This window comes from Uloborus diversus, chromosome 3 (genome assembly GCF_026930045.1).
Source record: "Uloborus diversus isolate 005 chromosome 3, Udiv.v.3.1, whole genome shotgun sequence".
Lineage (NCBI taxonomy): Eukaryota > Metazoa > Arthropoda > Arachnida > Araneae > Uloboridae > Uloborus > Uloborus diversus.
Genome location: NC_072733.1, coordinates 121,039,940 through 121,112,028, shown reverse-complemented (window position 1 = coordinate 121,112,028; position 72,089 = coordinate 121,039,940). Strand labels below are relative to the sequence as shown.

Genomic DNA, 72,089 nt, shown 5'->3' with positions numbered 1-72,089 from the left:
CTAGGTTCTCGAAGCAGAAAGCGTTGCGTGACTTGAGTACAAAGTTTCAAAAGATCAAATACGTTTTTTAAATCTATAATTAATATATTTTTTCAACGTACGCTTTCTAAAATTTCAGTTTGAGAATTCGGAGCAAACAATCTCATTATGAATAATTCTGTTTTGTTCAAAGAATATATCACAAAATAATCTTTTTAAATCATGTAAATATGATGCTTGAAAATGAAAAAGATCTTGAAATAAAAAGTCGCATAAACCAAGTCGCAAATTTGAGTCCATTTATTGATTTCTGAAATCTAAAAAAAAAAAAAAATATTTTTGCTATCAACACAATCGAAGGTATTAAACGCACAAACATTTAAACCACAAATTTACTATAACCAGAAAATCCCGCGATATTAAGAATATTAGCATAAATAAATTGACAGATTTGCAAGTTTCATTTTTATATTTTAGTTACTTTTTCTGTGATTGAGACAAGTAACAATGTTGAGCATTTATTTTTCGGCTCATCAGTAGGTGATCAGTAGAAATAACTTGAATTCTTATCGTCGATTTTTTCAGTTGGTAATTTCAAAGAAGACGATAATTCCATTAAATGAACCCACAATTTATCTTCTAAAGAATTCTTAACGAATATCACAAATACTGATACAACTTTGTTGATTATAGGATTTATAAACCAGTTTGCTGGACCCAAGCCTGCAATAGTAATATTCACTCCTCGCATATCGCCAACACGAAGATCATGTAATGTAAATCTCATACCACTTTCAGCTTCAAAACTGAACACAACTTTTGTTTCGATGTACGAAACATCTATTCCAAACGATATTGTCGGAAAAAATTTCGTGGCTTGCAAACAACCAGAGTAATGAAGAGTTCCAGCGCCCAAAATGGCCTTGACGGACATTCTACCATCAGCTTCCGACAGGAAACAATGATCAGACCGATGCAAAGATTTTAATCCTACAACGTAGCAGTCATGAAACTGCATACTTACTTTTAAGTTCATAAAAAGTAAGTTCTGAGTAAACTCCATGCTAGAGTCTTTAATTCTGTAAGGATCCTGTTCATGAATCTGTGATAGTAGCTTATCCACATATGAATTTCCGCTGCGGCTTTCCTCCTTCGCTTTTTCCACTGGAAAGTTAAAATGTGTTTCAAAAGAAAAAAAGAAAAAAATTTTTGCATACGTTAAAATTATACGCTATTGCTTAGCTATAAAAAAGCAGCATACGCCCAATTACATTCGAATCGTTATTGTTGTATAAATGTAAAAAAAAAAAAGAAGATTACAATATTTTAATTATTTAAATCAGTTTTGTTGAAAAGGGGAGAAAGTCAACTTACGAACAGTGTTGATTTACACCCTTTTAACAAAAGTGATTCTATTGCAGACAGTCGTAACAGTTCTAATGACTGCTTTTTTGGCCAAAGAGACAAACCTTAACACAAATAAAATCACTAAATCTTTTGCAAAAACCAAAAAACTAGAAACACGAAGAATTCCATGAACTTTTCAAATCATTTTGTCGTCTTATTTTCACACACATTAACTTCTTTCTTTCTATTAAAAGCATAAATATCATTTTGATATGAAAAATACACGCACTCAAAAATGTCAGTTTCACTAAAGCACTGCACACAAAATATCCCGGCATTTCTGAAAAAAGTTCATGAATTCCGTTTGTTTTGGGTTTGAAGCAATTTTTGGTGACAATATTTCTTATCACTTAAGCACTTTCACATTACGTCGAATGACTGAGCGAATACTCTTACTCGTAAGGCAGCGCCTAATCTCTAATGTGTTCTGAAAAAGAGAGTAAAAAAAATCTACGAAGAATTTTACACGCACAATAAAAGGCAACATTAAATTTGAAATTTCAATGAGTCATTGCTACTGCATATTGTTTTTCAAAATATCTTTTAAACAGTTGAATAACCTCGCAGATTTTTTTTTTCTTTTTTTGCTCCTTACCCGGATTCGTTCTTAGCATCAGGATTATATTTGCCGTCGCCGTATTTGTTACGTACATTACTTTCAGATTCAGATACTTTGCATTCGAAATGATTATGTTCATTAAATGCTACAGCAGACTCAACCTTATCAAGCAAAAACCAAGTCTACTATGCACTCAATCTCCAACACAGATAGTCTTATCTAATTAATCTTATCATTTGCAGTTAAAATTACTTCGATTTGAAAAAAAAAGAACAGTATTGTAAACAAGCACAATTAGTTACAAGCATCTTAAGAAAGCTTGTTACAGTTTTGCAATTATGTCTTAAATTTACAGAAATAAGAAGTTCAATGTGATTTCTTGCATTGACATTATTATCAACAATAGTATAAAGTAAAATCTTTGTGCATATGACCATTTACAGGAAATATGAAAAGGATAGGTTTTTTTTTTTTCCTAAAAGATTATGACTGTTTACACAAAAATTCTGATAATTTAATATTTTAAGCTCTTGTTTGTTTAGAAATACCTTTAAAATGCTCACATGAATGACATTAAAAAAATAATAATAGTAATTATTTTGACTTACTTCGATTATTTCGCATCTTACGTAGTGGAAGAAACATTTGTTTGAACTACTTCTCGTCAGAGCATTCTTCTTCGTTCTTCCAGGGCCTTGCTGATCGGGATAGTTTTTGAGAAGGACTACGATATGTGTTTCGCCTACACATTTTATTCCATATAGTACAGAACATATATGGACTGTACGAGAAAGGTTTTCAGATTGTGAAATTCAGATGTGAGGATTGAATCTACGACTTCCAGTACCATACACTGGCAAACCCGACCACTCGGCCACGGAGGTCCCAAGGAAGAAGTTGCAGTTTAAAGAAGGAAATCTAATTCGGAGCGAGGGTATTCGGAGCGAACGTGCCACTTATCGCTCGGACTACTCGTGCACTCTCTGAAGGAATCTACACATTTTAAACCAGGGGCATCCATGGTAGAAGATTCGTCTTCTAAGCCGGAAGTCGTGGTTTCGATTACCGCTAGTGCCTTGGGTGTTATTTAATTCCCTTGTGTTGCAAATGTTTCCTCTGTGTGTCCGAGGGTAACGCGCTTTGTACACAGCCGTCTATGTATCGATGAAAAAAACTATAACCCCCCCCCCCCCCCCGAGTGTGCATCTGTAACATTATCTCCCCCGGACTGGCAATGTCTACCAGGTAAATAAATACTGGTACTGTTGGATACAGGACATCCAGGGAAAGCGATCCCGCTTTGTCTCATCCTCTAACCTTAAGGGACCCAATGAGGACATCGAGGGATGACCTGACACACTGAAAAACATTAAAAACATCAATTGTAAACCACCTCCGGTGGTGAATGAAACGAGCAAGGGGCGGAGCCTCTAGTCTATATATCCTCGCCTCGGAGCAACCGTAAGACATCTAATCCCAGAAACATCAGTAAGATATCCTACTGTTCTTCTGAGACGATGATATATATACAAAAGAGCGGTGGTATAGGGAGAGGGGTGTATATTCTGAATACCAATCCACAGTTTAAGTCGAATCTTTGCGAATTTGGCCCAAAGGCCATTTAAAGCTTAAGAATTCACATAGAGGGAGAAAGTCTTCCCTTACGGGAAGCGATTTGCTTGAAGTCGCGAAAGCGACACTTTCACGAAAATTTGTAAAACTATTGTACAAAGTGAACAAACTAATTTTTGAAAATTACAGCTGATTTCCAGCTATTTACGATGAAGGATGATCAAAAACCATTTTTTGTTTATTCAATTTGTTGCTGTTCCGCTAAATGCATGGGTGATTTCGATTTTGTTGAAAAAGGTTAACTGAAGTATACCTTTTTATGTGACATTAGTTAAAGAACAACTGGTCACTTATTTCTCGAGAAATTCTTAAAAAACATGAATTTTTGAAAGTGTCCCTATGCTTTTGGTTATACAGTGTATGATCAATCAAGGGTTCTGACTTTAATGTAAACTAAAAAATTCAAAGCACTTTGAAAAAATTAAGTTGCCAACAACTATGAGCTTATGTAACTTCGAAGTTCATTTAAAAAAAAAAAAAGAAGAAGAAGAACAGAGGCAGATCTTTATTCTTTCTTTCTTTTTGCTGCTTATTGCACAGGTTTATTTTGATGAGGACTACAATCTGAGTGTCTTGCCTCCCTTACGCATGATATATTTTATTCCATACAGTACAGAATACACATATACAACACATGAAAGAATTTACCTCACAAAGAGAGGAAAGTACATCCGGAGCGAGGGTGGGAGTCGAACTCATAGCCTCAAGTGTGTGAAGCAATAGCTTAGACCACTTGGCCACTGAGGACCCGATCATTATTCTCCAGCTGACTTTTTACCGAATTTTGTAACTCATTATTCCACTCATATTGTAAAATTGGTTATAAAAATGATCATAGTTACTAAATAGTAGATTGGATATAAAGGATCATTTTTTTTATATTAATGATGAAATTAATATCTTAAAGCGTTGTGTAAGAATAAATGCAAAAATCCCATATATTTACGTATAGTGGAAAATTATAAATCAACAATAAAATAAAATGTTGAGTTGGTTATAAAAATGATCATAGTTACTAAATAGTAGATTGGATATAAAGGATCATTTTTTTTATATTAATGATGAAATTAATATCTTAAAGCGTTGTGTAAGAATAAATGCAAAAATCCCATATATTTACGTATAGTGGAAAATTATAAATCAACAATAAATTCATAAAAAACAACAATTCAATTTTGTGAAAACTTACCATCATTCTTTTTATTTTATTTTGATATCATGTTTTTATCAAAAATACTAAACCAAATCACCAACAATAAAAAAAACCATATCAATCAATATATATATATATATATATATATATATATATATATATATATATATATATATATATATATATATATATATTCAATTTGATCTATGCTTAATAGTCCAAGAGCTAGCAACGTCGAAAAAACAAGAATTTTAGGAAAGCTGGTTCTTTAATATATCTTTCCCGAAGACGTTTCGAACAGCGTGCGGGTTGTCTGGCGGCCGGTAAACGCTGTGTTTTTTAGTGCGCATCACATCTTTAGAAGTAAAAATATGGATTTTGAAATCATTTTAGTAAGAATCTTTTCTTTTTCAGTGAATTCTAAACACTTTTCGAAACACGAATTTAATATTGCCAGACAATTTTGTTGTTGCGAATATCGTGCCAGATTCAATTTTTTACGAAAAAAAAAAATTAAAAAAAAACTATTTTAGTATGTCTGTCATTTTAACATTATTTTACCTACATATGAATAAGTACAAAATTAATTTGACAGACATGAATTCGGTTGCGTACTCGACAGACAGACCGATTTATTGCTGTAGAGTAGCGCAGCATTATGCCTCTGAATATGAGAAAAATGAAACATTATTATTTAAATTCGTGCCAAAATGATATAAAATAGCTGGATATATATTTTGTTTAATAACAGGAGAAATATGTCACTTATAAGTATCAAAATTAGAATATTTACAGATTATATTTAAATCATAAAAATCCAATTGTAACTAAATTACATTATTTTTGTAAAAGATACAGGAAAAAGAACTTTAATTTAGAGCCAAAGTTCTCACTACTTATAAATATTATACTTAAAAAATTACAATCCATTTTTAACTAAAATAGGTATGTTCATTCTATAATTGTATCGCAAAAAAGTGATGTATCTCCATAGTCGTCATCGTCGTCACTGCTCTCATCATAATCATTGTAATCATCGTCATCTTGCGTAGAGTTTTCGTTGGATAATACTTCACTTTCAATAACGATGTCAGCAACTGATGATGGAAACTGCTCCCCAGCAAACCAGAGAAAATCGTATTTATTATCATTGATGACCCAACCGGAAGTTAACGGCGATAAAGATGACGGATTTTTTAAATTAGCGTTTCTCCAAATTTTTGTCACATACCGCACTCGCAATAAATGCTGATATAATTCAGCTTTGCATGGGGGTAAGCTCGATGCATCAAAATTTCGAATTTTTTTTTCAAAGTTATCACTACATTTTTTCGATTCATAAGTTTTTGAAAACAGATAAAAGCGAACATCGTTAACATTTGAAGGATTAGTCACCCCATACATGTGACATATAAAGTTTTCTAACCTGTCAAATGTGTGTTCTAGTACACGCTCATCGTCTGTTGTAATCTCTTGACATGCCAACTGGTACTCAACAGATTTCTCTAGCAACTTGAAGGGCCTTAGTTTACCTTTCCGGAAAAAAGCTGGGGTGTAATCACATCCTGTTATTGCGTGGAAACATGGTAGAGCTTTTGATAAGGAAATACCAAGAGCTTGATATAACTCATTGACGTTTATTAGACGTTCATGGTTTCCTACTCCCCATTGAATCCAAAGCTTTAAAGGTGCATTCAGGTGATCCATATTGCCTAGAAGTATAATAAGAATATCAGAGTCTGAGCAACGTACAAGAACTTGAGAGTCAAAATTTATCTGGCAAATATGGTATATGATACGAGTATCAGCTTCTTCGTGTTCTTCACATGATAATGATTCTTCAACGATTCTAATAACTTGATTATTTACAACCTGATACGAGTAACACTTATCAAAACTCAGGTAAATAGTTTTATTCCCAATAAAAGGAAACATGTCATCATTTGCCCAATGATCAATAAAAAACCTTACAAGAGCTTCCTTGAACTGCGAGTTTCTGAGTTCACCAGCAAAATGATGAGGCCGAATTTGACTAGGTTTGATGAAAACTGTACTGGTTAATTCACTGCGACGTAAACGCTCACAATCTTTTATGGAAGGTTTGAAGTACTGATCAAAAACAATGTCAATGCGAGATGATTTAAACTGTGAAATCATTTTGAGGAATTTTTTCGATATGCCATCGAAAGTTTGTGGTATTTCTTTCATAAGGTGTAACATGAAGAATCCGTCCAAAATACTGATATCAAAACATAACAATTGCTGATTGACACTGCTAACTTTCTTTTCGAATACTTTGACTAATTGTGCTTTATCCGTTTTACAAATACTACCATCGGCATGGCACATTGATGTTGGTACTGGTGTTAGTGGAAATCCTAATACTTTTTCAATATCAACCTTGTTGTTCATAGATATCCCCAACATTCTACCGAATAGATCTCTTTGCATTCTTAGCTCAACAATTTTGTTACCAAGAGTTAGTTTTTTCTTCTTTGGAGCACAAGCAAAATTAAGCACTTGATTTTTTTTTATTGGTTTGTCAAATCTCTCCTGATCTTCAGCGCATTCATTTATAAACTGCTTTCGCAAATCGTCACCCTTTTTTTCAATATTCAGCAAAAAGTCAGCTGTATTTTCAGGGGCGGGTTTCGCAGTAGCAATATTGTACAAACTATTTTTGTCCAAATTTTGATCAAATGGATTGTTATTTTTCTGAAAGATTTCTATAAAATCGGTGATTTGTTTGTTGTAAATTTTGATTCTATTAGGTTGTAAATCGGCAGACACGTCTTGTAATTGCCTCAATCCACAAACATCGAGAACGTGAGAAATTAAAGCAGCTTTAATGCTGTGACTCTTTGACCAGCGCTGACGGGCAGCTATGGAATTGGTAAAATGTGCAATACCGCTAAGACGTCTAGCCGCTTCGGCATTTATAGTCTGCTCCAGTGTAAGGTCAATTGGTATCCTTGAGAATGGTTTGTCGGTTCTTTTTATTCCAAAACATCCGTTTGTGAAATCATCTTTGAGTCCTGGATGTGTTTCATCAACATTATTCAAACTGTCTAAATATTTAACACACCATCGAGCATAATTCGGTTGATTTACAATGAAAAACAAATTTGTTATTTTTGGAATTACATACTTAAACATTTCGAAATCGCCCATTCGTATACTTCTTGATAGGGTAATGTAATAGTTTACAAGCTGGATGTAAATCATATAGAATTGAGCAGTTTTCCCATGTTTACCTTGTCTTGTTTCTGCTACGAATTTTTCATAAGCAGATATTAGTCTCGATAATACATTATTTGATAATTCTATCGTCGTAGATGTACAAGTAACTTTAACCTCCTGGTAATGTAAGAGATCGTCAGAAACTTGCTCTTTCATAAAATAGTATTCCATTTTGTCCATCTTTAAAAATGTATCAAAATGCAACATTTGCAAGCCAAGAGCCATCAACGGATGCAGACGTTTGCAACGATTAAAATGCTTTCCTTCAACTTCCCATTTACTGAGCCAGGAGCAATAATATGGCTCTCAATCATCATATGCGATAGACCACATTCATTAATAAAAACGCCTATAGCTTTGAAGAAAGCCATCATTAAATGGAATGAGCCAAGATGGATGAAGATATTATCAAATTGGGGCTTTGATGTTGATTGAATTTTATATGCTATTTTAGCTATTGCCAGATCATAAGTAACTTGCACGTACCTTTGATTACATTCTTCTCCAACGATTTGGGCCTGTTCCAGTGTATGTTTAACCACCGCTGCATTTGTTGGTGAAAAATTAATAGGCGTAAGATACGATACTTTTTGTTTGGGGCTAGTATCTTCAATGATTTTACAATTAAAACCAGTCCACATTGGAGTATTTGGCATATGAAAGACGTGTGAAAGTAAGTATAGCATATCTATTGTTTCTATCAAAGGTAAGTTTACGGGCCGAGTTAATGCATTGTCTTCAACTGGTGTTAAATGTTCTAATATCTGCAATCGATTTCCATACGAAGGGAGTTCAGGAATTTCTTCGTTAAACGTCCGTCTTCTTTTTGCTGGTGGTGGTGACATATCAAAACTACTATCTATATTGCTTGGGTTTAATTCTACATCGTAATCATCACTTACAATTTGGTAGATGATCCCTACGGTGTCATGCAGTGTATCTTTTCCATTTAAAGTGTCAACGTATCTATCGAAATTATCGAATGCTACACCTGTGCATAATGACGGACTTCGAATGATGTCAGGAGGACAAATTTCAGAACGTGTTACGGATGAGATCGTAGCTTCAGTTTCTAATTCTTCCAACGTATTGTAGTTGCAACAATGTCCAAGTCTATTCAAAATATTTATCATCTTTCGACTACTCGTAAGACTTTTGACAGTCATACCCAGAGTTATATGTTTTGATGGTTTCACAGTACCGTTGCTTACACAAAAAACAGCATCAGAAGCCAATGAGTTGCTCAATCTATGACAATTAACTCCATCTCTGCGACGAATATCTTTACCTCCAATCAATGCTTTAAAGAAACGATCTAATTTTTCAGGAATTGTGCATTCACCATTTATCAAATCCTTTGTTTTCATTGCAGCAGGTAATTTTGTTTTCTCCATTTTCAAAATTGTAGTTCTTAGAATCGAAGCAACTTTATCGATGAGATCATTTTCTTCGAGCATCATAAAGTCTTCTTCTTCTAATAAGTTACTATCAGTATGCATAATAATCTTTTTTTTGTATTTTGTTATAATCTTTATTTGCTTGAACTGTTTTAATATTTTTTCTTCAAGCTGATGATTTTTCATCATATTTATTTCTGATTCAGGATGAAGTACTAATTCCTGTTGTAATTCATAATTATAAGTGTCACAAAGAGAATTTAATAGCAAATAACTTTTTTTTTTAATTATGTCTTCCTGAATTATTGGCACAATTTTATCGAAAGCAGTGTTGTGAATATCTCTTACGCAATGCCAAGAGGTTCGTGCAGTATCAGTAATTATTCTTTTGTAATGATTGAAATATTCCAATTCACATGAATGATGATAGAATATTGGACCATTTGAGGTTTTCAGATAACTAATTTTTTGTATCAACTCTTGATTTTGGCATTTTTCAACCCACTGCGTTACTTTTTCAAGCATCTTGACATCATTGGAAGAATGTAAATTTTGTTGCTTACCTTTGACTTGTTTTCGATCCTTTTCACAGAAAAAACAGACTCTTTCATTACTAAGACTTGAACAGGCATCACTACATGACAAAGTCTCTCTTGCATCTACTGGATTATTCGGTAATGTTGAAGAAGAACTTGATGTGCCAGGAAGAGTTATTGATGAATCATAATTATCATCAGATATATTCCGATACTTCGCCATCAAGGATGCAAAGGATTTGTAACATCGTGTGTGGTATCCATCAGAAGTATTTAGTTGTTGGGGTAACTTTATATTACTATATTTCAAGTTGAATGTAACACTAACACTCAAAACTTCTTCACATTTTTTCAATTTTCCTTCGTCAAATGCTATTATTTTTTCATTTATTCCATTGCAAAATACACATTTCATTTTATTTGCCATTATTCTGTCATAATTTTCACGATAATTTTGAATACATTTTTAAAAATAATATTTAAGAATAATCATACTGATGAGAAAATTTACAGTAACATTTTTCGTCAAAGACGCGTAAGAAAAACAAAGTTTACATACCAGCAAAACATTTCCACTGTTCTATCTAATTTCTGTTTTCGCTGATATTACAAAGAAAATAAGAAAAAGCAGACGATATTTAAGTTAAATAACGCAAAGACACATAAACATTGCAGACGATAGTTCAATTAAATAAAACAAAGAAGTATAAGCATTTCAGACTATTATCGTATGCAATGTTCTTTTTTCTTTGCATTATTTAATTTAAATATCGTTTGTAATGTTTGATAAATATTAAATGTTCAAATGTAAAACACGGCAGACGAGGAAGGGAAAAAAGGAGTCAGAAAAGAGTCTTCAAAAGATCTTGAGCAAGCAATTCACTATTATAGACCTTTACAAAAATATATATATATATATGTATTTTTAAAAAAATAAAAAAAAAGCTTTAACTGAAGATTTAAATTACAATTTTGTAATTTTTATCTCAGCTCTGATTGCGCCACCACAATCGTTATTATCTTCCTGTTTCAGTAAGTGATCAACAAGAATTACATCACAGTGCGCAAATTGAAAATGGATGTGGTTCTCTGCGCGGCACGCTCGCAAAATGGAAAATACTTAACTTTTTACATAAATTTTAACAAAAAATAGGCAACATGTGTGTGAATTCAACAAGCAATTCTTAATTTTAAAGCGAGGTGACTAATTTGACCTAAAACTAGGGCACCACGCTAGGAATACTTCTCTCGTTTGGTCTCAGCTTATCGGTCTGTCTGTCGAGTACGCAACCGAATTCATGTCTGTCAAATTAATTTTGTACTTATTCATATGTAGGTAAAATAATATTAAAATGACAGACATACTAAAATAGTTTTTTTTTTAATTATTTTTTTCGTAAAAAATATCATCTGGCATGATATTGGCAACAGCAAAAATGTCTGGCAATATTAAATTCGTGTTTCGAAAAGTGTTTAGAATTCCCTGAAAAAGAAAAGATTCTTACTAAAATGATTTCAAAATCCATATTTTTACCTCTAAAGATGTGATGCGCAGTAATAAACGCAGCGTTTAACGGCCGCCAGACAGCATGCACGCTGTTCGATACGTCACAGGGAAAAATATATAGAGAAATCAGCTTTCCTAAAATTCTATCTCGAAAACGTTGCTAGCTCTTAGACTATAAACAATACTTGAAATTGGATAATTCACTATGTAATTAATTGATATTTTGGATAGCATCGAAATGCGACGATTTCTCTGCTCATCTGAATGCATTCAAAATTTTAACGGCTATTTCCCTTGTTTTTTTTATCGAATGAACTGGCTATGTATTGCTTTATCACTATTGAGACGTTTGAAGATCACATGCTTGAAGAAACTATCGTTGGTCCACTGAAGATGATGACAGGATTAAGTAGAACAATTCATAGGCTATATAGTTGAGTGTTCGATAAATTTCTTGGAATGTTGATGAATCGGCAAGTTCATTGTTTCTGGAGCAACATCAAGTGATTATTGAAACTTGTTAATTTTTGCGACTATAAGTAGTATTTGGCGTCTTGAAAAAAAACTTGAAGATGTTTTGCAGTTAATAAATTTCTTGGAATATTAAAGAATTGGCAATTTCCATGATTTCTGCAGCAACATCAAGTGGGTATTGACTTGTTGATTTTGCGACGAAGATCAAAAATTTTAATTCTAAATAAACATTTTCTTGGTTATCATAATTGAACATTCATTAAAATACATATAGTCCATATCTTACTCAGGATGTTTTCAGATGTGGAAGAAACTTGTATTTTTTCCTTTTTAGCGGCTGGAACAACACACAAAGATTTCGCACCCACATGATGCTGCTTCACCAGGAGTACTGCACTGGACTTTTTTGTAGATAAATCAGAATCACAAAAACGAAATGGCACAAGGACGCTGTGTCTCAATATCCAGTCACATTGTTGCATTTAAAAAGTGACAGCATAAGACTCCACCCTTATTTTTTCAAATTTAGGTGAACAATTTTGGCTCGTGTTGGTGCTGCTCTCTATCAGTACAAAATAACAATATTGTAAAAATCCCAAAAAATAAAAATGTTAAAGTCTGATTCTTTAACATTACTCCCCCCCGAAGGAAAAAAAAGCATATGATATCACAATAAAATAGCTTCAAAAAAAAATTTTTTGAAATGGTAAGTTCACAATGGTTTCAATGGAATTGAAAACAACTCTGGATTAGCATGAAAGAGTTATCAAGGGAAAAACATTTTTTTTTTTTTTTTTTTGGTTCCTAATGCATATGAAAACATATTAAAACTGAAAAACTGTTCAACATTCAAATTGCAACAATTGTACATTTCCTGAAAATTTCCATGATAATTCACAATAAATATTGCAGTGTTAGTTAAAACATTCTCCAAAGTAGCTAATTTTAGATAATGATCAACCATTATTGCAATCATATATCAGGTAGCTAATCTGATATTAATCATTAAAGTGATTACATAGATCTTATGATGAAACAATACAAATGCATACTACAATATATAAATGCCGAAACAAAAAAAAATAATTTAAGTTTCAGGAAAAATTTTACTACAATGCAATTTAATGCTTTTATCATTTGTATCCTGCGGCTTTAATAAATAATTGTCATTTCTAAAAATTCTTTCAATGGTAAATGGCCCTTTATATTTAGGCATCAAGGCACCAGGCTTGTTTAAAATTTTAATGAATACTTTATCATTAATTTGGAATTTGTGTATTTTTCTACCCTTGAGTTGATTTTCGTGTTGTTTAAAATATTTGTCTTCGTTTTGTGCCACAGCTTTTTTATTTTCATCAGCACATTTAGCCATTTCCTTAGCATATGCATCATAATGAGACACTAAATCAATATCAGAAAAAATTTGCATTGGAACATTTATGTTTCTACCCAAAAATAGTTCTGCAGGAGAAAAACCAGTAACACCATGTTTACTGGCGTTATAATGAAGTTTAAAAATTTGAAGTTTCTGAGACCATTCACATGTATTCTCAGATAAGGATGCGACGGATTCTTTTAAAATTCGATGGGTTCTTTCAATTGTTGAGTTCCCACGAGGATAGTATATTGAAGATTTTCTATGCTCAATGTTTAATCCCTTAAAAAATTGCTCAATCTCATCAGAAATTAAATTAGGACTATTATCAGTCAAAATTACCCTAGGAACTCCGTAAGATGAAAAATAAGTGTTCAAGCATTTAATTATACTAGTAGAAAAAGTATTTGATAAACTAAAAGTTTCCAAAAATCTGGAATAATGATCAACGATTGTAAGAATAAAAAACTTATTATCAACCGATCTACATAATTTTCCCACCAAATCGCAGGATAAAAATGACCCAGGGCTTAAATCCTTCTTAGGAATGAATTTTGGTACAGTGTTATTACGCTTGGTCTTATTGGCCAGACATTTTGGACAGGCTCGACAAAACTTTTTAACAGCAGTAAACATGGATGGAAAAAAATATAATTTTTTCAAAAAATTATACGTCTTTTGAGCAGCAAAATGTGGAGTATGGGCATTTTCAATAGCAGCATTTCTTAAAGTAGAAGGAACATAAATCCTTTTAAATTTTTGAATTTTATTCCTCTTCTTTACCTCAACAATCTTAAGTAAAATTTTATCATCATCTAAACAAAATGTTTCCAAAGTATTTTTATCATTGTTTTGCAATCTTTCAATAATTTCTAAAATTTCCCTATCCTTCTGCTGTTCCTGGAAAATAATGTCCTTCGACAAGTTATGTTTTGGTTGGAAAAGATTAATGTTATTAACTGTCATTTGATTTTCCTCATATACGCGGCTTAAGAAATCGCTTGGATTTTTTGCTCCAGGGATAAATTGTGGGTCGTATGAAAAGTCACTTAAAAATAAAATCCATCTGCATACCACATCAGGTTGTTTTTCCATGTGTAGGAATTCCGTCAAAGCTTTTGCATCACAAAAAAGAGTAAATTTGACTCCATATAAAATTTCCCTAAAATGTTTAATAGAAGAATAAATAGCGAAAAATTCCCGCCTCACAGAAGAATACTTTGATTCAGAAGGTGACAATTGCTTAGAAAAAAATTCAATTGGAAAAAATTGGTTGTTGATTTTTTGCATAAGTATAGCTGAAATGGCAACTTTGCTAGCATCAGTAACCAAAAATAAAGGAGCATCCTTTACAAAATTTTTTAGTGTTGGCTTATTTAAAATGGCATCCTGTAAATTTTCAAAGGCATCCTGACATTCGTTTGACCAAAAGAATGGTGTGTTTTTCTTAGTCAAATTAACTATAGGAGCGACAATTTCAGCATACTCAAAAACAAGATGTCTAAAGTAATTAGTCATACCCAAAAATGATTGAACCTGCTTGGTGTCCCTTGGGATAGGAAATTTATTTACTTTATTTATGTTATTCTCAGAAGGAGAATATCCATTATGGTCAATGTTGAAACCTAAGTATGTTATGGAGGGTTTACACAGTTGAAGTTTAGCTGGGTCAAGAGTCAAGTTAAAGAGTTTCAGTCGATCAAATACCTGCTGGAGAAGCTTTGATAACTGGGCTATATCATCAGCAGCCAGAATTATATCATCAAGGAAAAATTGCAAGTTAGGACCCTTTAATCCCTTTAAACAATGAGTAATCAGAGAACAGAAGTAGCTCCCACTATTCCTTGCGCCAAAAGGAAGACGCTTGGGTTGAAAATTTCCCAATTCGGAGCAAAATGCTAACTTTTCCCTATCTTCGGGTTTTAATAAAATTTGGAAAAAAACTGATTTTAAATCGAGTACACAATATAATTTTCTACCCGCAATATTTTGCACTATCTCTGAAATCTTTGGTAGACAGATTTTGAATGGCTCAGTAATAGCGTTTAAAAGGCGATAATCAACTACCATTCTAAAATTTGGTTTAGCATTGGGATCATTTGATTTTGATGGCTTTCTGACAAAAATGCAAGGGAATGAATAACTACTAGTGGAATGTTCAATAATTTCTGCCTCTAGAAGCTTATTAATCTCCTTTTCAGCAAATTGCTTAGCTATTCGAGGTAATGGATATGGTTTAGTTGACAGAGGAAAGTCATGAAAAAGTTTAAATTCAGGTACAATAAAATCCGTAGAGCCAAGTGTTAAATAATTTTTTGAAAAAACTTCATAGTTGTCCATTAATAATTTTGTCATTTTATTTTTGTCATCCTCATTAAGGTGATCTAAGCAAAAATCATCAGGTGAAAGTTCTTTCTTTCTCAATTCCTTAATTTCCTGAATTGTCAAATTGTTTACTTGAGCGGTCAGAGAATCAGAAGGTTGTTCGAAGTCATTTTCAGAAATTTCCTGAACAGTACCTAAACCTTGATTCTTTTGAATGATAAAATCGGTGTCAGAATTGTTGTCAACAATGATGTACATTCCCTCAGCATTTTTGGCAGAATGCAGAGAAAAATTAATGCTACATTTGTCCTGAATTTTACCTGGTGAAAAAAGCAATAAGTTGGAATTTTTTAGTTCTTTAGGAATACACATTTTTACAATTTCAAAAGAATTTGGAGGAATTTTAACATTAAGAGCAGATTTTACCTTGAAATAATTAGTTGAAAATTCCTGAGCATCATTAACAATGGTATCATTGGTTGCAGAAATAGCATTAGCCTGCTTGATTTGCTCATTAGGTGAAATAGTAATGAAGTCTAATTTAGTTTTGTCAGTTATTATTCTCTTATTTACTGTGTCGAGGATAATTTTGTTACGTTGAAAAAAATCATACCCCAAAATGAATTGATAATTAGCATTCCAAGAAAAATTTGTGGTGAAAAAAAGATTTGAAAACCACTTCCCCTGAATTTTGAATTTAAAATCCACAGCTGACCTACAATTTATGCTTTCATTATTTACAGTCTTAATTTTCACTCCCCTTGACACATAATTTAATTTTGAAACCTCCTTGATTTGTTCTAAAACAGAAAATTGACAAATTGAAATATTCGCACCAGTATCCATAAGTGCATAGCATTTAAAATCTCTAAAAGTAATTTCGATGATGGGTAAGGAATTTTCAGAATTGGTGCAGGACATTAGCACCCTATTATTTAAATTTTGTAATTCATTATCTTTTTGATGGTGATTATCAAAATTTTGTAAGGTTCCCATCTCCTGCACATTTTTCACATCATCCCTTGAAAAATATCATTGATCTCATTTGACAAAAATTTATCTTGAAAAAAATTTGGATCCTGCCATCCTACAGTCTTATTGACATGATTATGGGGTTCCGAATTCTGATGGCTAGCATAACCTCGAATACCCCCTACTAGTTTAAATTACCCTGGTTGGAGGAGTTGCGGTGGTACGGTTTGAAATTTCTTCCCCTTTGCCTATTGTGGTAACCCCTATGACCTGAACGATTTCTGTGAGAAAAATTGTTAAAAGTGTGACCCCTTGAATTTCCAGGAAAATACCAACATTTCGTGGTCCAATGATTACGACCACAAATGTGACACTGAATCTCTAGATTATTTTGGGAATTAGAAGTTGAAGGTCCCTGATTAAAAATTTTGTTCCGATTATCAGCCTGTGTGTTAGAGTTTAAGGAATTCACATCATAGCTAAAAGATGCAGCATTTTCATTCAATCCTTTTGAACTTTTCAAGTTATTTACTGATTCAGTTAATTGGGAAATCTTACGATTAGTTTCCTCTTGACTCTGGAGAAGCACATTGATTTCAAGTTGGGGGTTGGAAAAATTCCCAGAATTGTTAAGGGCAGTCTCTACATTTTTTGCAATTTTAATCGCCTGCTTAAATGTGGTTGGACCTTGTTTTTGTACCTCAATTCTAACATCCGGTCTCAGTGCATCAATTAATTTTGAAAATTTTGACTTTTCGACAAGATCTAAAAGATCTTTTTCAGAGTTATTATTAGGATTTAAGAATTTTTCAGCAGCTCTACTAATACATTCGCTTAATTCGGCTACCGATTGCCCTTGCTTCTGTGGTATTCCCCAAAATTCTTTTTGGGCAGATTCAAATGAGGGTGTTGAGGAGAATTTAAGTTTCAGTTCCCTTGAAATCTCAGCAAATGTTGCATTTGGATTTTTTTGTAATACATCAGATAAAAATTCATGTGCTCTGTCTCTCAATCGTAATTTCAAAATTATGATTTTCTTAGCAGCTGGCCATTTTTCAAGATCAGCCACTTCCGAAATGGATTGCAAAAAATTTAATACATTTTCAGAATTGTCTCCAGAAAATGTTGGGATGAGGGGTAACAATGAATTGGCCATCATTAAAATTTCAGTAATAATTCAAGATATACATATATATGCAATTCAGAAAAATTAATATGCATTCATGAAAAATTGACACATAATTATTCAACCATAATAATATAAAATCATTTTGGCATTAAATTATCATATATAATCCAGAGTGGTTTTCAATCATTGATTAAAATAAGTAAAATAACCCCAGTTCGCTCACACGGCACCATAAAATGTAAAATTGGTTATAAAAATGATCATAGTTACTAAATAGTAGATTGGATATAAAGGATCATTTTTTTTATATTAATGATGAAATTAATATCTTAAAGCGTTGTGTAAGAATAAATGCAAAAATCCCATATATTTACGTATAGTGGAAAATTATAAATCAACAATAAATTCATAAAAAACAACAATTCAATTTTGTGAAAACTTACCATCATTCTTTTTATTTTATTTTGATATCATGTTTTTATCAAAAATACTAAACCAAATCACCAACAATAAAAAAAACCATACCAATCAATATTATATATATATATATATATATATATATATATATATATATATATATTCAATTTGATCTATGCTTAAACAATACTTGAAATTGGATAATTCACTATGTAATTAATTGATATTTTGGATAGCATCGAAATGCGACGATTTCTCTGCTCATCTGAATGCATTCAAAATTTTAACGGCTATTTCCCTTGTTTTTTTTAACGAATGAACTGGCTATGTATTGCTTTATCACTATTGAGACGTTTGAAGATCACATGCTTGAAGAAACTATCGTTGGTCCACTGAAGATGATGACAGGATTAAGTAGAACAATTCATAGGCTATATAGTTGAGTGTTCGATAAATTTCTTGGAATGTTGATGAATCGGCAAGTTCATTGTTTCTGGAGCAACATCAAGTGATTATTGAAACTTGTTAATTTTTGCGACTATAAGTAGTATTTGGCGTCTTGAAAAAAAACTTGAAGATGTTTTGCAGTTAATAAATTTCTTGGAATATTAAAGAATTGGCAATTTCCATGATTTCTGCAGCAACATCAAGTGGGTATTGACTTGTTGATTTTGCGACGAAGATCAAAAATTTTAATTCTAAATAAACATTTTCTTGGTTATCATAATTGAACATTCATTAAAATACATATAGTCCATATCTTACTCAGGATGTTTTCAGATGTGGAAGAAACTTGTATTTTTTCCTTTTTAGCGGCTGGAACAACACACAAAGATTTCGCACCCACATGATGCTGCTTCACCAGGAGTACTGCACTGGACTTTTTTGTAGATAAATCAGAATCACAAAAACGAAATGGCACAAGGACGCTGTGTCTCAATATCCAATCACATTGTTGCATTTAAAAAGTGACAGCATAAGACTCCACCCTTATGTTTTCAAATTTAGGTGAACAATTTTGGCTCGTGTTGGTGCTGCCCTCTATCAGTACAAAATAACAATATTGTAAAAATCCCAAAAAATAAAAATGTTAAAGTCTGATTCTTTAACACATATATTATTCCTCCAAGCTCATTCTATTTTTAAGGGGGGGGGGGGGGGAGGAATATGATCTTTTAGTTATTTAATAGCGATGAAAATACACTTTAAAAACAAAGGTATGTATGCCTTTAAGTGAATTAGATAGAAAAATATCTTAAAATATTTCTTTTAAAGTATTAGTACTGGCGCGTACATATTGTTTAATATAATCAGGAAAACGAAAAAAGCCACTAATTTTCTTCTTTGCAGTGATAGAACACACCTTTTGGTTGATTTTAAATGTTTAAGTTATTGAATAGGACCTCTGCTTTTTAATGAAAAGTCCACTGAAGTAAATTCATGGTTTTCACCACAAAAAAAAAGAAGAAAAATTTAATTTGAACTTTGACATCTTGAATTCAAATTATGTTTTTCGCAATCACGAGTTGCGACAGGGCCCTACTCATTGATGGCTATTGTTTCTAGAAACAGCTCCTGTCCCCCCAAGCCTACCCCTCCTCCTGGGCGGCGGTTACCAGTTACGTGTGTATAGTTGTGTGTGTGTGTGTGTGTGTGCAGGCGTGTGTGTATGTGCAGGCGCATGTGCGTGCATGTGTAGGTTTGTGTGTGTGCGTAGACCTGTGTGTATGCACATAGGCATGTGTGTATGTGTGTAAAGCAACATAAACTGGTGGAATAGACGTTGAAAAGTCGTCGAATCTGGTCCAAACACTCGTCTATAACTGATCTAGAAACCTTCATTAACTCGTCGAAATGTCCCCTCAGAACAGTCGAAAGTCGTCTTATACACGTCGAAAAGACGACCGCAACGGATGAAAAATGGTGGAATTAGATCAATAATAGACGATATCCATAGCGCTAGGTAACGTTACCAAGATCAGTTATAGATAATCTAAAAAACGTCTTCTAGGTGCACTTATTAACGCAGCACACCTTTTTTTAATTCTGGACTCTTAATTGTAATTTTTATACGACACATTACATTTTCCTTAACCTTTTAACATTCATTCATTTTTGTCTAATCTGTCAATTCAATTTTTTAGTACTTATTGCAGTTACACTATTAAACTTAAAACCTTATTTTCAATGTGTGCAAGCGCATCTTTTTATCCAACAGTCTTATTTCCATGTATCATTTTGAAACAGAAATCATTAACAAGATGAATAAGCTTACCGAAATCAAGGCGCTATAAAACAGACGCTAAAATATCAGAAGTAAAAAGCGGTGCTGCTCAACGTACGTTGAAGCACGTGCTTCAACACTAATAACATAGCAACAAGTGTTGCCAAACATGTCAACAAATTATAAATATCATCATTGTCATGAATTTTTTTTTAAATAAAGTTCTAGCCCTTTAGCCGTTGTTCTATGAACTAATGAACTATTTTTAATTCACTTTTCGCAGCAATTAGCACCACCGCAATCCGCTCTCACCCATCACTGTTTGTGTTGATTCTACTGGACACTTCTATTCGACGTTTAGTAGACGACTCTTGTGGATGATCTAATTTACATCTATAAAGGATAACTAATAGACGTCCAAAGACGTTTAATAGAACATCTAGAAATAACGTTTATTAGTCGCAGAATAGATATCACCTTTAGATGTAGATGAGTTTCGACGAGAAATAGTCGTTTTATGGATGAGCGCGCGTGTGTGTAGGGCATGGACGCCATCGAGCAGGAGAAACGAATTCCAGGAGGCAGTGCTCGGAGCCGCGCCTGCAGAGGCCGGTGAAGCAATCGTGATTGCTCAAAAAAATGCTAATCGTGTTTCATTTATCTTTTAATTTAAACAAAACTACATTATATAAACTACAAGTAAATTTTCATCAAAATCTCATGCTTCGTCAATATATTTGAGAATTATCGGAAAGATGGAAAGATTTGTGCATCAGACACAATCTGAAGAAATAAGTATACATGTAGATTAGGCTTAGCGAATGACAGAACACCAAATTTATGTGAAAGAGTGATGGAAAATTGGGTAGACAGAATACAGAATTGGGTACCGAGAAGTCGTGGTTCTCAGCTGTATGATATTGTTTTTCATACTTAATGACGTAATGTAAGTTTTCAAATTTAAAAAAAAATGTTCGTCACCCTGAATACTTTGTGCGTGCATGTGTGTGCGTGTGTGAGCCTCTTCCAATTGTATCGCTCTTAATGAAAATATAAAATGTATTAATAAAAATTTTAAGAAAAGGATACGTTTCAAAATCTTCACCAAGTCAAGGTATATCGGAGTTTAGGTTTTTCTTTACAAAAAACCTAATTTCATAAACAGGGTTGTTGTTTTTTTTTTTTTTTTTTTTTTTTTTTTTGGAAAACCAATCATGCTTTCCAAAGATGAGAAGTCTATTAAAAAAACTTTAAGACACTTTAATTTTAACAATTACCATGAAAGCATTGTTTTTCTTTTAAAAAATAAAGCATTTAAAATCTTTAAAAATTATTTTAAGGTCGCTTGAGAAATGTTTTATTGTGAGTTTTAAACATCCCCCCCCCCCAAAAAAAAAAAAAAACAATTCAGTTACAGGAGAGCCTCGGTGACATGAACTCCAGAAATCCGAAATGTCGGCTCATCCAGTTATTTTTATTTTTTTTTAATTCGCAGAAGGAAAAAAAAAAATACGAAGCTAAGAACAAAAGTAGAAATTAAAAACCAAAACAACTTTGTTTTGGTTTTTAATTTCTTCAATAATTTTTCAAAACTTGAATCAGTATTTAAAACAGTTTAACTAGTGAAAACGAAATCAGTTTCCATTTGCCAGCTTCAATGCAGTGAGAATCGTCGTTCGATAGACCCATTTCTTTGGTCTATCAAGAGCTATTAATCCAGAATTTTTTCTTAATCTATGTTAGTAAAATGAAGAAAAAATGAGAGAAATAAAAAAGCATTCGTTAATTACTTCCTTTTACATAGTAGAGGAAGTATTGTATTCACGAAAAAAATTTAATCTCAATATTGGCCTAAATTTCCATTTTGCTCACCCCCAAATGAATGTTGAGTTGTTTTTTCGGCCCAACCGTATGTATGGACGCCCGAAATGTCCATTTTGACGATCTCAGAGTAAATTACCGTGAGTTTTCTTGTGATGTCCGTATGTGCGTTTGGATGTACGTATCTCGCTTAACTCAAAAACGGTATGCCGTTAGAAGGTTAAAATTTGGTATGTACACTCCTAGTGGGGTCTTGTTGTGCACCTCCCTTTTTGGTTGCATTCGAATGTTCCAAAACGGTGTGTTTTACACCTTTCTGGCGGAAAATCAATTGATTTCAATCAAACTGAAGTGATGTTATAATTTGGCGAGCACTTGGCGATTTATCGATAAGCTTTTGGTAGCCAAGTTTTTCCCCACCTTGGCGACAAAAATTATCTTTCGAATTAGATTTCAATTTGGCGCTTATTGACGATATTTAGAGAGCTTACCAATGAATCACGTTAAAATTGCCGATATTAGGAAAATTAATTTCTGTAAAACGCTTTTTTGCTTCGGTTCACGACAAACTAAGGGTGAAAATATTTTAAGTGTTTCCTTGCTTACTCCAAGGCACTATTATCATTAAATTGGCGCAAAAGGAAGTCATGTGATGCACACATCAGCTCGTTTTTTAACTCTTATCTGAGATGAATGTCATTAGACTTAAGTTGCCAAAATATTAAAACATAGGATGTTGCTAAATTTGTTATAAGGGATAAATCACGTTCAGACAAATAGTCTACTAACAATGGAGTAAAAGACATGATGATTATACAAAATAACTTACTAGTTAATTTTTTGTGCTTGTATGTATCTGAGAATTTTTTTATGATACAGACAACAGCTTCCTCAAAATGTTCTCATTGCTTTTTACAATAATTTTCGTTTACATTGCCACTAAATCTGCTCGTTTAGAAACTCACTTTTTTATCCTTTCAATTTTATATTTCATCTATTTTGAATATGAGAATTTATTTAAGAAATAAAATCAGAGGCAGTCAAAATTTACATTTTAAAATATGTTTCAGTGTCGATTTGAGGATGAAGTTTGAAAAATTTTATGCCCATCAATTTCTAAAGGACGTTACTCATCTGGTGATGTATTTTTCATTATTTTCCTGCTTTAAATTAGTACATAAACAATGTGAAGTTTTCTCCTCCAACAACTGTGCATGTTCAATGCATATCATTTTCTAAATCACCAAAATGTTAAACATTTATGAAACCATCTTAGAGGTACAATGTTCAAAATTTTTAATTGGGTAAATTGTAACATGTTCAATATTTTCAGCAGCTTTGTTTATTTAAATAATATTTCAACTATTTCAAAATTTTCAACATTTTTATTTTATAAAATTGGCTCATATATTACATGACTTTTTTGTTTAAAATAGCAGAGATTTTACATGTTTAATGCAGTATGCTTGGCAATCACAAAACTGAAGACAGACAGTATTAGAACAGTCAGCAAAGAAAATTACATTTTGGCACCAGCATATTAATACACACTTAAACTACACACACTACACCGAAACAAACTGACAAAGAATTAGACTTTGTAAACTCTAAAACACAGTTACATTTAAATTATTTGAATGAAAACATAAAAATCTAAGGTGCACAGAAAAGTTAATGAAAATTCGGTAGAATATAATTTCTTCATTTAAGAATTCAGATAGAGTTAAAATCTGCAGTAAGTAGATATTAAGCATCACAGTTACCGTTAATTGATTTATGCAATGCAATCTTCATTACTTTGTTCGTCTGAATTTACATCACAAAATTAAGTATTAGAATAATATTTCTGCTTATATTTCCAACAGCATTTTTAATGACATGTACTTTAAAAAGATAACACTACTGGAGATATAATTTAAGTTGCCATAATATATTATTTTTTCATTGAAATTTCATGCATTTTCCACAATCTTCCTCCTTTGAACTCGGAATTACGTTTTAGTATTATTTTCAGTTTTAAAATTCAGAATTTTTCATTTTGTAACAGATTAACTAACAATAGAACTGCAAGTTAATAGAACTGCAAGAACATTAAACTGAAATTTCCCAGAATGAGCTTCAGGTGTGGAGGAATAAGTGATAATGGGTCATTCTCCAGAAAGCGTAACTTTTGAAAGCAAATATTTTTCAATTTTGAAACCTTGTTTTCTTTTTTTTTTCATTCTTACATTAGTGTTACCTACTAGAAATATCCATAAACAATGGTTCAGCTAAGTTCCAATAATTTTACTCATAAATAAAAAATAATGCCTTGTTCAAGGAAATAAAAAAAAAGAAAAAACTTCAATGTTTAAAAATTGAGGCCAATCTAATATCAAAGTAGTAATTGTGTTAATTGTGCAAAAAATGAGCTATTTTAATGATTAGTGGGAATCTAATTTAAGCTCTCTTAATTAAAGTAGGGCTTAATTTCTAGTTATGCTTTAGGTTCAAATGTGTGTTAAAAATAGTATTTAGTAAATTTGCGAATATACTGGCAATTTAAAATTTCTTAGAATGCCTAATATTGATGTATTTCCTCCCCATCATTTATTTTCACCTCAGAAATAATGGCATTGATAAGATCTGTCACTGAGGTGAGGAATTTTCCATTAATATAGGCCTAATGAATACATTTTTCAGGGAAATATTTTTTTTTCCTTGTTGCTACAATCTGCATATGTTAAACATATGAAAACTTGTTCACTTCTTTTTTTACATTAATTTACATCCCTGAAATTCAAGTTTTTGGAGGTGAGAAGTCAGAATAACCACACTAAGTTTTAAAGCAAAATCTATCTTCTAGTTTTTTGACAAAAAACTCACAACTACGGCTGAAAATAAACAAGGGGCTCCCTTGTATCATGCAAAATAAAATTCAATGTCATTACTGCCACGTCTTAATAAGGGATGGCATTTTGTGTTTAGGTAACAGAGATGATTTGTGACATGACTCCTTGTACTTCTAAAACGAACTAGAACTTAATATTAAAAAAAATTAAATGTACTTAAACAATTAGTATTTGAGACACCTGTGAAAGGAATACTAAACAAATAAGTATATACTTTTAATTAAACAAGTTATTAAGCAACATAAACAGTCACACAAGGTGTGTGACATGCCACGGAGGTGAGAATTCACATATTGTGAACCAAAAATATATTTAAAAAAATATATCATTAAAAAATTGTTGGCAGGTTTAAATAGATACATTTTTGATGAAATTAAAAAGCATTGTTAAATTAATTGTTCCTTAAAAGTTTTACCGTAAAAGGCATGTGACAGAAAAGTTACACTTTTTGAAGAATGACCCTAATGAGATATGAGTAGCACTATTTATGTACCACTTTTCAGTTTCATTTCTCTAAAAAATACTTTTTATCTATACTTATATGAGAATATGATTTTAGGATTGTTGGACTAAAGTCAAAAACTAACTTGAGATACTGAATCTTTAAAGGTGCTTTTGACAAAAGTCTTGAAAAATACTTTAAAATCAAGCACGTCAAAGTTTCTTGAAACGTAAAAGAAAGTATAAATATTGATAAATTTAAAAACAATACCTTTAGATAAGTTAGCAAGTTCAGTACATACTTTCTAAAGTTGCCTGTGACTAATAGAATATTAACCTACTCAAAAAAAGGTATTAAATATCATAGCTGCCAACAGTAAAAGATAAAAATTTAGGGAGGCTTTGATGAGAGAAATTCAGCAAAGGTTTGAGTTTAAAAGTTATTCTACAGAAATGAATAGGGATTTCTTAAATTAAGTCTGCATTGGACTCAAAATTCGGAAATTGAGATAACTGTTCTTACTTTTTGAAGTTCTAAAAAAAAAACTGCAACATTTAGGCTTGAAAAAAAAAAAAAGCTTTAAAACACAAGCCTAAGTTTCTTTTCCCTAATAAGTAATAAGAAACATTTCTTGCACCAGCAAAAAATTTAGGAAGTTTAGATAAAAATCAGGAATATTTTATTGTAAGTTTTTTGGTGGGGAGGGGGTATAAAAGTTTTAACAAGAACAAAAATGAAGAAAACGTGATTAAAAAATGATCAAAAAAATACAATTCTCATACTTGTGCATGCAAAGGTAACGTTTTTGCAATAATATTCTGTTTACCTTAAGGATTTTTCTTGAAATTCTAAACACTGAAAAATCGCTTTCTGCAGGTTGGGGGGGGGGGAGGGATTTGGTTGTTTTAGTTAGAATTTGGGTTGTATTCACTTCATTAGGGAGTCCAAGACTAGGCTTTCAAGTTTGGCAGTCTTCCCAAGAAATTGGGAGTTAGCAGCCATGAAATATTTATTAAAACTTTTCAAGAACATGATTTGTGCATTCTTTCACATTGCTATGAAAATTTTATTCATCGTTCAAATTAGAAAAACACAAAGTAATTAAGTTCATTGAAATAACCACTCTAAATAAATGAACATAAATATTTATTAAATATTCTAAGAAAAAAAACATGAACAACAAAAGCTCGATTAAAAACATTGCACTAAAACTTTCATTCACTTTCTTTTTATACCCTTACAATCTTAAAGACCTTTTTTTTTTCAAAAAAGATCTTCCATCTTGAGTGTACAAATGATAACGTTTTAATAAACAAAAAAATCTGCAGTAACAATAAAAATAAATTATTTCAAATCAACAAAATTTCAAATCACTAAATTAAAAAAACAAACAATACCATTAATTTTCAAATGGACAACAAATAACCATTATCATTTGACTAAGGTTTCTTTTTTTTTTAATTCACATGTTGTACTTTACATATGATGTGTACACACACACACATATATATGTATATAATACCCCTACTGAAGTCCACTCCCCCTTTTACCTGATGAACAGCAGCAGCTAGCCTTAAAAGTTGTGTTCAGATATAATAAGGTGGCTGTGTGCTATTGGATGAGACTGCTTTCGGAGGACAAAACAAGGAGTAAATATTCCTACCCGAAGAAGAGAATAAGTTTGGAAGGGGAGGGGGGAGATTGCAAAGTTATAGAGAACTATTGATTTAACACAAAGAGACACCTTGTAAACAAGAACGCCGAATAACGCAATGTTTAAAAATACATTTGCATGTTCAATTTCTTACTGTGACATGAGAAAATGAATTCAGGAAGGGGATATAAAACCCTTATGTTTTTGATGATCTAACCTTTTTCTATGAATAGCAGTATTTTGTTGCATAATGGTTACAACTTTGTTGATTTGCATACACCTACTGTTTGTGATACATCAACATTAAAAAATACACTGGAGAAAAGTCAAGTTTGTGTTTTCAGACTGTAAGAAGTTTTAATAAACAAATGCCCATTTAAGCAATCTGCTCTTAACCCTCATACCAATAAGGTCTTTTTATATTTACTTTGCAACTTTGTTACTCACTTTCCCCCCATCTTGTACTATTTTATGGATAGAAATGCAATCAACACCTTTTTTTACAAGAACTCTGTAAACAGTCTCATCTAGTAGTGCATAGACACTAACACTTAGACACCACTTTTTAGATACACCTGCAGCCGTTCAACAGTTAAAAGAGCGAGAATGGATTTCGGTGAGAAATATATGTGTGTGAGCAAGTATATATATATATACACATATTAACCATACTTTTTAACACACATTCAAAGTATGTTACTTCTTGAATAATGTTAAAGAAAGTATTCAAATAATTGGAATGGCACTTCTGATCAAGAAAGTTTGAAATATGCACCCTTACAATGAAGCAGCACATGAATAACGAGAATTAAGCCCCACCAATTAAAATAATAAAACTTTCATTTTCTTATTACAGTCAATTGAACAGTGAATAATTATAAACGATGTTGAAATTAGGGTAACAGGTCTGACACTGAAAATAAAAAAAGCATACTTCATTAAGAAAACACTATAAAAAGCTGCAATATATTTTCTTATTTAAGTGAATCTGCTCATTTTCTTTTTGCTTCATAGGCGTAAAATATTCAGCATCATTTATATTTCTTTCAAATGGCATTCAAATGCAAAATCAGAAGGTATTTAAAATGCTGATTTTTAAAAAGTAACCCATGAAGACAAAAGTCATATTTTATAAAATTCTGTAAACTAATTACAACTCCTGGACTATTCTACACGTAGATAACTTTACATTAAATAAATATTATTCTGAAAAACATTATGCTATATGAATAAACAGAGTAATTTATCTACAAAAATTAGCACATATAAGCTAAGTAAAGGTAGGTTAAAGGACTAGTTATGGGCAGCCAACCAGGAATGGGCAGGTTAGTCTTGTATTATGAAATCAAGTTTGCCACTCAATATTCCAGGAACACCATCCATGTATTCTGAAAGATACATTTTTCAAAAACATGCTTTCAGAACATAAGTTTTTCTCTACTGTGTGGTTTATTACGTTATTACTTCTCAGTCATCAATAGTGAATTTTCTATACATTTAAGTTTTTGAAGGGATTCTTTCTTAAGGACCTGATGTTGTTGTTGTTTTGGGGGACATATTTCAGTTTTATTAGTACATGCTCATTAACTTTTTTTCTCTTATAAATGTATATTTTTGCCATCAATTCAGATATTTAAGATCCGTTCCAGTTAATGTGCCCACAGATAGTCAATTAAAGGTAAGTATTTTTGTTATGGACACGCACATGAACAAAATTACTTTTTTAGCCATTTTTGCTCAAAATTATTCCTTAAGATTGCTGATAAAACAAACTAAATTTAGAAGAAAAAAAATATAAAACACAACAGTAGAACAGTTCTATTTTATTTATTTGTTTATGCTGTTGTTGTTCAGACAAAGCTTTAAAAAGCAATTTGTCAGTTACCCATTCTTTAGTTTTAATGTTGCTCAAAATGGTAAATCAAAATACTTTAAATTTGATTAAATTGTAAGAAAAACAAGTGTTTCAATAATGTAGATTTTTTTTTTTTTTTTGTATTTCCTAAAAATAATTTAATTCTGCTGTTATGATCATTACTTGTTTTTAGTATCACCATAACAAAGCGAAAGAGAAAATAATGGGTCAAACTAGTGTATTCAAATTTGTTTAAAAAAGCATACATAAATCATAAATAAAAATTAATGAAAATATCAGCTATAAAAGTCGAATTTCAAGTCCTAAAACCATAAAAATTAGATTTTACCATGAACTAGAACTGCAACATTTGTATCCAAATTTAAAAAAAAAAAAAAAAAAAAAAACTTTAAGCATACCCATTACTTGTCATTTACTTTAGTATAGCAAAAGATATTGCAAAAAAATATCACCTTAAAATATTATAAAAACAGATACATCAATTTTGATACATATATCAAACAATAAATTACATTCAATATTACTATACAGTCGACTTCGCCTGATGTGGTCACGGTGTAGGCTATCAATCCCTTATTGTTATCTAAATCATTTGGTTCTGATTTTTCTATTTATTTCTATGTTAAAACTATTGGTTAATGCAATCTTTACATCGCTTAATGTTATCTTCAAAATGAGGGTCATGTCTGAAAGGATCAGAAACTGCTTCCCCTGCTCAAGGTTTCTCAAAAAAGTTAGCCAAGAATCTAAAAAGGATAGAAACTCCTTCAAAGGTAATATGTGAAGAATTAGAGTCCTAGATAGATCAAAATACACCTGAAGCTTCCAAATTAAAATAGTCAGAAATTTGTGAGATTGTAGCAGGGGGGTGGAACTGATCAGTGAGATGAAGAATGCTTAGTTGCTGCCAAACCCTGAAAGTTCTAAAAGGAGAAATGCATTGAAGTCCTGAAACATGGAGTACAGCACTGCTCAGATAACTTTTTAAAAAAAACCTTGATTATGAGCAGATTTATAAATGAGCAATTGAAAAATAGTAGATATATACTGATTGCAACATTTGTATTTTTAATTTTATTTTGAAACGCACAAAGAATTAAATTGGTAAGTGTATATAACTCTCTGATTTGATTATTATAATCAATCTCTTTTTGTAATCAAAATCATTGCACCTCATAATCATCATATTAAGCAGAGACTACTAGATTACACTTTTGACATTTTTACACTTTTGATAGCAAAATTCATGAAAAGAGAGAAAAGGTAGTTTGCTTATAGATGGTTAAAGGGATTTTTCTATGACTGATACTAATTTTCCCTTCTATAAAATAAGCTCAACAGAAATTTTTACGCTTACATGTCTACAAGAGTTAAACAAACACAAATGGATTGTTCTTCAAGACAAAGTGGAATGTAAATGGTTCATGCACTCCGTTGTTTAGTTGATTACAAAAATAAAAACTAGATTCATGAGAAAGCTTCATTTTTGTTATAACAATGTAATTAAGAAGACAAATGAAATATTAAATCAACATAGCTTCAACCTCTTCCTTGTAGGTAGGATGCCATACATAGCAGAACCAAATTTGTTTAAAACATAGGCTTGGGGTCTATGTGTCAAAACTTCCTTCACTTTTTTCAAGGTTGGAATTGGGGTGATGGCTGTACTTTTAGCATCTTATCTTGAATAGTAATTTCCTTGCAATATTATTCAGCACAAGCCAATAGATCTTAACAGGACCGACCATCACTAAACATTAGTTTAATGCTTAGAAAGAAGAAAGAAATTTGAATTTTTCTTGTTATGCAGTAGGACATTTTGTTAAAACGTGTACAGTTCAGTAATGGTTAAGTTCAAAAAAAAAAAAAAAATCAAACTAAAAAATTTAAAGAGGGAAATATAACTACCCTTGATTGATTATTTCATTCATTTCTCAAAATGTAATGAATGAATGAATGTTTGCGCACTTAGTTGGTCTCTTGAATCTCAGCGTAAACTGACATTAAAAAACATTTATTTTTTCAAGCACTTAGAAACACATTATCTAAACAGCAGCATGTGTTGATAATGCTGTTTGATATTAAAGTGACAAGGGCAATTTTAGGTTCATGGGGAAATATCTAATATTACATTTGTCACTTCATGAAGTGACAATGTGAAAAGTACACAATTTTGCACAAGTTTTTTAAAAAAACATTTCATATACATAGAGCAGAGTATGTTCTGTTATAAAAGACAAAAGCACATATACATAAACAAAAAATAAAAGTAATAAAGCGAGATTTAAACTCTATAGGTAGAATTGAGAATTTTGCTATACTAAAATTATCTGCTTACTAAATTTGAATAATATCTGCATTTGAACCATAAACAACACTTAGATGAATATACTTACATCAAATAATTGAACTATATAAGCAACAACTGGATTTATAATTGCATATGTTTCTTACATTTTTCATACCAACAGCTCAATTTAAGGTACTTAGCTTTGTAACATAAAGAGATAATGACTGTAAAAATTATTTTTTTACATTAATGTGAATGTGCTCTAGTCATCATAAAAAATTTTAATGTAGAATACATGTATTCAACTTCAAAATGCTCATTAGTTATCCTTGATTCAGATAAATTAAAAAATCGTAAAAAAATAATCATACAACTTCAGAAATGCATAATAACACTAAATATTTTCAATCATAAAATTGATTATTGCTTGCATATTTGGTTAATATTGTCATTGAAACTCTACATAGCTACCAACATGTACATATAAAGGGGAAATTGATTGGAATCAATTTCCTTAAAACTAAGAAAAAACCTTAGACTTCATTTTTATTCTCCCATAAATTATGATATAAATAAATGATGATGTCTAGATTCTAAACATTTAATACAAATAAGTACTTGATTTGCTTTAACATTTAGAATAAAAAAGGAGAATTAAAAAATAATAATAATAAAAAAATAATTCACGAACAAATTTTACCTTTATTTATGTAAATGCTAGCGGTCTTTTACTTATGCAAACTTACCTTTCTCTCACTTACATTTGTTTCAAGTATATATGATAGTTTTCAGCTATTCTGTAAAGATATCTAGGAAAGTAATAATAACTGTCAGTGGCTGATGCATCACACTAACCGAGTTACATTAAAGTAGAATGATAGGTTGAGGTCAAACTCAAAGATAAATTTTTGTAGATTGTGTTTACAATAGCAAAAAACCAGACATCATAAGAGAAATGAAATAATGACAAAGTTTATAAAGAGAGTTATCCCCCCCCCCCAAAAAAAAATGCTACAAAAAATCTTTGCTCTATACCAAAGCAATGAAGTAATTAAAAGTTTTGAAATTATTTAGTTTAATAAGATTAAGGGTCCAATATTATCCTTGACTTTAAAAATAGTACATTAATGTATTTAAAATATCAAATTGTTACTTTCTTCTTGAGGAAATGGAGCAAAATTTGGTATTAAAGCATCAGCATTTCTTTTGGGCTATTAAAAATAATAAATAAAAGCAGAATTATAAAACCTACGCTTATTATGACTTTCAACGGTAAATTGAGTATCTGCAATTACGTTTCCTTTGTGAGCTACCATTTTGGTTTTAAACTTATGTATCCCTCTCATTTATAGAATTTGCTCATACAGACTTTGAAGTTGAAAAATGAGTGTGAGATCACTACTAGATTAAATATACACTATATTAATATGTATATCAAATAAAAGATGAAACATTTCAGGAAATACAATAGTAAAATAAATATGTGTAAAAAAGACAAACTATTCATGCAGAAGAAATTTACCTGATGCATATAAAATCAAAAGAAACAAATTTAAGAACAGTCAGTGGATCATGTCATCAAGCAACAAAATTCTCTGTGCTAAAATATTAGTAAAATAAATAAACAAGGTAAGTAAAACACTAAGTGTCTAAAACACAAAAACTAGAGCAAATAGCTATTTCAAAGCTGTAGAAAATTCCCTTCATCACAACATAAGTGCTCAGTACCAAAAGCAATGAGTAAATGAGAATAAAGGTGAGATCAAACAGTGAGATACAGTAATATTTAAACCAAACGATTCAGCATGTAGTTCTTTTTTAGCAAAGCATAGAAGCGGTAGCTCACTGGTAAAGATTCAGTTACAAGTTAACAAATGAAATGAGATAGTGACAAAGTATGAAACCGATGAATATAAAGTTGAAGAACAAAAAGAGAAAGGAAACAGAATCAGAGAAACAATTAGAAAAAATGGCTTCAAGACATTAAAAAAATGGAATACTTAACCACTTTTGCAAAAAAAAGTTGTTGTTTCAGTTGCAGTGGCAATAAGTGGTATGCTTTAAATTTGTACAGCTAATTATATTTGAAGGAGAAAATGCAGAGTCAAAATCAAACAATTACAACTTACAACAAAAAATAGCTATTTGCTGATGTTCTTTTTCTTCCTTTTATTTGACGACTTATACTTTATTACTTATTTTTTTATTCATTAGTACCTGTTAGTCATTGTAGACAAATTCCTTCAAACTTAAACCAAGCAGAAAAGTAGCAGTAAAACATTGAGTATCATAAAATCAGATTTGTATTCATGTTAGCCAAAAATACTGAAAAAAACTTATACAATTTAACTAGCTTGAGTTGAATCAATAATTTGAACACGTTATGAAGCACAGCTCAAAAACTTAACATTGAGGTAAAGCAATAAGGTAAAGCATTTTGCTTCAATTTAATTTTATTTTAGGAACCCTGTTAAGGTTCTAAAACATGAAATACACTTATAGTTTAAATATATGTGTGTATGTATGAAAATATTAACTTCAGAATTTGAAAAATCAAACTCTAAATTTGAATCAATCTTAGTATATCTTGTACACCTTTGTACAAATTATCATATTAAGCTGTTTAAAATAGTTCCAAGAGGAACTTATTTTGAGCATTTTGGAAAACTATGCTGCTGTATTTTACAATTGTGCTAATAATTAAAAAAGAACCTTCTGCTTGTCAAATTCGAATCTACTGCTACTCAGAGGGGGGGGGGGAGGGGGATTTCAATACTACTACTATTAATGCATTACTCAAGTTTGCACAAGCATAAGGGTTTGATTTTTGTGGATGATTTTTTTTTTAATTTACATTTTTATAACTTGGCATTTTGAAATGAACATAAATGTTTTTACATACTCAGATTTTTTTCATCTACTGAGAAAATTATTAAAACCTTGAACTACAGTGTGATTACAAGCATTGATGATACAATGATTGAAAAATTTTAGTTTATAATTTATTATTTCTTAAAATTGGCTTTAACAAGTAATTAAATGTATAAATGCATACTCAACAACAAAAGATAATGTATATTTCATTCACAAAAATACCTTTACTGAGACTTGATTCTCATAATATATAATCTATTTTCCAATGCATTACTCTTTAAAAAATACTTTTTAAAATGAAATAAATGGAAAAAGAACATCAAGCTGAACAACATATTTAGAAAGTTGCTTATTATATATTATAATTGTTTGCTTATAATTGCTACTTTAATAACATAGAGTGGCAAAAAAGTTTTTCCTGCCTCTGACATCATTCTTGCCTACTCTACTGTAAATTGACCATCTGATTCTGAGCATGACCCCTGTTTTCTGGAAACAGCACCCCTCTATGTCTTTCAGTTTTTTAAAAATTTATTGCCATGAGTGTCATTTGGAGGGAGAGGGAGTATAATTTTTAACATTAAACATCTTCTGGACGGTTAGAAAGTGAAACGTTTAAAAACAGTAACATTTGTAGCAAGGAGACTTGGAGTGATTTTCGTTCTTAAAACATTAAAAACAAAACATTAATAAAACTTTTTTTTCTTTAACTGTAAAACCTGAGTAACAGCCTTACTTGTGTGAGGACTATATCTGAAAATTTGTTCAAGTGGGGGAAAAATTGTTTCTTTTTAAATCTCGGAAGTATCTCCTTGCATGAGTGGCATTGTGAATCTTCAGTAAAGAAGTTTGCTGCATGAGTTAAATGTGGTTTTAATTTACATTTTTTAATGTAATTGCGATAAACAAAATTAAAAGTTTTTAATACAGCATTAGTACATAATTATTATTCTTGGGATGCCTTTCCATATTGTTGATTCGTTTTTTATACTTTTATGGCTATGAGCTTGATTTAGAACAAGGAAAGAGGCATAAAAATATAATAATTATGATGATGTAAAATGAAACGTGTTTCATGCAAAATTGTAATTTTGTCAAAAGCTAGCTTTCCTCCAGTACTCCGAAATAGATGTTTATTAAACCAATGACCAGCTATACTTTGCTAGCATGCTTCCTATCCATTTCACTGAAAAGCTTCTCTTAAACTAAATGATGACTTGAAGGAACATCTTTGGCATAATGAATTCCAGAAATCAATACAATACAGAAATTTTGAAGAAAGAAAGAAATTGATAATCCCTTAGTCATTTTTGCAACTAATAACATTCTCTTCCTATCAAATTAAAACCATGGCCATAAATTTATTAAAAAAGTAAAAAATATGGGAATAGACATCTCCAGAAAACGGTGGGTAATGAGAGAAGATAGAAGTCATATTTGGAAAAAGGTTTACATTAGGATCAACAGGTATGGGATCAGAGGCTATTTTCATGCGATGCAGAGTACCCATCCTTTTGGAATAAACTATGCAATGTGTTTTGGCATATACATTTGATCTCTAATACAAAAACAAAGAACTAAAATGCTCTTAAGACATTTTTTTCAAAAATTTGTACTTCTTAGTTTTCATCATTTAAACTGACAAACAAACAGAAATATTTGAAACAAAATATTGCAATGTCTAAAAAATAATTAGCAGAAAAAATTCTGTAATTCTTTAAACACATTGGTTCTTAGAAGAAACTTAATGTATTTAGTATTTTGCATTCAAAAGAAAATATAAAAAAATAATTTGCATTTGAAAGTCAACATCATTGTGCATGAGAATAAAACTTAATGTTGTATTATCAACCATATAAAAAGTTACAAAAATACTATTTATTGCAAGGATTGTGCTGTATGTAAAAACTGAACACCATTATGACATTAGAGATTTGTTAAAGTCATCAATGATTTATATAAAAATAATTATTTTGCATATTTCAAAGTAGCGAAAAACAACTTTTCAAACTTTAAAAAGCTTTCAACTCGGTGATTTCAACATAACAAACAACAAATCAAGACATACACGGACCACACAGAACATACCATAGATAACGAGAACATTTCAGTTTACATAGATTACTTCTTGTTGCTGTTATTTATTTTTTTTAAGACTAGTAAATAACATTTTTAACAACCACCACAAATGCTGAACTTGAAATTAAAAGTGTACAAGCTTTCTAATCTGCTGAATTAGGAGCTACATGTCCACGTAGGTAAACATCGTCATACATGTGCCCAAAGAACTCATCATCAGCTTTGTGTATTGCATGCCGCACATTGCGAATGAATTCTCGCTTTGACATTTTATTCTTTATATGAGGACTTGCCAAATCGACAGATAGCATTATCAAGGAAAAGCACAAAATATAAACCATATCTGGAACAGTAAAAAAAAAAAAAAACAAAGGTTATTAAAAATATACAAAATAGTGAGGCTTTAAGAGCATACCATATAATGTTCTCAAATAGCTGAAACTTCGTTACAAACACATAAATCAAATACAATATATATATATATATATATATATATATATATATATATAATAAAAGTGAAAAATATTGAAAATACCACACCAAGAGCCCATAGATGTGCAACACAGCAAAACTAAAAAGCCAAGTAAATATAAAATTAAGCAAACAGAATTACAAATATTAAACAAGTTTGCTGTGTTGCGCATCTATGGGCTCTTGGTGTGGTCTTTTCAATATTTTTCACTTTTATTATTATTATATATATACATATATATATATATATATATAAAATTAAGCAAACAGAATTACAAATATTAAACAAATTATAAATAACAAATGATGATAAAAAGGAAAAATGCAAACAGCTATTAAGTAGGAATAGAAAAAGAGTGAATCCAGAGCTCATCAGCCGTGGAGGATTCATTAATAATGGTCAAAAGACCAAAATTTTAACTATAAACTAGAAGAGAATGTTTAAGCTCCAGTACATGTAATATAGAGTAACAATGGGCAAACGCACCACTTGCTAAACTAAAAACAATAAACTAGAGCTCAAACCTAAAACTAAAAGCAGGGGGTTTCGCCTCGACTAATTAGGAAAACAAGTTCCGATAATTAGCCTTCCACGGGACAGTACCTGCCAATAACAAAATTGTCTTACCTTGAAATCCGCGTAAACAAATCCAATCCATTGTTCAGCCTGATAAAAAAACCAATCCATTTGTCAACAAAACATTAAAAACATAAAAACATATCCCGAAATCGGTAGATAGACATACCGAGTCGCCTGTTTCGCACGTGTAAAATTCATCCACCACGGTGATTCATAAAAAAATGGTTTGTCACGGTTGTATCATACATTTACACAGTTAAACAGTTTCAAAGGAAGCGAAATGTTCATCGAAGGCTATACTTAAGCAGATGTTTTCAACTAGATTTTTAGGGAAGTTATTATTAAAAAGTAAGTTTTTGAGTACTGAAATTTCTTGCTTAAATGCAGAAATGGTATTGCAAATTCTTTTAATTCTGATAGCTTGCGAAACAATAATGCCAATAAAAACCTTTTTACTTAGGCAGGAGGAAAAATCTTGTAAACTGTTAACTGTGAAATTGAATTCACGTCTTTTATCATAGATTGTAGTGGAACAATTTGAGTCAATTTGTATGTTGATATCCAAGAAATTAAAGCTATTTTGATTAGAACTGGTCTTTTTGAGCGTTAAAACCACCACTTATAATTCCTCCAAACTTAATGAATTTTCCATCATCAAAAAATTTGCTGCTGCTTACAAACTTTTTAAATTGCCACGTCCTGATTCTGTTAACTTACCTTACTTATATGCAATTCCAAAATTTCAAAAAACACCTGTTGGGTTTCGTTTTATATGTTCTGCTACCAACACCATTGGAAAAAATCCGAGTGTAAAACTTGAACAGTTTCTCAAAAAAATTCTTGAACAGCTTAAACTTCAACAAAAGAATTGGTTTTGGATTTTTAATAATAGTGTAGAAGTGATCAATTTACTGAATATGCTTGATATAAATTACTTGGAAGCACATTTGATTTTGAAAACCTCTTCACCAATATCCCACTCATTGAACTTTTTTCCTCTGTTTCAGATCTTTTCAATTCAGTCAAGAATTTTTCGATTCGGTTTTCATTTCGGTTCCCTTGATTTTAATTAATTGTTTTTTCTTGGTCTTTTTAAATTTTGTATTTTCAATAATTTTTTCAAAAATGGTAATTGATGTTTTCCACAAATTAATGGCATTGCAATGGGAGCTAATTTTAGATCTACATTAGTCAACCTTTTTCTTTTATATTATGAGAGAAAATATTTAATTGACAATCCTTCTTCTGCACTTCTTTGTTGCAGGTACATCGATGACCTATTGAGTATAAATTTTCTGAATTTTTCTGAACTTAACAAAACTATTTATCATTGATCATTAATGCTCAAAAAGACTAGTTTTAATCAAAATAACTTCAATTTCCTGCATATTAACATACAAATTGATTCAAATTGTTACACTACAATCTATGATAAAAGCCACGAATTTAATTTCACAGTTAACAGCTTACAAGATTTTTCCTCCTGCTTAAGTAAAAAGGTTTTTATTGGCACCATTGTTTTGCATGCTATCAGAACAAAAAGAATTTGCAATACCATTTCCGCATTTAATCAAGAAATTTCAGTACTCAAAAATATACTTTTTAATAATAAATTAACTTTCCTAAAAATCTGGTTGAAAACATTTGCTTAAGTATAGCCTTCGATGAGCATTTTGCTTCTTTTGAAACTGTGTAAATGTATGATACAACCGTGACAAACCATTTTTTGTGGATCACCGGGGTGGATGAATTTTACACGTGGGAAACAGACTGGCATGTTTCTGGAGTGATCTCTTTGGATATGGATTTGTTTTTTACTTTTATGTTGACAACTGGAAAGAATTCTGTCATGTTGAACATCGGAATGGTTTTGTATAAATGAATCTCAAGGTAAGATAATTTTGTTATTGGCAGGTACTGTCCCGTGGATGGCTAATTATCGAAACTTGTTTTCCTAGTTAGTCGAGGCGAAACCCCCTGCTTTTAGTTTTAGGTTTGAGCACTTGTTTATTGTTTATAGTTTAGCATGTGGTGCATTTGCCCAATGTTACTCTATATTACATGTACTGGAGCTTAAACATTCTCTTTTAGTTCATAGTTTGACCATATTTAATGAATTCTCCACAGCTGATGAGCTTTGGATTCATACTTTGTCTTTTCCTATTTAATAGCTATTTTCAATTTTCCTTTTTATCATCATAATTTTTATATAATTTGTTTAATAATTGGAATTTGGCTTGCTTATTATATATATATATATATATATATATATATATATATATATATATATATATATATATATATATATATATATACACATATATATATATATAAAACAAAGCTTTAAAGAAAACGAAGGTGTATCTTAGCATTTGTAAATCACTTACTACTTCAACAATATTTTACATCAAACTTTTTTCAATCATTTCCATACACTACTTGTCACAATCTTAAAAAATCTTACTTTTATCAAATGCATATTCACAATAATATGCTGTACGAAAACAACCATTTTTTAATGAATAAAGACTCACCTGTGCTTAACTGTAGTTCTGGATTACACTGGCAAAACCTTGCTGAAAACTTTTCCAACAAAAAATGAAGGTAATTGTCTAACTGATTTGGAGCTTGAAGCGTTTTAAAGAAACTTCGAAGAGCATGAGGCAAAAACTGCTTGGAATAATTATGTAATTCAATAAGGTGACTTAGAACATCTCTCCTGAAACATTCAAATTGTATTCAGATAACTATTTCCAAATGGGAAAAAAATATCGCTCATTCAAACCTAAAGAAAGAAACATTAACCACTTTCACACCTAATGTGGTAGCATTCACTGTAATTCCAGATGCAAAAAGTTTGTAAAATAAAGCCACCCTAACCCTTGACATCTTTCGACATTGTTCTCTTTTCAAATATCATGCTGCAATTTTCTTAACTTTGCACCATAAAGTATTAAGGCCGCAATCAACTTACTGTGAACCAAAACCACTGAAATGTTCTTCATAATATCAGAACTATTAACAACATGGCAAACTATGCTAAAAAAAATTAACAAACAATTTATATTGTTAATTTTTTTTTTGTGAAAATATGCTTTACCAAACAAATTTAATTGAAACTTGATAATAATTTTTAAAAAAAAACTCAAAATTTAATTTAAATCCAATAACAAACATTCTGAATTAGTGTTTTTTGGAGCATGCAAATACATTGAAAATAGCCAAGTCGAAATCAGCTATGAGGCAAGTTGAAAAGTTCTTGGCATGACAATGAAAGACTGAGATTTTCAGTTTAAAGTTGATTTCATTTTTTTAAATATTATCACTTGACTTCAACGTACTTAATCCTGCATTTCTCCAACATTAGAACTCCTTCCTGGACTGGAAGGTTGTGAAAACATTCATCTCCAGCCCTCTCAAGCCCTTTTCAGAAACAAATTTGTACAAGTTTGTTAGCAGATGGAACTCTGAAAATGCCTGTAGAACAGGAGCAATGACCGAGAAAATCATACTCCAAATTCTGCAGTTTACCAATTGCCAACGCACCCTTGTGAACTGGTGCATATCCTGGGGATTTTTTTTTTTCTTCTTCAAGTCAAGTTCTTCTCCAGAATTTTGGCATCCAGCTGGTCAAGAAGGTTAGTGTAATATTTACCTGTAATTGCTTTGCCATCTCAAGACAATGAATTAACAGGATCCCTTTTGCAACCCAAAACACATTGCTCAAAACCTTTCCCACAGATGGATTGACTTCTTTCTTTTAGCGTCAAACACTGACTTCCACCCACTGTGTCGAAAGCTGTTTCATTTCTGCCATGTAGTGGTGAACCCATATCTCATCCATGGCAAGAAATTGCTGCGAAAAAATGCTCTGATCCCTATTGAAATGATCTAAACATTGATGTGAAAATTTGCTTTTGATCGGCATTCTACAAATATGGTACATATCTTGCGCCAAGCTTTTGCATCCCCAATACTTTGTGCAAGATGTTTCACACCCTTTTTCCCCCAATATCCTCACAGCCTTAGCTTTCTCACTCACCTTCACATGGACCACCTTTGGAGAACATGGGGGAATTCAGGGGACAACTGCCCACTTTTTAACGGTTGATATGGCAGAAGTAGAGTACAAGTAAATGTTTTTCAACGCAGGATGAATTTCCTAACAGAAATCCAACCAAAACCAAGAATTTTATGACAGTACGATAATCAAGTTCACCCATATACATTTTTGTTATTTGGGACAATATTTCTGTGTCACGGCGAAAACTTTTAACCTTTTCTTAGTAAGAACTATATGACACAAACATTTTGCATTGGCTTCATAATGGTTAAAGAACAATCAGGAGGATAGTTCATCACACACAACAGAAAAGCAGCAAACACAAAAAGAAAACAAACTTAGGGATCAAAACGAATTCCAAAATCAATTTTTATATCTCACAGCTCCAGTGTTTGTACTGAAGAAACGGAGGCTTTAAGAAGTCAAAACACCATAGCAAATTAGTGTCTTACTACAGCAATATCATTAAATGTAGTACATTCATTTGTGTCACAAATATATTAGTAATTTCTTTTAAAGTTATAGAGTATTAAGCATACTTTTGCTAAAAGATGATTTAAACTAGGAACACCTTCTCTAGAAAGCAGATGCAATCTTGCCACTATCAAGTTCACAAATAGACTCTGTAGTAACAACATGCAAGAGTGACAAAAAACAGAAAATAACAATTATCAGTTGCCCCAAATGTGACGGTTGATCTTGCTCCTCTCCATGGAAGTAAATAGGAAATTATTGGGAATGAGGTTATCAAAGATATCTATTATTTTGCTAATTATTAGGGATAATTGGCATAATATCCTAACAATTGAAAACACAACATTTTTGAAACAAACATGTTAAATATCTATTGTATTGTTGATTATTGCGGATAACTGACATAATACCCTAATAATTGAAAAGGTTACTGAAATCAGACGTATATTGAAAAGAAAAAGTATGCAATTTAATAAGCAACTTTTCCCCCAGCTTAGAACGATTTTATATATAGTTGCATTAAAGAACTGGTGTTGATGAAAAGGGGAAAATTATAGATGACGCATGTGTATCTTTACTAAAGAGAAAATTGATGAAATTGGTAGAGGTGGGCTATGTCGTTCTTTGTAATGATCCGTTCATCAGAGGATCGTTCATTCTTTTGATCTGTTCATTCAACTTGTTCATTCAAAAATAGTTACAGGTGATCTTTCTGCACAAATTACTCACAGACATTTGAAATGTTTCATTAGATCAGTGATATTCTTTGGGGGAAAAATAACTTAAACTATCTAAATGCAAGAAAATATGTCAATGAAAAATTAATCAAAAAATATTTTATTTGGGGTCAGATGTAGAATATTCAGAGAAGGGGGGGGGGCACAATTAAGCTGCTTCTTTGTCAGTGGGTGGGAGCAGCATACCCTAAAACAGGGTTCTCTGATCTGTGCGCAGAATCCGCCCCGCAAGCATATTTTTCCCGGCCCACAGGAAGTTTACAAATTGAAAAAAAAAAGCTTTATTTGATAATATATTTCTTTTTAAACATTTTTTAAAGGAAAACTTAGCCAAGAAAAGCTCAAAAACCACTCCTAAGCTATGATCTTAGCAAGAGTGGAGCAGGAAGGGGCAACTGCCTTTTCCTAGAGGAAAGTCTTCACTTTCACTTTCCTCTTCAAAGTCACCAAAGACAGTTTTAAAATGTATTTTTAGGACTTCAATTTCAAAACATTTCTGGAGGACAGTCGTTTACCTGTTCTTTTCCATTTATTTCACCAAAAATATCCTCAAATGGTGTTTTGGTGATTTTAATTTCAACCGGATTCCAGAAAGAGATTCCGAGGGGTCTTTCCAAACGTCTCAACATGTATAGCTTAAAATTGCAGTTTTGAAACTTCAATCTAAAAAAATTTCTGGAACATCTAATAAATTTTGACCATTCTTCTAACACCATGGAATTTTTCCTGAAATGTGTTTCTTGGGCTTTATTCCCAAAACGTTTCTGAAGAGAGCGTCTGAACTTTCCGCATTTCCTTAACATTGCAAATCACTAATAATAATCTAAAATTCCGTTTCCAAAACTAAATTTTTAGGAAGAAAAACATTTGACTTCACTAAAGATAACCTAAAATTGACTTAATTTTTTAAAAATAATTTTGGGGTGATAATTGCAACCCCTCTTTCCCTTCATTTTTATAAAATCGCCCTAAAATGCAAATTTTGATGTGCATATCGAAAATTTCTCCCGAAATGGAAGCTGAAACTTGTCTCTCTGCCATCTGTAACACCACCAAAAATTGACTAAAACTATGTTTTTAGGACTTTAATTTGTAAAAATTTCCGGGAGATATGACTCCACCCCTTAACTTCTGTCTTTCTTCTGATTCAAAGACAACAAGAAAAAAAATTAGGACTTTATAACTTTTGGTACTTAACTTTTCTTCAAAGCAATAGATTTTGCTTTTTAAAGATCTTCTCAGTGTTAAACTTATCTTACATTTTATTAATTCACTCATTTCTTTTAATTTATAAATTAAATTTAGTATAGGAAATTGAAGCAAGATAGGTAAGGGCGGCAGCAACCACCATCTTGTTCTACTTTGGCTTGGCCTTCCCTTAAGTGAATCCGGACTACACTCATGCTACTGAGCAAAATTTTTTTTAAAAATGGTGGTTGGGGGAGGGGGGTCGGCTGAAGTAACTAAACCATCTGAACTTGAAATACTGTTGAACTGTCGCGAGTCAGCAAGTAAACAAGGCGAATGTATTTCTTGATATATTATAAACTAAATGTTGAAGTAAATACAGAACTAATGTTCTTCAAAGCAATTCTGAATACAATTTGAAAAAAGACAAGAAAACTTTAATTATAAATAGAATTAATGTAGTTACAGCCAATTTACTGTAAACTGGTTTCAAAACTAAGTCTGTTTAATTTTTTTTTTTTTTTTTTGTAAAGTAAACATCTGCTTTTTAAATAAAAACTGGTGTCAGTTGTCGAAACTGACCTTTTTTGACCCTAAAACAAACATCTGTCAACTATGATATCTACCCAAAAGAAAAAGGTGTGTTTCTTAAGATATTTTTTTCAGCTACAGCACAGTATATATACATATAGTTGTTACCAATAGACCATGTATTGCAAAAAAAGTAACAACAAATATATAGGTAGCTCAGACGGAGTACTGAATAACTTAGTGTTAAAAAAAAAAAAAAAAAAACTCACCTAAATATTTGGAAGCTTCAAAATTATTCCACAGTACCGATGAGAACAGAAAAAAAAAGCGCAACACTTTTTAAATGCGGGAAACATTAGACAGTAATAATCCCTATTAAAAATAAGAATAGTTAAAAAAGTGACTTGGAAGCCGCCAACAAAGTCAAAAATAAAGCCAAATCAATATAGATGGTAGTTGATAGGGATGTCAAAGAAGACAAAAGGATCACCAGAAAAGTAAAAAAAGGTATTTTTAGAAATAATTTTGGCGACAGAAAACGTGAGAAGGATTTTAGAAGGTTTGTGGGACAGCAAGTGGAAAGTCCAAACATTTTGTTAGTAGCCCAAAAGTTACACAAAACATTACTTATAGATACATTGAAAAATTGCAAATGAACTGCAGTGGTAAAAGAAAAATGATGATTAAAGCAGAATGTTAAAATGTTTGAAAGGAATATATATTGTACTGCACTGAGAAAAATTAAATTTGAGATTGATTGAGAGTTAAAAATTTGAAAATGAATGGTTTTCAAAAAAAAAAAATCTATTTTATCACAAGTACATCAATACAATGTTCGAAACTGCTCACCGTTCATAAGAATGGTCGTTCCTTTTTTACGTGAACGAATGGATCCGTTAACTTTAAGGATTCGTTCTTTTTGACCCATTCGTTCATGAACAACACATCCCTAGAAATTGGGGAGTCTTTTTTTAAAACTTTTCAAACAGAAAGAACAAAAGCGCAACAATGTTAGATGATAGTTAGATAAAGGAACAGTAAACAGCTGCTATATCAATGGTTGAATAGATGTCCATTTACCAAAAGCCAGGTAAACTACATGCAAGAATGAGTATTTTTACATAGAAACACACAAGTATTCCCCCCCCCCTTCTTTATTATTTTTTTCTTTAAAACTTTTTGCAATCATCCAAGTGCAATGATTGTTAAAATCTATATTAGTGTGTAATTGACTATACTCAGTATTTACTTTCACTCAGTCAAACTAGCTTAAATCTGCAAACATATATGTTTGTTTATTTATTTATTTATGTGATATAAAGAACAGTTTGAAAGTTTTAAAGAATATAAGTCTGGTTAAGGCCTGGATAAAAACAAGTTATTTTTTAAGCTTCTAATACAAAAGATGAATTATTCTGAAGTGGGCAAACCAAGATTAATCTCACTTACCTTACATTTAAATACAATCTCTTTTGTCTTACATTTAAAGTGTGTGTATTATGAATAAAATGTGCAATCTCCTTTGGATTGTTGTCAATCAACTGATGCTTGATAAAGTACTCCATTCCCTAGAAAGGAAATATATATAAAACATTTATTCAACAGAAATATCAAAGCATAAGGCAGTTTTTCATTAGAATTCTTTGTATCTAATGTTATCCCACAAACAACTTTTTGCTTAATTGTAATGAATTTTTCTTGATTTTTTTTCTTGACTATTTTCGAGGAACATTATTGATCAGTGCTGCACACTTTGCTTCATTTAAATGTTTTCAAAAAGAGTGATTTAAATTTAAAAAAAAAAAAAAAAACAGAATTAACAGGCACTTTTACATATCTTTCAAATTTATACATTTATTTACTTTTGTCTAATGCAGTTCTATTTATTTCTCTTTACTATTACTCTTTTTCTTTGAAATAGTGCATAATAATAATGAAGGGCTCCTATATAAGGGGGCAAGAGGGGCTCAAGCCCCCCCCCCCCTAGAAATGAGAACTTAATTGCTTTTAGTGCTTTTTTCTTTGCAAAACTTTATAAAAATTTCTTTTCAAGCCATTAATGAATAAGTTATTAAAAATGTCAAATTTTAATGTCTCTAATCGGCTTCCATGGGGAAAATAGTCTGCTAAACCATGGGGAAAATTTTTGAGCCCTGCCCCCTTAACATTTTGCATATGGGCGCCCTTGATAATAATCCAAAGAGAAAAAATAACAGAAGTTCAATTACCCTGCAGTTGTTTAGTTCCAGAGCTATGTGTTAAATGGACAAGTTATCTCTCATGTGCCACAATATGGTTAAAGATTGAGGAAAAAGATTTTCTCTCAAAGACCAAAGGAAACACAATTAGTCAAAGTGATACAATTTACAACAATTAATATTAACTTCCATTTCGTGGAAGAAGTAGGGGATGGATCATTCTGCAAACTCAAATAGCAGTTCTAACAAAAGGTAACTAAACTGCACTTGACATCTCAATACGAAACCAAGTCTTGTCTAGAGTACCTGGATATTAACAACTTTTCTATACAAAATTAAAAAAAACTTAAGATAGAACAAAAGTAGCATGCAAAACTTTATTTGAAAGATTATTTTTATGTAAATTGGAGACAAGCTAAAATTAATCCACAATATTCAGAAAAATCTAGAGGAAACATAAATTTCTAATAAAAGTTGGCAAGTAAAAAGTCTAACAATTCTATCTGCCTTATTTGGAGACATTTCTCGTGCATTTAGTTCTTTCCTGTAGCTGTATATATCAACATCATTTAAGATAGTACTAAAAGATGTTTTATGATATTACATTTATTATAATGATAAGCTTGATAAACCAATCTTGTCCAAAATTCTTTTTAAAATCAAATTATTCATCAAAAGCAAATAATATTGATTTGTACTTCATTAGTTCAATAAATGTTCCATTTCATTTCCTAGACAATAAGAATCTTTGTGAGCAGGAAACAATGAAGAATAGTAGAACTAACAGATTTTTCAAAAACTTTTCTTCCATCTTTTCTCAAAAGTATCTATGTATATAACTGATAAAAGCTGAAAAATGTTTAAACATTGATTAATTTGTTTCAAATAAGAAATGATAATCTGAATTTAAAATGGTTTTTAAAGAAATAAGGTTTTGACTAAGTGAGTAAAATTAGAATTGTATTAATGCATTCATAGAAAATTAACTAAAAATATATTTCCTAAGAGAAAGTGAAACATTTCCAAGCATTTTGGCATGGATTTTCAACAACCTTCTGTTTTGGGATTGATTTATGAAATATTTTGCTACCTTCACCATGAAAAACATGAATTAACAGACAATAATGCTGACATATCTGAAAAGCTGCCACCAAGAACTGCCTATATTGCAGACTAGTTTTATAAGTTCAAGAAATATCCCAAAATCTTTTATGTATAGCCTTTTGACATAAAGTTCAAACATTTACACAAAAATATTTTCAGTACAACTACATAAAATGTAGTATTATTATTATTATCACAATTCAATTTTTTAAAACTATTTGGAATTGCAATTACCTAACCCACTAAAATTAGATTCATGTGGCTGAATGAGATTTGATTAAAAAATACAGTCGAACCACGTTATCATGTCACCTTTGGGTCTCATCATAGTCGGAGCAATGTCATAACCGGAATAGTTTAAAAATCCATAAATAAACATTAGTTTATAATAAAATTACATATTTGATAAAATAAATTAATAGTTTTGATGTTTTTAATTAGATGCAACTAATGTAACTTTGAATTATTGGTGGATAAAACTAAAATTATAAGAAAAAAAATGCTTCACTTTTTTTTTCAATTTTAAAATACTTTCCTGTAAGAGTTTGCTTAGTTTTTTAATAACTTTTTAACACTCTCCTTCCCACAAAGTTGATTATTAAGTGAATAAAAAAAGAGTTTAATGTAACTATCAGCAAGAAAGAAACCAATTAGATTTCAATTTTTTCTACAATTTGAATACATTTTGAGTAGAAAAACATATTCTAACTCTTTAATCCACTTTAAAAAAAAGTTGTGTATTCCATTTCAATCTAACAATGGACTCTTATCTCTTTCTCTCTCACGGGATAAGCTTATAGTGGCCATCTATAGCTTACAGTAGCTATGGTCTTTCTCTTCTCTTGCTGCTTCTTTAGTCCAGCATTAAAATCCACCTTCTTTGAATTCCTTGCTATTGTCCCTCCTGTCAAAATCTGAAACCTGTAGCTTTCAGAACTTATCTACTCACCCCCTCTGATTCTCGAAGTGTCATACATGAGTAAGTCTTTTGCCAAAGTCAGAAATTCCTACAATAAACTTTTCCAGATGTTTTGATTATTTTACTGAAAATAGTATGTAACCAGTCATAGTAACCTGTCATAGTAACAAGAGTTGCACCAAAAATACAAAATCTTGAAATTACATGCTTTTTTTTGTGCCAACATCCGTTTACTTTTTCGATTTTTCATAATGTCCTTTCTTTGAAATTTTTAAAGAGTGGGCTGACACATGAAACGATTTGAAGCACAGTGCGGAGTTCCGCACGGGTTGACTAGTATCTAATATAACCAATCTTGATAAAAATTACTCATTGCAAAATTTTCACAATAAGTTAAACGTTTTAATCTCAAAGTTAAAATTATGACTGAAGAGCTTGTTAAAAAAGGACATAGCTCCAAATTTAATTTTTCAAAAGGTTTGCAATGAAGCTTAAAACACCAAGTCACATTCTACTTTGTTTTTAGGTTTTGCAACTTATTTTGTATAACTTTACTGAAAAGCATACAAGAGCAGTTGTTAAAATATAAAAAAGAATAAAGTGGATTGATGCTGCCAGCTCTAATGCAGACTTTTTGAATACATTGAAATTGGAGCTATCTCTTTTTTGCAGCAAAGGCCTTTACTTTCTAAAACATACTTTAGTCAGAGAAAGTATGTATTTTAAAATAGAGTAATTCAAAACCAACATTCAGAAATTTACTACTTACCATAAAAGCATCAGCATTAAAAGTTATAGTCCCTTCATCTAACTGCAAATACAACTGATGATATGAAAAATGAATAGCTTTTCTTCGTGAATAAATAGTTGCATAACCCCACTGGCTGCGACACAAGCTACAACATATAAATTTTAACGATATTCATATGCAAATATAAAAATACACATCAGTAGTGATTTCAATAAGGATGAACTCAATAAATAAAATTTTCACATTTCTAGCTACTCCATACATGCAACTTTTCAAATGATGGTTCATTAAAACTTTATATGCAACACCTCATGAATGAAGAAGGTAACATTGAGATTGAATGTTCCATGACATTAAATAAAGTTCAGTCACTTGTTTGTTTCACAACTTTAAAGGAAACACAAAAAATCGTCGTTAAAAGAGAATTTTTGGAAAAATTCAAAAGAAAAATATTTTTCTTTTCTCTTCATGCTTGTATGACACCTCTACATATAAAATATTTTTTTGATATATTGGCATGGTTTTATGCAACTAAATAATGTCCTCATCAGCAGTCAAACTTTTGCCTCTCTTTAATCATATTGCCTTCTGTGATGACTAACATCGTGCAAGATGAAACTTTTTCCATATGATGTCATATACTTCGTGTATGGCTTCTAAGATTGTAAAATTTCTAGTTCCTTCTTTTTCAGCAGAATTGTTTGAAAGTTCTTTAAAGATTTTCAGTGAAAGGCTTTATACAGTAAAAACCTCTCAGATCTAATGGCTACAACTTCATTGTAAATTAAGCTAATAAAAATTTTTAAAAAACAGATTTGTAAGCCAAAATACATATGCTCTAGACAACTTATTTTTTTTAACACATTTTAAAATTAGGTTACTAAAACATTATGGCAGAAAAGAATAATGATGGAGAAAATTACAGTGACTTTGCGGCAAGTTACTGACACAAATAAATCCATCAGTTTAAGTGATGTCTACGACTCAGGAATTATTAATAACCTCACCATATGAACTAATTATGCAATTACAAATACAAAAGTGATGACTAGCAACAGGCTATCAACCCAGCTAAGATGGCCTTGGTCAATTTATCAGTCCTCAATGAAGATCAAGAGCACTCTCAAAATTATTCACCCCCGTTGCAAGTAGCAGCTGCTTCCAGTAAACTACAGTGAACTGTCTCTATTCTGAACTCACGGGGCAGAACAAAAGTGTTTAGATTATGGGGGTGTTCATTTTATAGAGAGTATGGAAATGCATGCATATGTGTTCTATTGCATAAATAGACTATGTTCTTTACTTCGCCTAGTGAGCTATTCAAGTTATAGGCAGCTGGTGCAATATCTAGTTAAACTCAGTAGGAACACAACTCTTGCATTTGTTTCTTTAAGAAAAAAAGTTTTACATAATATTCAACTATAAAATATTACAATACAGTTATCGGTACAATACCTGTAAAAACGAGAATTTAATCTGCTTTTGTATTGTGTATTCTCATGCAAGGAGCATGTTATCATTCAATTGTTTAAGTGAAAAGTTCTCCAGGTGATTCTCAGCCACATAATGTTTGTCGTAATTGAAACTTAAAGGTCTTGAATACTACTTGATATAATGGATGTTTTCTTGAAATACGCAGTTCAGTGGCAGAAACTTCATGCTCATATTGCTCAGCGAAATGGTTTTATGTAATGCAGCAATATCGACAAAAAAAAATTTTTTTCTTTCTCTCTTTAATTATTGTGACAAAACTGTGACGGTATTTCCGTTTTTCCAATTTGGTTCATAGGACTTCTCTAGTACTAATTGTGAACATGTTTAGTACACAGGGTGTTCCGTTTTAACCTGCAAAAACCTTTATTTTCACAACCGTTAGTCATAGATGTATACTTCCAATTGCAAAAATGTTCAAAATCAGATGCAAAGTTAAGATATTGAAAGTTTGAAGCAAAAATGAATCAAAACGTACAAAATTTAACTTTTTATAAGGGCCCTAGGTAGTTGAGGGGCCGCCTAGCCATCTTCTTTTGTTATATGTTCAATTGTTTATTGTAATTTTTTTTCCTGTTCTTGGCTGCCTTTTAAATGGATTAATATCCTTCTGAATAAAGCCATATGTAACACCAACATACAGGCCCTAGGTCCCCAAACTAATGTTTAGAGAAATAATCTCCATTGAAAACTACTACTGACACAAAATACTTGACATTTGTGTGACCAAAACTCAAGGAGATGTTCCAGTCCAAAGTTTTAAAGGAAATTGGAACTTATCGCCCTTTCAGAAGAATGACAGGTCGTAAAAGTAAGAAAACAAAGGTTTTTTATTTTTGATTGCTATTCAAAAATAAATGCAAATTTTATGCCCTGATGCACAAAAATGCTCAACAAAACCTCAAACAATTTGAAAAACCGCACCCTATGCACACATATAATTTTAAACACTTGTTAACTGCTATATTTTCCTCCAAAAGGTGTTATTGACGGCAAGTGTAAGTGGTGTAAGTCACAAAACGCTGTGCTTCAGATCTCGGTAAATATGTGTCGTACTAATTTCAAACTTTGTTGGAATTATTTCCTTAAATATAAATTAGGGGACTTGAGGCCCAAATAAAGAGTTAAATTTTGTATTTTTTTTACTTCTTTTTATTTTTACTTCAAACTTTCAATATCCTAACTCTACATCTGATTTTTAAAATTTTTGCATTTGGAAGTATATATCTAGGACTAACGGTTACGAAAATAAAGGTCTTGCAGGTTAAAACGGAACACCCTGTATAAAGGGGAAATTATTTAGGGTTCATACCCTTTAGGGAAAAAAAAATTCAAGTACTTTTCAAGGCAAAAAAAATTTTTTTTTCAAGGCCATATCATAAATTTGTATCAAAAATATTGCATGCAGATTTCATTTAAAGCAAACATATAAACAATAGGCAATAATATAAAAAAGTAGAGGAAAACAAAATTGCCTTTTCTACAACAAGAAACACTTTGATAAAAGAACTACTGTGTCGAAAGTGTCTCTGCAAATGTCTGAAAAGCTTGGTCATAAAGAGGAGCAGAGCCCAGAGGTTCAATTTTGCTATCTTCACAGTCAAAGAAGTACATTTTATAGAATCTGCAAACTAACATTAAAAAAAATAAACAAATGAAAAAAAAACTTTCATGTTGCTTTTAACTTTTATGGGAAGAATCCAAAATACCTAAGACATAAGTTCCATGGAATAGCCTAGAGGAGGTTTTGAAGTCAACCTCCCCCCCCCCCTGGTTTCAACATTTATTTCCAATATTGATAGTAGTGTATACACATATAAGGGTGGTTAGGTCAAAAACACCACCCAGAAGGTAATTTCCGGGTGCACTATTAGGTTCAAAAATATTAGAGGCTCGCAAATCATTTATAAGTATGCAAAGTGAGGAAATCAATTATTCCTATGTATGTATTAGTTGTTCAGCCAATAAAGTATTTCAACTGTCTTCAAGTAAATTTAAAAATTAGTAAGAAGGAAAACATTTTATGAAAGTCCCCAGTCCAGTCTCCACACCTCAAAATTCGCAAAAGCTGTTTTGGATGTGATAAATACTCTCAATGTAAACTTGAGCCTGATATTACTGAACAACTTGTAATAGTCAATAAATGTGCAAGTTCAGATTCATAAAGCCATATTTCCAAATTGAAAAGTTTCACAAGAAGTTGACATACATTATGACAAAAGTAGTTTTATTTTGGAAACAATGGGTTATTGTTGAAATTATAATTTAAATTTAGAAATGCAATAATATTCAGGTGTGATTGTGAGTTCATAAAAAATCACTTGAGAGTTTCAAAAAGAAAATTGGGGGGGGGGGAGTAATTTTTAAAACTAAGACCCTTATTACTTAAATATACATATGTACAACAATTACTTTTGAAAAACATGCAATTCATTTCTTATGTTAAATAATTCATTAAGTCAAAATATTGTGCATATAAATATCAAACCCAGAGCCTGTTGATAACTAGCAACAGGCACTGGGCCTAGCTAGGTTGGTCCTAGTCAATTTATTAGATCCCAATGAAGATCAATGACCCTCCTTAATTTATATACCCCTTTGCCTCTTCGGGTTAAGTGCCCAGAACCCTACTAAAATAGTAATTTTGAACATTTGAGGTAAAAGAGGAAAATTGCAGTTAGGGAGGTAAAAGCATAACGAACACTACTGGATTTTCAGTGAATAACCAAAACACAATCACCCCCGTTACATACCTTAATTATTTTAGCAGACATAAAGAAAATGATGAAATTATAAATTCCACTTTTTAAAATTATATAATTCAACTTTATATTTAAAATACAAACTTTAAGATAAAATGTAGGGTGCTCAATTGTTTAAACTAAATTTTTTTTCAAAATATCTGTAATAATTGAAAATTAGCTAATGATAATCAAAATCAAAATTTAATAAGTACAGTAGACTCCCGATTATCCGCGAGCGGTTTATCCGCGGGGCGGATTATCCGCGAATCAATCAACAATCACGAACATGTATTTTCGCAGTAAAAAGCTAATACCAGTGGCTTTTTTTTGAAAAATTGTAAATTTACACTCAGTTGTTTTTGCTTGATTGATTGATTTGATTTAATTTTATTATTATTATTATTATTATTATTATTATTATTATTTTTGTGCGTTCTTCATCGTACATACACTTGTTTGTTATTGATGTTAAGTTCAGTTGTGCAAAAATGCAAAACATTTGTACTGTACTCTATATATATTTTCACTGTTTGCAGAAAGTGTTATGCATCAATACAGTTTAAGAATTTGAGATAGGACAATTTTTACCTGATTTGTCCCCCATTTTAGTCTTTTTGCGGTTATCCGCGATTTTTATTATCCGCGGCACTTGTGCCACCCAATTCCGCGGATAATCGGGAGTTTACTGTATGTATAGGTAATTAAACAAAACATAAGTAATTAATTTTTTAGATATTGAAAAAATGTAAAACAAGCTAATCTGATGTAGCATGTGTCAAAAGTAATTTCTAATTGCCAAAAATATAAAAATATTTACAAGATGCAAACAGTTGAAACCTTAAACAAGGGAAGCAAATTCTCACAAATTAAGTTCAATGTTGGTAGTTTCCCATAAAATAAATTTATTTATTTTTTACTAAAATTAAACATAAAATATGAAAATAACATCTGATTAGCCAAAATATTTATATATTCACAAGATGCAAAAAGACTGAACTTTCAAAGACAAGAAGCAATTTTCCACAAAGTCTGAGTAAGTTCAACGTTGGCATGTTTTTTTTATAAAATAAATTTATTTTTTACTAAAATTAAACATAAAATATGCTAATTTGAGTTAGCATATGGGAAAATAACATTTGATTAGCCAAAATATTTAAATATTTGCAGGATGCAAAAAGATTGAAATTTCAAACACAAGAGCAATATCATGCGATATCCGAGCAAGTTCAATGTTGTCATGGTTTCCAAAACAATTCCTTTGTTAAATATTGAAATTAAGCAAAAAAAAAAAACTATTCTGAGATACCATATGTCAAAATAGCTTCCAATTGTAAAAAAACTTCAAAATGTTTGCAAGATACAAAAGGATTAAAATCTCAAACACGCAAACAATTTTTCGCGATGTCGCAAATCAAACACATGTTCAGAAAATTGCATTGATAAAATACTGTTAGAAAAAACTTAAGCACAATTCAATGATTTTTGAAAAGAATTTAAGCACTAAGAAATTTTTTCAAGGGTTTTCAAGCACTTGAAAATGAAATTTTTTTTTCAAGCACTTTTCAAGGATTTTCAAGAGCATATGAACCCTGTTATTGAAGGAGGTTAAAAATAGCGTTTGTAATACTAAGGTGTTCATATTATAGGGTGTACAGAGTACAGAGTGGTTAGCCCTATGTTCAGTCTATGGAGTTTCGCCTGGACCACCACAGGGAGTTCACATTAAGGAGTGTTCAGATAGAGAGAGTCCATTGAATTCCAAATGCCTACAGCCCTGTTGAAGTAGTCATTTTTAATAATTTAGATTATGATACCCGGCATAGAATGCTTGATATGTATAAACCTTGAGCAAAGGAGAGTAAAGCCAGATATGATCCAGTTTAACAAGTTTATTGAAATAGAGGACGTTTATAGGCTAAATTTTTGCATATATGGCAGAAAACCAGGGTTCAATGTTTAAAACTTTTCAAATGTGAAGCTCTTTTGAAATCAGAAAAAAAAAGAACTGCGTTCAACAGTGTTGTAGGTATTTGGAATGGTTTACCAGAAGCAGCTGTTACTTGCAAGGGCCCTGATAAAACAAACCATCCAGTTTACGTTGAGGAAAAGTTAAAAATGCTTCACAATAGTTGGAAATGTGTTTGGTTAGAAATTGGTTTAATCATCCTATCATTCAAATGATTGAATGAGTGTTTAAAAAGAACCAATTTCAAACTAAACACATTTCCAATCAACTTCCCACTAAAAAACAAGTTTTACATTCATGCCCGAACTAACCCAAGCTCATTGCTAATTTGTGCATACTGCAACACATGCATATGTGGTGAAGACTGAGGACTTAGAGGGGGGGAGAGAGAGAAGGGAGAGAGCATCGGGCAATCAAGAATCACGTGTTCACTGTGCTTGCTCAAAACAAATGCTCAATACTTGATAACCATTACAAAGTCTTTCAAATTAAATTAATTCATTTTTATTTCTTTCAATAAATTTTAAACTAAGATAAAACATAATTTTTTTAACTATATATTTCATCATTAAATGCATTTTATAGATTTTTTTTTCACGTAACATGAGGTGTGCAGGCCTAGATCTGGTGTTCTTTTTATTATTGTCTTTATTGTTGCCATGTTTTTAACTGCTTGAATTTTTTCTACAGACTCCCTTTTGCCTCAATTAAATTATTTTATTTGTTTTTAATATACGATTTTTTGGATTTTTGATCTGATGATTCGAAATCCTTAGAATTTTTGCTTGTTTAAACTGGCGATTTTTTTTTTTTTTAAGATGCTTGGACTAGTTTTTTAGGCATTTCTGGGAATTTTCGTGAATACTTTGAATTTATTTTTGAATATCATACTATTCCATTATTTAACTTTGGAAATTTTACATGAACAATAATTAAGAATAGGTTGATAATTTATATGAAGTTCACAAGTAATTTACTACAGAAATAAACTAGTGTTTCAAAATATGTTTTATAGTGTTCTTTTCTCATTGATGGATACAATACATTAAAATTCCTTTCCTAATAACAAAATTAACCTGAAAAAAAATGTAGCTTTCATGACATTCAAGTTAAGTCAACGTCATTGGCTTTCGTTTGACTTGTTTTAAATATTTAATATATAAATTGCATTTGTATGTTTTTTACTACAGCAGGTCTAAGCAAAACTGAGCTTTAGAACTAGTTGGCTATACTTTGAATGGCAAAATTTTAAAGTCAAAATTTTTATTGTCTTAAGAATAATTCTTCTGGTAACATATCTTTTCTGAAAAATGAGAAAAGAAACAAATGTATATGCTTATGAAAAAAATATTTTTGAGGCACATATGTAATTATTTAGAAAAAGAATAGGTAACAAATTTCCTTGGAAACCAATATATTAGTTTAGGTTATATTTTATTGCACACTTAACAAGGGAGGGGGAAGTGAATTTTGCAATACAAATTCAGCCTTTTCATCATCATCTTATGTTCATGTAACTGAAAATTGTTTCTTTACACACCCTCTTATTCATTGTGCCATGTAATACTTAATTAATTGGTGCACCATTGTAGTTTTAGTAAAATGACATTGGAAAATAGTTGGTTTAGGATTGAAATCGATACTGGAATCGGTAGGAAATGTTAGTTAAGCATTGTATTTCAAAGCAAAATAACATTTCGAAATGGTTAGTTTACTATTGTATTTTATATTGGAACAACATTCAAAAAATTTCCAGGTATTGGTGAAAATCAATCAATACCCAACCCTTATCTTTTAAGATGTATCATTATAACATATTTGTGAACGTAAGATGCTGAGGTTGGTCCATTGTAAAATGATAATGTTGGGTCAATGTTCATGTGCTAGCTAGGGAGGTGAATGCTGCCATGTGCAGGTAAACAGCAGTATCTGCAGAAATGAGGTTTCGAGATATTTGAAGAAATGCGTTTCGGATTCAATACTAACAATAGGGAAACGTTGGATTTAGACGTCTTTTTCGCACCTTTTTTTCAGCGGAAACCAAATAAGCGAGCTTGTACAATAGATGACAATAATGCAAAAAAATGAAAAATTAATTTGAATTTTGACATCTTGAATTCAAATTATGTTTTTCGCAATCACGAGTGTGTGTGTGTGTGTAAGCGTGTGTGTTTGTGTGAGGGGGGTATGTGTGTGTGTGTAGGGGGTATGTGTGTTTGTGTGTAGGGGGTATGTGTATGTGTGTGTAGGCATGTGTGTTTGTGTCTGTGTGCTGGCATAAGTGTGTGGGTAGATGTGTGTGGGGGGTATGTGTATGTGTGTGTAGGCATATATATATGTGTTTGTGTCTGTGTGCAAGCATGAATGTGTTGGTAGTTGTGTGTATGTGTGTGTGTAGGCTTCTGTATGTATGCGTGTGTGTTTGTGTTTGTGTGTGTGTATGTGTGCATGTGTAGTTGTGTATGTATGCGCGTGTGTGTAGGACATGGATGCAACCTGGAGACGGTTTTCGCTATAGGAGCAGCATTGTGAGGAGTCGGTCGACGGGATGGTGCGGAAGGTGGCGGTGGGAAAATAAAATGATAGCACGCCAAAAACAGTCAAATGAAAGCAATAAGCAATCGTGATTGCTTAAAAATGAAATATGAAAAATTAGCAGCTACTACCCTTTACCTGCACATGGCAGAATAGCTTTAAGAGGGTCTCTTGATCTTCACTGAGGATTTACAAATTGACTAGGAATAGCCTAGCTGAACTGAGAGTCTGTTGCTAGTCTCCACTTTTGTATTTGTGTAAAGGAAAATTGCTCTGAAAAAATTATAAAATAGTACTTACAGCTTAATTACGCTGTGTGACAAAAAAACAACAACATTAAAATGCTTCTGACTCCATTCTTGCTTATTCTTATGTAAAATGACCAACTGAATCCAAATATGATCACCATTTTCTCCTGTTACCACCCACTGTTTGGCAATGGTGCCCCCCCCCTTCCATTTCTTTTAGTTTCTAAGTTTCATAGCAATCATAGTTGGGAGTCTCACGGGGGATATTCCCCCATGAGTATCCAGTAATTTTTTGAATGTTTAAACATAATCTTTATTTTCTAAGGGTTTATTTTATAATTTTTTCATTTATTTTTCATGCAAAATCGTCCCATGTCCGAAGAAATTTTCCTGTTGCAAAAATCTTTTTGGAAATAATGTGGGAAATACTGCATGTTGCATACAAGTTGCACCACAGATCTTCAGTTCAGAAAGTTCCTATCTTATTTATATTTATTCAAGCTATATTAGCAGGTATAATTACGATTAAAAATGAAAATAAGTATGCTTACAATACAGCAGTAATATATATTTATGTTTCTGCAGATGCAGCTCTCATTGTTCATACCTTTTTGATATTAGCCCTTCAGAAAAATGTTATTGGTTAATATAATTTAACTTTCCCTTGAAGTAAAAATAATGGCTATGAAACTGTTGAACACTGAATGAAATGGGGAGAGGGGGCGCCTTGAATTCAGCAGGTCATTTAACATAAGAATCAGCAAGAATGATGTCAGAAGCCCTTTGATGCCCCTTGATGTCAGAAGGTTTGTTTTTTTTTTTTTTTTTTTGCCGCCCAGTGTTATTTATTGCTAAACGTAAACATAAAAGAACAAAACTAAGATAATCTTACATTTATAAAATTAGGAACAGTTTTTGAACACATATTTTGAAAGCATTATTCTTTTCAATACCTTTGCCATAATATTTGATCTTGTGCAAGTTCTCTCCAAACGCACGCAGCTAAACACAAATCAGTTGCATTTAAATGAGAAAGGACACACAGACTAAGTTCAGGTGGCAAATCAGCAAGATCTGGAAATCCTAAAATGGGAAACAATAATATTCATAAATAAGTATCCTATTTATGAGAATGTTCTTTTCATTAATACTTCAGGTTTTTTCTCTTTTTTTCTCATGCATGCATATACACCAGGGTTTTGACTAAAAAAAATTTCCCCAATTTTGAGTAGTTGCAATTGATGAACTTTTGCACCAGGGTAACTAAAAAAAACCTATTATTGCAGATGGCTCTAAAAAAAATTCTGCACTGAAAAGTGTCAAGCTTCCGGTTCTGCTATAGCCTTTCCAAGTGACTAAAATAGTTAAATCTCATAACATCATTTGTGATGAGATATCTAATAAAATGTGTTGATCATTTCGGTAAAACATAATTAACGAGCTGATGTGTACATCACATGACTTCCTTTTACTCCAATTTAATGTCATTTCCCCATTATTAGCAACTTTAATGTGATACAATTGTTTACTCTCTAATATCACCAACAAAGGACAAATTGAAACCAAATTAAAAAAAATAAATAAATAAAAAATTTATAAAAAAAAATCACTAAATTTGTCACCAAGTTGGTGACTTGGCGACCAAAAGGTTGGCGATATATCGCCAAGAGTCGGACAAATTATAACACAACTTGAGTTTACATCAAAATTAACAATGATTCCCCCCCAAAAAGGGGCAAAAGACCCCCTTAGGAACATCCGAATGCAAACAAAAGGGAAGGTGTACAACTAGACCCCACTAGGAGTCTTCATACCAAATTTCAACTTTCTAGGACATATCGTTTTTGAGTTATGTGAGATACATGCACACATACACACAAGCGCACATATATACGAGGGCGAGTCAAATGAAAGTGAGCCAACCTACCCTGCGCAATAATGGCTCAGTCCATCAACCGCGACGCATGCGCGCAGCACACAGGCAACCCTCATTTACAAAAGTGATACGTAAGTGTGAGGATAATAGTTCTTTAATGTTCCCATAATCCGGGTTGAAATCGGTTCGTGACATAATGGACGCTCCAAGAGATGAACAGCGTGGTGTGGTCAGGTTTTTGACTGCTGAAGGTGTTTCCCAACACGAAATTAGTCGCCGTATGGCTGCCGTGTACGGTGAACATTGCATTTCATTGGCCACTGTGAAGCGTTGGTGCAAACGGTTCAAAGAAGGACGTGAAAGTTGCAAAGACGATCCAAGACCGGGCCAAAGCCACCGTGCAATCACCCCCAACACAATTGCACAGCTTGATGAGCTGATTAGACAAGAACGGAGGATAAGCATCGATGAACTGGCAGAGCATGTGAACATCAGTCACGGTTCGGTTCACACCATAATTCATGACCATCTCGGTTATCGGCTCTTGTGTGCTGAATGGATGCCCAAGATTTTGAACGACCGCCAGAAGACAGAGAGGTTCGGCGCTGCCTTGACTCATCTGATCCGGTATCACAATGAGGGTAACGACTTCTTGACTGCAATTGTGACAGGGGACGAATCATGGTGCCACCACTACGAGCCTGAAACACGCCGGCAGAGCTTACAGTGGAAACATTTGAATTCGCCACCCCCAAAGAAAGCAAAGGCCGTCATCTCCGCAGGTAAGGTGCTGTTGACTTTTTTTTCGATCGTCAGGGGCCATTACTGATCGAATTTGCTAAACCTAGAGAGACTATCAATAGTGCCCGATATTGCGAAACGCTGGATCGCCTGCGTGTCTCTATCAAGAACAAACGACCCGGAAGATTGACGAATGGGGTCATCTTGCTGCATGACAATGCCCGTCCCCACGTCGCTGATGTGGTTAAGACAAAACTGGCGAAGTTCAAGTGGGAAACGCTGCATCATCCGCCCTACAGCCCCGACCTGTCGCCTTGCGACTTTCACATTTTTGGGCAATTGAAAAAACACCTAAAGGGAACCAGATTCGTGTCGGACGATGCCGTGAAGGAGTCAGTTTCAGAATTTTTGAAGCAGCAACCCAAGGAGTTTTATGAGAATGGAATCACGCGACTCGTTAGTCAATGGGACAAATGTTTAAATGCCCATGGTGATTACTTTTAAATAAAGTACTCCTTTTGTCATATATTCGCATTGGCTCACTTTCATTTGACTCGCCCTCGTACGTACATACATAAGGACGTCACGAGAAAATTCATTGTAATTAACTCGGGGGTCGTCAAAATGGATATTTCGGGTGTCTGTACGTTCCTAGGCATATATCCACGTGTGATCGGATCGAAAAAAAACTCAACATTCATTCGGGGGTGAGAAAAATCGAAATTAAGGCTGATTTTTGAGGGAAATATTTTTCGCGAATACAATACTTCCTTTTTTGTAAAAGGAAGTAAAAATGATATGGCTGAAATTGTGATAATCCAAAGAAGAAATCCCCTATCGCTTGTACTGCAAGATACTTGAAAATTTTTTCAAGAGAAATACAGGAAAAAACAATGAATTAATGATTAAAAAGGCAGAGAAAATAAAAAAAATTGACATAGAGAGGTTTTTGAGCTTGGTAGGTTTGAGATAAATAGGGCTGATTGTACTTTATTACAAACAAGAAAAAAAATATTTATGCATTTTGGAGAGCTCAAAGGGAGAAAAATCAATAAATTTTGTGCTTTACGAACTTGAGAAAAAAATTATCCTGCAACTAAAATATTAAAAACCATTAAACTAGAAGTTGTAAAGGAAACAAGGATAAGTTAATAGAAAATCTTTTTTCAAAACTATTCAAAAATACCAGAAAGTTTGCAAACATTACTTCCCAAATAAACCAGCTTATTCAAAAAAATATGCAGTAGGTTTATAATACGAAATCTTCTTCAAGTAATAGAGCTGCTGTATTGTGCTAAAGTGGATGATGGAATCAGTGTTTTAAAGACCATCACAGTAAGGTGACTGACAAGATCTTGTGAAAAGTGCTACAGACATGAAGCTTAAAATAAAAATAAGTTTTCAAGCGGAGTATTATTTGTCATTTTAATTTGTGGGTAAGTTAACGGTAAAGCACAAGAATCAAGTAGTAATCTAGAAGAGTTTTACTTTTGACGGTTGAAATTAGGTATAATAAATTGTGAATCAGCACAAAATATTTTAATGCACTGCAAAGTTTTGATGCATGTAAGAGCTTCAAAATGATTAAACAGGCACACTAGTAGTAAATAGTACTAGTATCGCCATTTTTTAAGCCATAACAAGAAGGCTGGTGTCACTTCTTCTTGTGGTTCTATATATTCAATAGCACTTTTGCTATTGCATAAGTTCGTCTGCGTTATATATTTTTACATAAATAAACTAGAACAAAAAATATCTTTGCAATATTTGATAGCTCGGTTAAAGCGGAAACTGTAGTACCCAAGCCTGGTCGAAAAATGGTGGGGGGGGGGGATTTGACCCACCTGGAATCTTATTGTATAGCTCGTAAAAATGAGTTCAAGCACCACGCCATACATTTTGGGTGGTACATGCGACTACACAGGTAGCAGGAAGTTAGGCATCTGGAGAGGGTATTTTAGAATAAAAAGAATTTGTATGGCATATAATTAATTTTAAAGGCAATCAATTCGAAGTCATTTTTAACTTATTGCCGTACAAAAAAAAAAGGGTCTGGAAAGGCCCAGAATTTTTGCTTTTTCAATCATTTTACAGACATACAATCATTTTACTTCTTGTTCATGCAAATTCATTTATACAAAAATGAAAAGCATTAAAGCTCAGTATCAGGGCTTCCAACAGATTTTCAGTTTTTGCTAGAGAAAAAAAAGGACCTGGAGCTAAATCTATATGGTTAAAAATATCAACTCCATAGTAACAGCAATAGGTCAGTGGAGGAAAAAAAATCAAATCTAACCAAAAGCATTAAAATTATTATGCTAATTTAAAAGCATGTAAACTAACGATGGGGGCTAACGATGGGAACTAACGATGTAGGCCATAGTAACAATGATGAGTTTACAAAGGAATGGGATTCCCTGTTGGACAAAGCAACCAACTGTTCGGCAAATGTCCAAGTGGTTGGTTTGCTTCCCAGGTATGGAGTGCATAGGAGTTGGTTAAACCAACGGGCTAGGTGTATGAACCTGGTACTCAAGGAAATTTGCGTTAAGCGTAGTATCAGGTTTATTGATGTGTGGAGTAGATGTAAACGAGATTGGATTGCTAGGGATCGCCTACATCTGAGCTCTACAGGGGTCAAAATGGTTAGTGGTTTGGTTTTAGAGGCTTCAGAATCAAAAAACTAAGTTGGAATGGGGGGCATGGTTTAAGGAGCAGAATTCGAAAGGGTACTAACTATCGGGATTTTAGTAGAAACGGAAATAGGGTGGCTAATAAGAGAAAAGATTTTAACACTTGGGATTCAAACAATCGTGCAGCATTAAATAAAAGTAAGATGGGCTTACTTAAGGTTTTTTATACAAATGCTCGTAGTATTAGGAACAAGATGGAAGAATTGAAAAGCATAATTATAGACGAGAGGTTGGATATTATTGGAGTTACCGAGACATGGGCTACCGAAAGTGATGATGATTTATTATCTATTGCTGGGTATAATTTGTTTAGACAAGATAGAGTAGGTAAAAGAGGTGGTGGGGTTTTATTTTATGTCAGAGACACTTTAATTTGCAATGAATTGGTAATTAATGATAAACCTAATGAGATTGATATGATTTGGCTGGAGTTGATTAGTAATAAGGGCAAAAAACTACGTTTGGGGAATATTTATACGCCACCCAACTTAAGCCAGGGTCAAGACGAACAGATGTTTAGTATTATTAGTGACATTTCTAGCAAGGGGTCAGTCATCATAATGGGAGATTTTAATTTTCCAGGAATTGATTGGAATAATTTTTACCATAGTAATAGCAGAGAAGAGGATTTTTTGAAAGTAATTGGTGACTGTTTCTTAGATCAAATTGTAACTCAGGGTACTCAACAGGACGCGATTTTAGATCTAGTTTTCTGTGACATGGAAGGCTCTGTTCAGGGGTTATGTGTAGGGGAACACATTGGAGATAGTGACCACAACAGTATTAGGTTTGGGATTAAATTTGATATGCACAAAGTAGAGAATTTTAGGTTTGTGCCCAATTTCAGAAATACTGACTTTGTGGCACTTCGGCAGAGTTTGAAAGCAGATTTTTCTTCTGGATTGGACAATAGCGATGTGAATCTTCAGTGGGCAGAGTTTAAGGAAAATCTAGCGAATACGGTTAGGGATCATGTTCCTTTTAGGAGAAAGGGTGTCAACACCAAAATTTGGCCAATGTGGTTCTCCAGGGAAACTAAAGACGCTCTAAATTACAAGCAAGCTGCTTTTCATAGGTTTAGAGTAGAGACGTACCGAGTAGCACTTTGGCCGAGTAGCCGAGTACCGAGTACTCGGCCTTTTACTACTCGGCCGAGTACCGAGTTACCGAGTAACTCGGCCTTTCACTACTCGGCCGAGTTTCCCAGTACCAATTATGTTGAAAGGAGGACTACCGACACACACCAATGAATTTTGAACTTATTGAAATAGTAGAATAGACCTCCTTGTCCATATAATAGTTTTTAAACTAAATTCCTGTTGAAATTTAACTACAAAATTTTGCAAAAATAATATTTTTTAAACTAAAAATGAATAAATAAAAGGTATGACTTATCAAATTGGAATTAAAACAAATTATACAAATTTATTCATTATAGGTCTAGTTCACTAAACACAAATAATTTTTAAAAGCAAAAAAAACAAATGTGCTGGAATACTGCAGACACGTTTTTCTGTGTTACAGGGATCGTCTTTTCAGGGCATAACATGTGAACTAAAGAATGTAAAGGCATACGACAAAAAATTCGACTTTTGCCGGATGCCTTTAAATCAACGAGCTCACATTTTATGCATTGAAAAAGAAATTCCTCATAACGCCAAAACACGTGCCTGCAGTGATCCTGCACTGTACTTCTAACGTTGTTTTATTTCCTTTTATTTTTAAAGCTAAGGTACTTTTATATATCTTATAACTAATTTTAGTTTGTAGCAAAAATTCCATATTTGCACAATTTTTAACAAAAAAGTTTTATTAACTTTCGAGACATTCGAGCCAAGATTTACTCCATTGAAGTATTTCAAACTTCATTATTCTCAAAATTTAAATTTGAATTGTAAATGTTTGCAGAAAATTATATATGCTTGAGTTTTTTTGTAAATTTTAATACATTCAATTTTTTGCAACTACTCGGTATTGGCCGAGTATCTGATCAAAATTCGGCCGAGTACCGAGTACTCGGCATATTGGCCAAGTAGGCCGAGTACCGAGTAGTTACCGAGTACTCGGTACGTCTCTAGTTTAGAGAAACAGGTCACAGTGCAGATAGGCTCCAATATTGTAAGGCAAGGCATAAATTTAAGTATTTGGTACGGATTCAGAAAAGAGAGTTGGAGCAAAGACTGGCAGATAACATAAACAGGAATCCCAAGAGGTTTTTTGCATACGCTAATTCGGGGAAAGTTCGAAATAGTCATATTGGGCCACTGGTTGATGAGCACGGAATTTTAATTCAGGACGATAGTGATATTGCTAATGTTCTTAATAACTTTTTTTCGAGTGTTTTTAACGATAACTGTATCTCAACAGTTGACACCAACAATACACAAGCTATAGTACAGCTTGAGGACTTTGTATTTTCCAGGGATGACATTTTACTTCATTTGAAAAAAATTAAAGAGACTAAGGCTCCGGGGCCAGATAATATTTATCCGAAAATTTTAGTTGAATGTGCAGAGGAATTAGCAGAGGTAATCGCAAACATTTTCAATGCTTCTTATAATTCGGGGACAGTGCCGGAGGACTGGAAGCTGGCTAACATTACACCGCTCTTCAAGAAAGGGTCTAAAGGGAGTGCGGGAAATTAGAGACCTGTGAGTCTAACTTCGGTGGTTTGCAAAATTTTTGAAACATTGATGAAAATTAAGATAGTAAATTTTCTAGAGACTAATAATCTATTGACTAGTTTTCAGTACGGTTTTAGGAAAGGTAAATCTTGTGCAACTAATTTATTACATTTCTATGATAAAGTTACCATGGCTTTGGACAATAAGAAGCCTGTAGATGTTGTTTACATTGATTTTCAAAAAGCTTTCGATAAGGTACCGCATGTTGCTCTACTTAGCAAATTAGCTGATATAGGAATAGGAGGGAAAACTTTCATTTGGGTAAAAAATTGGCTGACCGGAAGGAAAAAAAGAGTAGTTGTAAGGGGAAATTATTCTAATTGGAGTGAGGTCTTAAGCGGGGTTCCTCAAGGATCAGTGTTAGGGCCTGTTTTGTTCATTGTCTTTATGAACGATATTCACAAAAATATTTCTGGGAACATGAATTGTTTTGCTGATGATGTCAAAGTTATGGGGACTGTAGAAAATGAAGAACAAGCAAATCAGCTGCAAGAGGATCTAGATCATATTACGGAGTGGGCTGATAAATGGGGTATGGCTGGTAATGTTGGGAAATGTCAAGTACTACATTTAGGGCATGGAAATAAGTGTACAAGTTATTATTTGCAAGGTTCAGTCATTAGTCAGGCAGACAAAGTTACTGATTTGGGGGTCCTAATAAGTCAGGATTTAAAGTTTAGCCAACAGTGCAGCATTGCTAGCAACAAAGCCAATAAGATGCTTGGGTTTATCAATAGATCTATTTCAAATAAATCTAAAGAAGTTCTTCTGCCCTTATATAGAAGTTTGGTAAGACCCCATTTGGAGTATGCTGTTCAGTTTTGGTCTCCTTATCTTAAGAAAGACATTAATGTATTGGAAAGGGTTCAAAGGCGGGCTACAAGGCTAATAAGTGGACTTTCCCACTTAGATTATAATTCCAGGCTTAGAAGGCTAAAAATGTACAGCCTTGAGCAAAGAAGAGACCGAGGGGACATGATTCAGCTGTTTAAATTTATTAAAACGAAAGATGTTACGGGGCTAAAGTTTAGCACTGAAAACAGGACAAGGGGTCATTGTTTTAAGCTATTTAAATCTCAGGCTAACATGGATATTAGGAAAAATTATTATTTTAGCAGGGTAGTGGAACCTTGGAACAGCTTACCGGAAGAGGTGGTAATGAGCAAAGGAGTAGACAGTTTTAAGAGGGCCATTGATCTTCACTGGGGATTGTAAATTGACTAGGACCAGTCTAGCTGGGCCCAGAGCCTGTTGCTGGTCGTCACTTTTGTATTTGTATTTGTATTTGTAAATCATTATGCTAATTTATGCAATGCTAATGTAAATTATTATGTTATAGTAGGGGGTGATTGCTTAAACAGAGATGCCAGGGCCACTCTCATATTTAAGTTTTCAGTCTTAATCCCTTAGCCCTTATCAGTTGTTCTTAATACCAGAAAAATACAGATGCAACATCTATTCAATATTTTAAGAAATAAGATCTGAAGAAAAAGTTTTTAATTAAAATATGCATTACAGTTCAGGGGAAAAAAAACCTTCCCCACAGAAAAAAAAAAAAAAAACTAAAACATGTGATTTGAAAAAAGAAATAAGGATCACTCTTCCTCCTCCTCCAATAAAAAAAAACTAAATTAAAATATACATTGTACAATTATAACGAAATATCCCCCTCCCCCCCCCCTAAAGGAAAATAAATTTAATTAAAACACACATTTTAGTTAGAACAAATCAAAAATTTACCCACCATCCAGAAAAAAAATGGATTTTATTAAAATACTCTATGCATGAAAAGCAAAAAAGAAATACCACCCTGCCCCCTCCCTCATGCTTTCATTTACTTCATTAAAAGTTGGAGAAAACCAAATCCTGCTTTTACCACTGCTAAGAAACAAGAATTTTGAAAGTGCTGAAATGTATGTTTAACAGTATCGAGACTATCTTTTTTTTATTTCTGCAATTATTGCAGAAATAAAAAAAACACGCCAATAAGCTTAAATAAAATATCTTAAGCACCTTGAATTATTATGTAACATATGCGCAATGTCTGCGCATATGCACACACACACACACAAAAAAAAAAAGTCGCGACATGGAAAAGGATGGGAACCACTGCCATAGACTTAACATTTTTACAACCAAATCTTTTTGATTTTCTCGCTAAATCCAAGTTCTCATTAAAACAGTGCTCATTATAAGCAGGTTCAACTGTATAAGTGTTGGAAATTGCTGTAAAACTTGAAAATGCTTAAAAGACAACAATGGTTTTAAGGCTAGACAACATATTATAGAGTTATCTCGACTACAAACCCAAAAAAGTAAACAAATCAAATTTCACATAAGAAAGTTGAATTCAAATGCTATAAGCGTAAAAGAATCAATTTCAGTATTTTAGATATCCAAGATGCATTTTTATACCTTTAGTAACAAAAAGCTCATTTCTGCTTCAAGTCTTTGTAATACTTAACAAACACAGAATATTATAAAAGTAATAATTACCTACAGAACAACTGTCTCCACTAATATTGCTTTCATGTTCTTTAATTTTCTTCAAAACCTGGCCCATTTTATACCATTAGGAATTATTCACCAATAGTCTTGAAAATAAAAACAATGTTTGAAACATCTGAAAATCATTTCTGACTTCATTGAAGACTAATTTTTTGCATTCAAGTAAGCGTCATTAAAATCTAAAATAATCCATCACAAATTAAAAGAGGTGACTCAAAATATCAATGTCATTAAAAATAATGATAAAAAAAGAGTTTAAAAAATTTATAGTTACAAAAATGAACTACAGCTAATATATCTTACCAAGTAATAGATACAATCTTTAAAAGTTTTATAATATTATCTCTTTTACAATAGTAAATCAATTTTCAATATTGTTAAGTTCTTATCTAATACTATCAGGGCTCGCATTAAGGATTTCAAGTTGTTACCCAGTAAATTAACCAAATTTCGAAAGTCTTTGCCAAATTTTGAAAGTTTTATATAGGAAGTTTCATTTCAACTAACATTTTCCCAATAATGATACCTATATTTTTTCCCACTGGAAATTTGAGAAATTTTCATTTGGCAATACTTTAGCCAAATCAGAGTTTTTCTCACCAGATTTAAGATTTTATGGCATTTGGACAGGTGACGGATGTTTAGTATGGGCCCTGACTTTCTTAGTAGCACATTTTCAGTTTAACTTTATGAACTCTTAAGGACCATGAAATTACTCAGAAAACCACTACTCTATAAAACCAAGTAGTATTGTTTCAATTGAAAGATATCTCGAGCAGAGTAAGATGTTCAACAAATTGTGAATGTACATAAAATTCAGTATCAACTGTATTAGAAAAACTGTTTTATTATTAACAATTAATCATCCACGAATAATGTGTATTTCAAATGAAACTTGGAAGGGTTATGATATTTATCAAAAATTCATAAATTCGTATTAACTTTGTGATATGGACACTTGGAACTTTTGCTGTGGTAGCTTTGGGAAAAAAACAATTATTTGCTGTCAGCCAGGCCCGGACTGGCTCCTGCTGGGGTGGTCGGCTAGGTGCTAGAAAGGGGCCCCGGCCTCCTGGTACGGAGGTTCCTGGGGCCCTTTCCTGCGAAAATGTGAGAAAGTTATTGTTTCAAAAATTGCTTTTTCTTTTTGGACATGTTAAATAATAAAACTAAAATTAAATTTATGTATAAAAAACATGTGTTTGAAGTTTTACTTGACTTACCCTTTAGCAGAAGGATATTTCATACCACTTTTACAAAATCTATTAAAGGTGCGTTATTTTATTTATCACTAGCCGCCTGCGGCGACCAGCTGGTTCGCCTTCTTACGCCATTCACCTTTCTATGCAAGCAGCCACCAACGGCGGCTGTTTGGCTAACTTGTCATTTACCATTTTAATTTAAGTTTGCCGCCTTTGGCGACCATTTAAATAAATTTGGCAGCAGTATTAATCAATCGATCTCTATCTTTTTTTGTGCCATTCACATTTTTACGCCAAGATTGACGCCTTCTCTCGGCGGCTATCTACCTTCACGATCTATCTCTAAAATTTCTTATCCATCTCTATTTATTTTTACCTCCCAGCTCATCTATCTATACATATAATAAAATAAGATGTTTGTGTGTGTGTGTGTGGCGCGCATCCCGGAAAAACGGTAAGGCCTAGAAAGATGAAATTTGGTATACAGGTGTAGTTTTTGCTGAAGTTGTGCACCTCGGGCTTCGATTTTTGATATTTTAATTAGAAAAAAAGTTATTCAATGTTTTATGTGATTTTTAGCACTTTTTAGTATTTTTAACCTCACAGACCCCGAACCAATCGCGCCAGACAAATATTTTTTGTACTTTAGGGTCGGAAATTTAATTTTAAATATGATGAACAAAAAAATTTTTAAAATAGAGCAATTTTTGTATTTTTTATAAATTTTTGAAAAAAACCTGTATTTTGCATTTTTTTCTGGGTTTTATATTTTTCTAATATCATCCTGCGAGAAGTATCAAAGCCTCATTTCTAAAATTTAAGTTGGTAATAGTAAAAACATTTCGCTCTCTTCAGAAGAAAAAAGTTCTTAAAAATATGCAATAGTTTTTTTTTTTTTTTGCAATTTTTTTTAATACTGAACACATCATGTCTTTCCACGCATCGGTCGAAAAAAGCATTCTTCAATCTTCTATGGCTCTGACGTCACTACTTGGATTTCGATTCGATATTTACGACGGAATCTTAATCGCAAACAATGTTAATCTTTTTTTTTTTTTACTATATAGCTTACTTCTAATTTAATGACGTGATGACCACGTGTTTTTCCGGCAGCGCTTGCTTTTTTCTTTCTTTTTTTGTTTTATTTAGGGATTGCATTTATTTCTTTTTTCATTCTCCCCCCCCCCCAACTGGACGTTTTGTTGTATCTATATTACGTTACATTTCATAGTTGTGCGCATTTAAGTCACTAAAAACAGCGAGATTTTTTTTTTCTTTGTCACTTACTTTACTTTGTTACTTTTGGCACACTACGGGGAATTTTGGAGATAACCTTTTTTTTTGCTCTACTAAAATAAAAAAAGCGGTTTTTTGCGTGATCTTTGTTTTTATTAGGAAATGAGCTGGGAGGTAAAAATAAATAGAGATGGATAAGAAATTTTAGAGATAGATCGTGAAGGTAGATAGCCGCCGAGAGAAGGCGTCAATCTTGGCGTAAAAATGTGAATGGCACAAAAAAAGATAGAGATCGATTGATTAATACTGCTGCCAAATTTATTTAAATGGTCGCCAAAGGCGGCAAACTTAAATTAAAATGGTAAATGACAAGTTAGCCAAACAGCCGCCGTTGGTGGCTGCTTGCATAGAAAGGTGAATGGCGTAAGAAGGCGAACCAGCTGGTCGCCGCAGGCGGCTAGTTTCCTAATAAAAACAAAGATCACGCAAAAAACCGCTTTTTTTATTTAAGTAGAGCAAAAAAAAAAAGGTTATCTCCAAAATTCCCCGTAGTGTGCCAAAAGTAACAAAGTAAAGTAAGTGACAAAGAAAAAAAAAATCTCGCTGTTTTTAGTGACTTAAATGCGCACAACTATGAAATGTAACGTAATATAGATACAACAAAACGTCCAGTTGGGGGGGGGGGGAGAATGAAAAAAGAAATAAATGCAATCCCTAAATAAAACAAAAAAAGAAAGAAAAAAGCAAGCGCTGCCGGAAAAACACGTGGTCATCACGTCATTAAATTAGAAGTAAGCTATATAGTAAAAAAAAAAGATTAACATTGTTTGCGATTAAGATTCCGTCGTAAATATCGAATCGAAATCCAAGTAGTGACGTCAGAGCCATAGAAGATT

The 72,089-nt window shown here is 32.1% G+C and overlaps 1 protein-coding gene across 1 annotated transcript; it reads right to left on the bottom strand.

Annotated features, from left to right (window-relative positions):
• Positions 1-36,396: 36,396 nt before the first annotated feature.
• On the bottom strand, positions 36,397-68,810 carry LOC129218666 (F-box only protein 8-like). Its single transcript, XM_054852987.1, has 6 exons — positions 68,744-68,810; positions 59,207-59,336; positions 49,288-49,414; positions 45,747-45,865; positions 39,839-40,023; positions 36,397-36,596 (listed from the first exon to the last, which is right to left on the bottom strand). The coding sequence occupies exons 1-6, from the start codon at positions 68,808-68,810 to the stop codon at positions 36,397-36,399; spliced, it is 828 nt and encodes a 275-aa protein (XP_054708962.1).
• Between the last annotated feature and the right edge of the window lie 3,279 nt (positions 68,811-72,089).

What these genes read in the sequence shown, in the direction of transcription:
- LOC129218666 (XM_054852987.1), bottom strand. Translation starts at nt 68,810, where the DNA reads ATGGGCCAGGTTTTGAAGAAAATTAAAGAACATGAAAGCAATATTAGT. An exon ending in GATCAAATATTATGGCAAAG is followed by an intron (nt 49,415 to 59,206) that starts GTATTGAAAAGA and finishes TATATGTTGTAG; the next exon opens with CTTGTGTCGCAGCCAGTGGG. An exon ending in AGAACTACAGTTAAGCACAG is followed by an intron (nt 36,597 to 39,838) that starts GTGAGTCTTTAT and finishes TTACTGTTCCAG; the next exon opens with ATATGGTTTATATTTTGTGC.